Genomic DNA, 72,089 nt, shown 5'->3' with positions numbered 1-72,089 from the left:
AATGAAAAAGGACTGCTTAGTCTGAACTGTCACCCTCACCTTGTCCTGCCTTGAACTTGGAGGTGATGGCTGGATCACAGCCATCCTCTAATCAAGATGGAAAGAACAAAGGAGCACGTCTGGAATTCTTGGTATATCAGAAAATAGCTACCTATTTATTTAAGTCATACTTAGTTATCATTACTTGCTAAAATATTCCAATACCCATGTACACGAAGTGTCCATACATAATAGATGCTCAATAAAGAGTTTCTGTTCACAGTCACATTCACAGACAATTCCTCCCTCGAAAGAACTAATGATATTAATGATGGTTATCTCATATTTATGCAGCCCTTGGCAGTTTTCAAAAGATTTCAACATCCATTTTGTCATTTGATCCTCACAACTCTGTAAGGAAGGCAACTTTTATCCGGAGACTCTTCTTAATTGTAAAAGGATATATAAAAAATATTTTAGAATGCTTATATGTTACATATAGGCTTGTCTTCTCTCTTTCCTCCCTTCCTCCCTCCCTCTCCCTTCCTTCTTTCCTTCCTCCCTCTCTCCCTCCTTTCCTTCTTTCCCTTCCTTCTTTCCTTCCTTCCTTCCTTTCTTCCTTCTTTCCCTCCTTCCTTCCTTCCTTCCTTCCATGCCAGTTCTGGGCTTGTTTTTCTCAGACCTATTCCCTAGCCTTCTCTTGTTCTGCTTTGCTCTGTAACATAGGGAAGTTGATCCATTCAGCCTTCTAATCCAGACTCCAAGACATCTGACTTCCAGCTGAGTTTGGCTACAGGGAGGTACTAGCAGGAAATTAGAGGTAGGTGGATAGGGGAGAAAGAGGCCAGTTTTTTTCTCCTCCTCATCTGCCTCAGTAGCATCTCTGGCTACACGTTCCTCATGGCTCCTGCTCCCACTGACAAGCCTGATAGGGTTCCAGCTTTTGATCACCCGGTTCCTGATGACACCATCTCCCTTCTCTGCCCCTTTGCCTTATGGGTGGCAGTGGTTTCCTGCTCTTGCTAAGCTCTGGGATGCCTTTCTGGCCCCTGTCCCATCACATGTGTAACCAGTGCACCTCATTAAGGTCTCTCTACTATAAACACCTGAAGTGTCTTCTTTTCCCTCAGACCTGAACTGATCCCCATCGGTGGTTGCAGGGCACCCACTCAGGGCCAGGCTCCATGCAAGACGCACTGGGCAAGAGGTACCCCCAGGCTGAGGAGCGAAATGAAAAGCCTCAGAATATGCCAGTCTCTGCTGAGACATCCCTAAACCCCGCAAAACTTATAGGTAAATCCTGCCATGGCCTGAGCTTACTCCTTCTTCCAGATGAAAGCCAAAAACATTGTGCAGGACACTTGGTATGTCTCCTTCACTGGTCACTGCACAAGCAAGCTTGGGGATGCTTCTGGATGGTGCAGAAATGCCTGTTGGCTTTCATATCCTCCTAGACAAATGCCCCTACCAGCGGCTCTCAGGTTCAGGCTTCCATGGCTTGCTTTCTACTCCCTTCCCCTCTCTCCTAAACAGCTTTACCTAGTAGAAGGAGAACTCTTTTTCAGAGTATTTGCTTCAGCAAAAACCCAGGGATGAATTGTCCATAAAGACTAACAATGGAGAAAAGCCAGGGTATCGAGCTACCTTCAAGGTACCTAGACAGCTTGCATGGATTTTGTAGACAAAGACTGAACACAAAACCCATTTAAATCTTTATTTCAAAACTGGACCGGAGCGCCGTGCTCCTAACACTGAGGTCGCAGGTTCGATTCCCACATGGGCCAGTGAGCTATGCCCTCTACAGCTAAGATTGTGAACAACAGCTCTCCCTGGAGCTGGGCTGCTGTGAGCAGCCAGAAGTTGGCGTCCTGGTGGCCAGCGTGAGTGGCTGGCAGCCAGCCTGGACCAGGGAGCTGTTTCCTACACAAATGGACTAAGAAACATGGCCTGAACTGGAGTGGTGGGGGGAGGCGGAAGAAAGGGGGGAAAATCTTTATTGCTTTGGCAATTTAGACAACCGTTCTGAGCTTCAGTTTCTTATCTATAAAATGGAGACAATAAATGTCTTTCTCACAGAGTTATTGTTTCTAATCTGGCAACTTCCAGAAACATGACCAGCTATGCTAGTGTACATGGGTCTCCCATCCCACTTGCCGCTACAGACCCAAAAAGATGCTGGATGAACTGTAACAGAAACGTTATATTTTTATTGCCAAATTTGAAAACTATAAAGAGATATTGCCAGATGTCAGAAATGAAAAAGAAATGAAAAACAGGGTACAGGTGATATGCCTTAGCAGCACACAGGGATTTTGCACTTAGCTATCGAGCCTGAGAGATGTAAAACAGGGTTACACTGTACACTAAGGAACAGGAGATGAAGCTTCAGTCCCAGCCAGGTGAGGAAGCTTGAGCTGAGCGTCCTGCATAAAACCCTACTCCCTTCTATGAAAAGAAGACTGGAAAAACTGCACTCCAGAGTTAGAGAAGTTGCAAGGAAGCTTGATGTCTAAAGAGGCCGTGGGTGGGGAAAAATGTCTCTCATGAGACACAGAAACCCCAATGTCTGCTAAATGCATATGGGGCTTAAATGTTCTCTACCTGTATGTGTAGGCACCTACTGAGATAACTTTACATAAAAATTGGTCCAGATCATTAAAATTCTTAAGTTAGGGCTGAAATAAGACCTATTAAAATTTTTAAGTTAGGGCTGAAGTAAATTCAAAATAGCTCTGTAGGGATGCCTAACAATCCAGGGCTTGCAGAATCCACTAGAAAAAGCAATCCTCGATAAAGACGCTCACAAAAAGTAACAGACCACATGAGGAAAGAAATGACCAAAATGGAGAGTTAACAAACACAACCAACTAGAGAGAAGAAGGGTAAAAATAGAACTATCTAAAAGAGACTATGAATTAGGATGATTAAAATAGAGAGATAAGAGAAGGACCAGAAGCTATCATAAAAGAACAAAATAGTATTAGGAAAAAAGAGTTGGGAGATGTTTTTAAAAATCATATAGAACTTCCAGAAATGAAAAACGTACTTACTGAAATTAAAAACTCAAAGGATGAATTAAACTACATATTAGATCTAGCTGAAGAGTGAGTGAGTTAGAAGAGACATTGGAGGAAACCACACAACATGGAGTAAAGAGACAGAAAGAGATAGAAAAAGAGTTTAAGAGAAGGATAAAAAGAGAAAGTCAAACATATACTTAACAGGAGTTCCAGAAAGATTTAATAGGGGGAATGGAGGGAAATCGTTTTTTTAAATATTGGAGCTATATTAGTCAAGGTTCTCCAGAGAAACAGAACCAATACGTGTGTATGAAAAAAAATCCATATCTTATATCTATACCGTATATATGAATATATGCATATATTCATATACATATACTTATTTATTATAAGGAATTGGCTTACACAATTATGGAGGCTGACAAGTCGCAAGATTTGCCGTTGGCAAGCTGGAGCCCTAGGAGACCCAATGGTGTACTTCCAGTCTGAGTCCAAAGGCTGGAGAACCAGGACAGCCAATAGTGTAAGTTTGCAGTCTGAAAGCTAGCAGACACAAGACCCAAGAGGAGCTGATGTTTCCACCTGAGCCTGAAGGCAGGAAAAGACTGATGTCCCAGCTTAAACAGCCAGGCAGGAGGAGTTCCTTCTTATTCCCGGGAGGGTCAACCTTTTTGTTCTACTCAGGCCTGATGGAATGAGACAGCAACCTGCTATACTCTGTCTACTGATTCCAACGTTAATCTCACCCAAAAATAAACTCACAGACACATCTAGGATAATGTTTGACCAAATATCTGGGAACCCCACGGCCCAGTCAAGTTGACACCAAAAATCAACCGTCACAAAGGCTGATAATTTCCCAGAATTTAAGAAATACACCAAGGCAGTCAATAAACAATTTCATAACTAGTCATACCCCAATGAAACGGCAAAACCACAAGTCAAAGAGGAAACTATAAAAGCCCTCAGTGAAAAGGGACAGATTACCAAAGGGGGCGTTAATTACAAGGCCAGCAGCCTTTTCTCATCAGCAACAATGGAAGCGAAAAGAAAGGAGGATAGCGTCTTCACCGTGAGGAAAGAAAATAAATCTCAAACCAGAATTCTATACACAGTTAGACTTATAAGTGACAGCTAAATTTTCAGACAAGCAAAGACAATGGGTTTACCTCACAAAAACTCTTGCTGAAAGAACTGATAAATATACTTCAGTAAGAAGAAAATTCAATCCAGACAGAAACGATACGTAAGGAGCGGAATGTAAGTGAGGTGCTAGGGCCAGCGAGCCGACTGGTAAAATTATAGTTTTACGAACTTGTTAAACGTGGTCATTATTAAAAATGAAATGACATGAACTTACAAGTAAATGAGTTGTTTAAAAAATAAAGGTAAAAAACCTTCACCATGCATTACTTCTTAATTATTTGACTACAATTTTGCTATTACCTGTGCTCCTGAGGTTATTCATAGCTCCTGTATCTATGTGGTAGAACTACTATAGAATGATGGGCTACTGTGCATCTCTTCTGCATTTGGTATCACATTGGTAACTTGAGTATTTACCACCCAGAGATTAACAAATGCTACAAAGCAGTTCTCCCCTACCCCTTACCCCCTACCGCTGATTGTTAAATACTGATCAGCACACCAAGAAAATGGTTTCCACTGCTAGGTATATATCCAAGAGAACTGAAAACATATGTCCACCAAAAACTTGTAATGAATATTCATAGCAGCGTTATGCATATTAGCTGAAAGGTGGACACAACCCAAATGCCCATCAAATAATGAATAGATAAATAAATGTGCTATGTCCATACAGTGGAATATTATTCAGGCATAACAAGGAATGAAGTATATGTTACAACATGGATGAATCTTGAAAACATCATGCTAAGTGAAAAAAGACCATATGTTGTATGATTCCATTTATATGAAATTTCCAGAATAGGTAAATCCATAGAGACAGAAAGTAGATTAGTAGTTGCCAGCAGCCGGGGAGAAGGAAGAATGGAGAGTGACTGATAACAGGTTTTTTTGGGGATAATAAAAATGTTCTAAAATTAATCATGATGGCTGCATAATTTTGTGAATCTACTAAAAATGATTGAATTGTACACTTTAGACATGTGAATTTTATTGCATGTGAATTATATTTTAATAAAAAGAAAGGATTAAAGAAAGGTAGGCAAAGAAATTGGTATACAGGTTTGTAAATCTAAATAAATACTGGCTGTTAAAATATCTAGTGGAGGGGTTAGTAGTTAAAAGTAAGTTGGAACTAAAATACTAAAACCCAAATTACTTGGAAGATAGAAGGTGGTGGAGAGCAGAATTTAAGAATTCTAACGCTTCTGCAATGAGTTAGAGATAGTGATTAACTTAACAATATTAAGTCAAGTATGCACATTAATAATGTAAGAACACCCACTAAAAGAACAGAATTAGAATGTATAATTTCCGAGCCATTAGTGAGAATATAAAGAAAACAATCAAATCAAAAGACAGCAAGATAAGAGAATAAAGAAAACACATGGCAAATAGACAAAACAAAACAGAGGGAAAACTAGCCTCAATGTATCATAATAAGAAGAAATATAAACACGCCTACAAAAAGATAAAGATTCTCAGATTGGATTCTTAAAAATCCAGCTGTATATTGATTACAAGAGTAAATTCATAAGATAATGACACAGAAATGATAAAAAGAACGAGGAAAATATACTAGGCAAACTCTAAGTAAAATAATGCAATAATAACAGATTTGAAGGCAAAAAAGCATTATTTTCATCACGTACTGTAATGATAAAAGGAACAGTTCATCAGGAAGATATAATGACCCAGAAAATCTCTGTACCAACTGGAAACATTGCCTCCAAATATGTAAGACAGAATTACAAGAACAAATGGACAAATTTACATAATGGGAGATATTAACACATCTCCCTCAGCAGCTGATAGAGTAAGCTGACAAAATATTTGTAAGGCTAAAGAAGATTGGAATGACACAACAATGAAGATTTTTCTTTTCATCTTTCTATACTTATGTCCTTAGGCCTCAAAAGGTTCTCCTGCCGGTGGCTGTACACTGCGTCGGTTGCAGAGTCATGGATTGGTTCCGTGCCCAAACTCTTTCATCCTGTAGCTAGTTCTTTGGCTCAGGCTTTAGTTGCCTCTTGCTGGACCATTGTAAGTGTCTCCTAATTGACCTTCCTATATTTCTGGAGCATTGTTCAAAAGACATGTGGTTCCGTAGTTTCATTTTGATGCTATAAATTTTATTTTTGGAGTAAGCCAGACCAAAGGTACTGCAATACTTTAGTCACAGGGGAATCACTCTTACTGAACTGCGCTCCGGTATGAAGCTATTGGCTACTTGGAGGGATAGCAAAGACAAAATCCTGGGGAACTACCTCCGGCTGGCATATAATTACAGGCACATACAGTATCCTCTTATGAGAAATCTTGTGGGGAAAACACTCTGAAATCTCTACTTCTCCTACCCTTCCAGTTTGTGTATATTTTATGGACACTAAATCATGTAACTGATATTTCCACTTTGCTAGGGTCACTAGGAAACTCACAGCCAGCCACTTTTAACAAGTATATAGAATAATAATAGTTAATATTTATTGAATGCTCACACTGAACCAAGCACTGTTCCAAATGCTTTATATGTATCGATCTATTTAACACCCATCTCATTACAATGAGCTAGGACCATTATGATCCCCATTTTAACGTAAGGAAATTGAGGCCCAGAAAAGTTACAACTGGCCCAGAGTATGTAGCTAGTAAATGGAGAATCAGAATTTGAACCCAGGCAGTCTGGTTCCATAATTCATACTCTTAATCACTATATGATATTATCTCTTCAAATCTTATGATATGCATGCTTGTGTGCTAATCATAGCCTCTGGCTTTATTAATTTCCAAAATTTCCAATGCTTATACTATTTTTTTTAAATTGGGGAATATTGGATATTAGGGAACAGTGTGTTTCTCCAGGGCCCATCAGCTCCAAGTCGTTGTCCTTCAATCTAGTTGTGGAGGGCGCAGCTCAGCTCCATGTCCAGTTGCTGTTTTCAATCTTTAGTTGCAGGGGGCGCAGCCCACCATCCCAAGCAGGAATTGAATTGGCAATCTTGTTGTTGACAGCTCACGCTCTAACCTACTGAGCCATCCGGCCGCCCCACCGGAAGCTCAGCCGCAGCTCATTGTCTTCAATCTTGTTATGGAGGGCGCAGCTCACTGGCCCATGTGGGAATTGAACTGGAAACCCTGTTGTTTAGAGCTCGCGCTGCCCCAAATGCTTATACTATTGCTTCTGGCCAAGATATAGTAATAGGGACTGGATTTATCTTCCCACTTGAAGCAGCTAAAAATCTGGACAAAATATATGAAACACAGTTTGGATATCAGGCAACTAAAGACAGTTGTTGTGTCCAGCGCAAAACAGGTTGTGGGAGAGCAAGAAGGGGAGGCGCAGGGTTAAGAAAGAAACAGAAATCAAGAAAGCTATGAAACAGGGGCCAAGGGTCTCCCAGCCTCAAAGGACTGAGAGCCCCGAATTGGGCCGTCTTGTGGCTTTTATTGATTATCACACAAGGAAGTAGCATTGTTTTTTCCACGGTCTGTGAGTCTCACACTTTATACCAGAAAACCAATTCAGACCAATCACCCTTGCCTGCAAACAGCCGGAACAGAAAGTCCCGTGATGTCTTAACAATTATGGTATGTGCCTTCCCAGGGACAAATCCTATATACTGAAACTTATTGCTAAGAATGGAAGGAGAGCTGATGTTATCACGTCATTGACTCACTTCTCAAGCAGGTTGTAAGAAGGAAAATAGCCACATAGGCAGCAGTTCTCTTCAGGGGGGGGACGGTGGGGGCTGTGCCCACCTCTATTGACCCCGTGGATTCTCCTGGTGGTCCCCACACGGTTCCGCCTGGCTTAGGTTGTTTCTCCCATGAGAAATCTAACCTGTCATTGGCTGACCTACCATCTTTTGGGGGCCAAACAGAGAGACATGAAGTATAAGCACAAAGGTGAAGCAAAGTCCCTGAAAGGAACAGTCTCACAGACTCTTCTTTCTTTAGGGAAAGGCACGAGGGGACAGAGGACTAGGCTGCTGCATGACAACAGACAGTGATCCATGAGACAGAGAAAACAAGTGAGGTAAGCCCTATGATGTCCCTGCTTACCTCCTGGAGAGGGTTTCTAGGCTGTGGTGCCAAGAAAGGAAACCCAGACAGAACCCAATAGTTCCCCTGAGTTGAGGAGATGGAGCTAGGAATCTGGGGAGGTCAAGGTGGCAAGATTTTTCAGGGAAGAATACCAAAGAGAAGAAAGATGCACAAGAGAAAGCTCTGGCAATCTGCTGAGGGTCCCCCTCGAGTCTTCAGCATGCATGTAAGGGAATTACCTGAGGCCAGAGAAAGAACCATCTACAAGGACTAGAAAGAACATTCAGAGATTGCACAGCTCTAGTTTCTATTCCCAATATTGAGAGTGGCAAGGCTTATTTCACAAGGCATCAGGTGAGCTTTGCCATAATAGTGGGGCAAAATTAGCCCTAGACTAATACTGCTCTGGTCCCATCTAACAAAGGTTAAAAGTAATAGCCAAAAGCTATCTCCAAAAAGCCAAAGGACCCATACAGTAGAATCCTTCTGACAAGAAAAATCAGTCAACTGAAACTAACCAAGATAGGTAGAATGGAGAGATAAGGACATTAAAACAGTGATCAAGAAGCTAGAGAAAAGACTAAGCTTACTAAGCTTGTTCAGTGGGAACATGGAAATACAAAAAAGACCCAAACCCCAGAAGCAGCAAACATTCTCAGTGCCTATATCTTGGTTTCTAAATACCATTTTCCAATAAAAGGACCAGTGCTGTTTAGAGAAATGGTTGATTGCAGATCTGGAACAGGAAAAGTAGAAGATGATGCTGGAGCATATTGTAGTACCAGAAGTAAGAAAATACTCAAAACACAAAAAGACGAGAGCATGTCAAAGAGACACAGAAGCCAACTGAAAAAAGCATTCAGTGGCCAAATCTGGACCAATTTGAACAACAAAACAAATAACATAGTATTGGATTGTAATGCAAAGTATAAAATAAATATACATGTGTCCAAACTGATAGTAAATAAATAGACTAATAAATAAATAAATAAATAAATAAGAAAGAAAAAAAGAAAGAAAGAAAGACAGAAAGAAAGAAAGAATTCTTCCATATAGAAGAATTTCAAATAACATAGGTAAACACCCCTCTCCAGGAGCTGGAACTTAATCCCTCCCCTCCCCTTGAATATGGGCTAAATTTAATGACTTGCTTCCAAAGAACAGTACGGAAAGGGAAAAATAGTAGCTTCAGAGTAGGAAAATCTAGTAAAACTACCTTAACCAAGTGATTCAAATGTACCTCACCAATGATGTCACGTGGCTATCATGTGCCCTCTAATTTGATGTAATAAGGACACTTCACGTCTGTTATTCTTTTCCAAAAGCCATAACTCCAGCCTAATCATGAGAAGAACATCAAACAAACCCCAAATTAAGGGGTAGTCTATCAAATACATGACCAGGACTGCACAAAACTTTTAAGGTCATGAAAAACAAGAAAAAGACTGAGAAACTGTCATGGGTCAGAAGAGACTAAAGAGACATGACAACCAAACGAAATGTGATATCCTCAATAGGTTCCTGGAACAGAAGAAAGACATTAATGGAAAAATTGTTGAAATCTGAAAAAAGTGTGGGGTTTGGTTAACAGTGGTGTACCAATGTTGGTAGCTTAGTTTCTATACGTGTCCCATAGTAATGTAAGATAATAACATTGGGGGCAGCTGACACTGCGTGAGGCACGTGTGGGAATGCTTTGTACTATGTTTGCAAATTTTCTGGAAATCTCAAATTATTCCAAAATAAAAAATCTATTTAAAAAACCCAAATCAAACTTCTGGAGATGGGAACTATAATGTTGGAAACAAAAAGTATACAAAATGGGATAAAAATAGATTAGGCTTTTCAGAAGAAAAGATTAGTGAATTTAGAAACACAGCAATAGAAACTATACAAAAAGACACACAGAGAGAACAAAAAAAGACAGAAAAAAATTGGACAGAGCATAATGAGCTGTGGGACAACTTCAAGTGGCCTAATATACATGTAATTCGTAAAGGAGGAAGGCGTCAAAAAATAACTTGAAGACATAATGGCCATAAGTTTTCCAAATTTGACGAAAACTTTAGGCCCACAAATCTAAGATCAATGAACCCAAGCACAAGAAACATGAGGAAAACTACACCAGGGCATATCATAATCAAATTGCAAAAGTCAGTGATAAAGTCTTAAGAGTACCAAGAGAGGAAAGAGCACATATAGAGAAACAAAGGTAAGAATTATGGCACATTTTTCATCAGAAACAATGCAAGCCAGAAGATAGTGGAGCAAAATACTTAAGGTACAGAAAGAAAAAAAAAAGAATTAACTTATATTTGAAAATACATTTCAAATATAAATGTGACAATAGGGAAAGAATTGTCTTTTTAATAAATGGTGCAGGGACAACTGGATATCCACATGCAAAAAAATGAAGAAGGACACTTATTTCACACCATATACAAAAACAAACTCAAAATGGGTCAAAGACCTAAATATGATAGCTAAAACTATAAAACTCTTGAAAGAAAACATAGAGAAAAATCTTCACGACTTTGGATTTGGCAATGGTTTCTTAGCACAAGCAACCAAAGGAAAAATAGATAAATTGGACTTAATCAAAATGTAAAACTTTTATGCATCAAAGGACACTGTCAAGAAAGTGAGGGCCGGCCCGGTGGCTCAGGTGGTTGGAGCTCCGTGCTCCTAACTCCAAAGGCTGCTGGTTTGATTCCCACATGGGCCAGTGGGCTCTCAACCACAAGGTTGCCAGTTTGATCCCTCGACTCTCGCAAAGGATGGTGGTGGGCTGTGCCCCCAGCAACTAACAACTGGACCTGGAGCTGAGCTGCGCCCTCCACAACTAAGATTGAAAGGACAACAACTTTGACTTGGAAAAAGTACTGGAAATACACACTGTTCCCCAATAAAGTCCTGTTCCCCTTCCCCCATAAAATCTTAAAAAAAAAAAAAAAGAAGGTGAAAAGACAATCCACAGAATGGCAGAAAATATTTCCAAATAATGTATCTGGTAAGGGTCTAGTATCCAGAATATATAAAGATTTCTTACCACTCAACAACAAAAAGACAATCCAAATAAAAACTGGGCAAAGGACTTGAATGGACATTTCTCCAAAGAAGATATACACCTTCCCAAAAGACACATGAAAAGATGCTCATTTGTCATTAGGGAAATGCAAATCAAAATCACAAGACATACCACTTCACACTCACCAGGATGGATATAATTACAATTTTTTAAAAAGGAAAGCACAAGTGTTGATGAGAATCGGGAGAAGTTGGAACCCTCACTTCATGCATGGCTGGAGGGAATGTAAAATTGTGCAGTCACTATGGAAAACAGTCTGGTGGTTCCTCGATAAGTTACACAATTACTACAGGATTCAACAATTCCATTCGTAGGCAGATATCTGAGAGAATTAAAAATAGATATTCAATCAAAAACTTGTACTAATTTGTACACTATTCCTAATAGTCAAAATGGACATTTGTGGAAATAACCCAAATGTCTATCAATGAATGGAGGAATGGATAAACAAAATGTAGAAATCAATACGATGGAATATTGTCTAGCCCTAAAAAGGAATGAAGTACTGATACATGACATAATACGGATGACTCTTGAAAACAGTATGCTAAGTGAAATAAGCCAGACACAAAAGGCCACATATTGCAGGATTCCATTTATATGAAACTTCCATAACAGGCAAACCCATAGAGACAGAAAGTTTATTAGTAGTGTCCAGGGACTAGGGGTAGAGAAAAAATTGGGAACGACTGCTTAATAGATATAAGGTTTCCTTTTTGGAGTGAGGAAGATGTTTTGGAACTAGATGGTGGTGGTGATGGTTGCACACTATGGATGTACTAAATGCCATTGAAATGCACACTTTAAAATGATTAAAATGGTGGATTTTACAATAAAAAGATCAATTACCATGAAAGTCTATTATTTCATTCATGTACCAAACATTTGTTGAGCAGTTTCTGGCAAGCTTTATTCTGGATGCAGGGCATACAGAAATAATCAGATATGGTCTTGACTTTTGAGGAGTTCATGGGCTAGTAGGAGAGGAAAAACACTCTGAAAACAATTAGGTTCAGTTAAATGTTATTGTTTCCTTGACATAAGAACGTGCATTGTACATTGGGGTAGCTGCAATCGCAAGGCTGAGTCTTGAGTGACGGGTAGGAGATTGCCAGGTGGATGGCAGCAGGAAGAGATTCCAGGCAGAGGGTGTGACCTGAACCAGCTCAAAAAGCTGCTGTCCAAAAGTTTCCAGCTTTCAGCAAACTCTAAACCAAACAGCACATGGGCAGTAGTGTAGGGGATGGACTGCAGGACAGTGAGGTGACAAGTGGGTGACCACCCACCCGTCTGATTGTAGTAGGTGACACTAAGAAATGTTAGGAGGATGGCATGGACCTGACTGGATGTGAGGGTCAAAGACAGTGCGACTCCAAGATTGGGTCACTTTGGTGGATGGTAGACGCTGCCGGTCCCTACGGTGGGCCCACAGGACATTCTGCTCTCAGGGGACATCAAAGTAGAATGCACACCCTCCACTTCTTATGTATTCTGCTATTTTTAATATATCCACACTTTTTGCATTTGGAATCCACTTCCCTTTTTCGGGGGCTTCCTGTTTTCCTGTTTGAAGTGCATGTTACCATGGGAATGTCATGACATAGTAAAGTGGCATTTACAAGTGAGGTGTAAGGAATTTCCAGAACATCTGAAAACACAAGTCTAGGGTTTGAGAATATAATCCCTAATGATGTGATACCGTTCATGCCTTCAGACGCTGTTATAAATATAAACACACCAGGAAATTTTAGACAGCACAGAGGAGATAGTTGAGAACTTTATTAGGATTTATGTACCCCGATTTTTAAAAGGTATATGAGAAATATTAAAAACACAAAACACAACACACTACTTGGGAAGAACATCTGGAAAAAATGAACGACGGAATGCCAACATTTACTTATGAATACACATCTCTGGAAGAAGGACCAGGGGGCCTGGACACCCCAGGAAAATTTGGAAAAACCTTTGTAGCACCTTCTGTGCCATAAATATGTTCCCTACAAACTGCATGTAAATCAACTGTGGGTAAATCATATTTATCAAATGTAAGGGTGACCACTATTTTTAAAGATATCTTAAGAATGTACACTTTAGTAGAGGAAATTATGACCAATGGAGTAATGGAAAAAAACTCACTGGACTGAGTGAAATTCAAGGTCCTTCATTATTATCCTGGCTCTTCCACCAACTAGATGTGTGATTCAAGGCAAGTCACTCAACCTCCCTGGGCCAATTTCCTCATCTACTCTGGGTTGTAACTCTGAATTTTCACTTAGTTTCTTAAAGCAACGTACAGGGGTACTGACTGGCCCAAAGCCTAATGTCCAGTTCCTTCTGGGAGGTAAAACTGCACACCAAATGCTTGTGGATGGAGCTCAGGGTCCTTTTACATTAGAGGAGCTTGGGTTGGTACAGCCAGCAGGCCAGTTTCCATTGCTCTGTGTTTTACATCTTCATTACCCACTTTCTCATTCCCACAATCACCCTAAGTGTGATCATTCCAATTTATTGTTCCAAATTCTTTATAAAAGCTTGTTCTTTTGAGTTGTCCTCTGGGAACGATGGACAGGCTAAGGTAGGAGGACATTCTTGGGGGTCTCTCTACCTCTGGCCCTGTCCCTACCCCACCAGGCTGGGCATTGCCTAAGGGTAGGGGCTGTATCCTCTGTACCTAGTACAGCCCCAGGCCCAAAAAAAGGAATTCAGTAAATGGACTGTTCATTGGATGTTTCTGAAGGAGGAAGCTGAGGCAGAGAGATAGACAGGTCTGGTGAAATATCTGAACCCTAGGCGGGGGACTTTTAGCTGCTTCTCCAAACATTTCTGAACTTTCCAAATTTTCTACAATGGGCAGCAATACAAACATACCACAAGCATTAAACTCTCCTTTTCCTGGCTTTTTGTCAATGCCCTTGTCTCACATAAACTTTGCCCAGTTCTCCAAATGTTTGGAATCGGACATAGGGCACACATCTCTTCTTTAAGAGAAACAGCAGTTAGTCTCCTAGTTTGTTTTCCTTAAACAGCAATGACACAATGCATTTGTCTATGTGGACCTAACACCTGCCATCTAGCCCCAGGCAAGGACGCCTGCCAAATGGCTTCAGAAAAGGCCATTTACCAAGTGTTTAGGCGCCACCTCGATTAATCTGCCATACAGGAAGTACAAAACACAACCGTAAGAATTCTTTTGCCTTCTTAAGCAAAAACAGGTTTAGGCTTTATTAACTGGCAAGAGATAGAAGGCAACGTGGGTCAGGCTTTTTGCCGATTACTACCATCTTGTAGAGTAATTCAGGAGCTGTGAGGAGGGCTGAAGCAGCAAAGGAAATCACTACTGACTTCTACACAGCAGGTCTGGCGCTGGGCACCTCATATGTATTATTTACTGTAAGCCTCACATCTGATATCATTATCTACCACACTGTGTTTTTCCTCATTTATCTTGTTTCTTATCTCTTTCCCCCACTTAAATATATGCTCATGAGGAGGAATATTTTTTGTCTTGTTTATTGTTACATCCTGACTGTCCATAACAGTGTCAGATACATATAAGCGCTCAATAAATATTTGTGGAATGAACAGAATAAACTCCACGAGATAGGTGTTACTATTCTCCTTTTACAGATGAGTAAACTAGGGTTCCAAGAGGGCGAATGAACTGCCCAATCGCATGGCTTGCTGAGGAGAAGAACTAAAACCCAAGTCGCACTCTTTTGTTCTTTCTATGACCAACAGACATAAGACTTAAATCTTGAAGAACTCTTTCAGCTTGACAAATCTACCGTCCGTGTGCCTATAAAACCTGTATTTACCTTGTGTACTCATTTGAAAGTTTCAGATTTCACTGACGAGATGTATTTGGCCTTTTCGTGATAAACATTTCGCTAAAGCAACTATCAAGGACACATTTTCCCAGCATCACAACAATGTCATCTACCGTATAGAGAGGCATTACCTACATCATTTTCATTGTTAAGATCCCCTCACATGACGACTCTTCAGACATAAAAATAAAAAAACACAGTAACTCTGGACACCCACGAAATAACATTTGCAAACCTTAGAGTTTTGTAAGTTCCAACATTAAGATGGCTAATAATATGCGTGTGGTATTCTCAGCGGGGAATCCCAAATATTCCTGTGTACATCGTGTTGGCTGAATATCCTAGTATGGGAGGAGGTAGACTCGGCACATTGAAAGCCGTTCCTATCCTAAAGAAATTATATGGAAGACTCAAGGATTCTTCAGTGAGTCAGCTGTAACAAAATCCGTCGTGGGGATACTCATTTTGTATGAGAGAATGTAAGAACGAAATCCAAACGAGGTTAATTTTACCCAGGTGCGTATTTCATAGCCTTCTCCACTTGTCAGAATACACTTGATCCCTACGTGCTCCTTTACCCGCACTGAGTAACAGAAGCGTGCCACTTGTGGTGTCGTCTCATACCACTTGGGCTTTCTGGAGAGATTCCGGTCACACGCCCTTTTCTGGGGCAGGCCCTTTTCCCTTCTGTCCCTGCAAACCACACAATATCATACAGTCTGCCTATCCACAGAGCCGATCAATTGTTCATGGCCCAAACTAGTGATTTGGCCTCATTCGCTTCATTGCCAATTTTTGGCGCTATTGTTTTATTCTGATAATAAATGTAATGTTATTTTGGAAATATTTTTTAGAAGAAAAAGGAACAATTTTAAAAAATACTCATACTCCAACCACCCATAGCATATCCTTTCTAGTCATTTAGAAATCATTTTTGGATTTATACATACAATTTTGTATATTATTCTTTTCACTTAAGATTATAAACATTTTGCCATGCTGTGTTAACTCTTCATAAACATTCATTATAATGGCTGCATAATAGTCTATTGTAGAGTCACTCTGTAATTTATTTCACCAATTTTCTACTGTTGGACTTCTGGATTATTAAGCACAAATTCCACCCGTATTTTAGACTATTTCTTTAGGACAGATTCCCAGAAGTGGAATTAGAGGATCAGAAGATATAAACATTTTTAAAGCTCTTGATAGATACTGCCAAATTGCTTTTCAGAAACCTGTTGCCAATTTACACTTCCAACATTGCCAGCGTGTTTTTCTACCGACACAGATCTGTCTAAAGGATAATAAAATTTAAGTGGAACATTCAGAGGCCTGTGGCAAAGGTCATACCTATTTCCAGGTATGCAATTAACAATGAATTAGTGTGAGCACATGGAACACAAGTTTTGCAAAAGTGGAGCAATGTAACTAGATTTCAGACCGTCCCATCTAAGCCCGTGTCTGCTTTACACACGGTTGTACCCCAGCACACAGGGCAGCGCCTGGCACGTATAGCCACTCAATAAAAATGTGTTGAATTAACACAGAATCTTCTTTCAGATGCAGTTTTTCAGCAGCTGTAGGATTTAGTCACTCCTGGATTCAAGGGAAACATGACTGGGTGGATTAAACACCCTTATAAAGGTCTGTCCAATGCTGGGATTCTATTTCAACTTTGGAAAATCGGTTTAAATGAAGGTGATACAATACGACTCTCTTTAGGGGAAAAACAAGTAAACACACCTAAAAAGACATACCTCGGCAAAAAACCAAAAAACAAATATATATATATATACACACACACACACACACACACACATATATGTATATATGTATACAGTCACTGAATTATATTTTTTGCATGTGTGTAAATATATACACACATGTAAAAATATAATTCATATACACATATATATTTACACACATGCAAAAAATATAATTCAGTGAGTTTTGTCACCTCAATAGTAGTCACTTTTGTAGGTAATAAACTTACTCAAATGCTGCCCACGGAAAAGGTTATTTTGGAACTAATTTCAGTTCATTCTGTTATCACTGGTGGCAACTTCGTATCATTTGCAATACTGCCAAAATTGTTTTTGAGATATTACAAGGAAATATATAGGTAGTAGTTTGTATAACATCATTCTTAGTTAAAAACGACACAAAACTCATTTTGTGAACTGGAATAGGGTTAAGGTAAAATAGTCGATCATTCAGCTCTAGTTCACTCTCCTGGTACCATAAATATTCCCTTCAATATTCCACAATTTCTACAGAGTAAATTGTCAGACGCTGCCTGGTCAATTTGGCATTAACAATGTTATTGATGGAAAACGATCAATTGTGTCATTTTATACACACACGTGATATACACTAGGCCAGGGCTTGGCAAACTATGGTCTGGGGCCCAAATCTGTTTTTCTACAATGTACATGCTAAGAGGAGTAAGAATAGCTTTCACATTTTTAAATGGTTGAAAAAAATCACAATAATATTTTAACCCGTGAAAATTACATGAAATTCAAATTCCAGTATCCATCAATAAAGGTTTTTTTTAGGACATAGCCGTGCTCATCTGTTTCTGTATTGGCTATGCCTGCTTTTGCAATAAAATGTTGAGTAGTTATAACAGAGACTGTATGGCCCACAAATTCTAAGACATTTCCTTTCTGACCCCTTCACTGGACCCAAGTGGGTCCTTGGAAGTATTGAAGTTTCCAATTACAGATTTTTTTTGTTTCTGAATATCAATACTGGGAGAAGGGTGATGCAGCTGGGACAGTGTTTGCAAGGATCTAATAAGGCAGAGATTATAGAAGATAAATACATGAGGGTTGCCTCGGATAGGATGTAAAGGCCCGGTAAAATCTGAGCGGTCTGATCCAACTAAGCAATAAAACACAGGGTTTACATATACCACTGCAGCAGCAAAGGAAGCTCTTACTAATTGAGCCACATGAGACCCTGGTGAGATGCAATCCCAAGGAGCCTAGTGAGATTTGTTGCCAATGATGTCTGCAAATAGCAGGCTGGCCGAACAGTGTCACTGTGATACAGTGACGGTTCCCTAATACTACCCTACCCTGCTTCTTTACTAGATATCCTCACATCACTTAGCATCCAGATGTATCTGTGCATCTGTAATGGCACGTATGAATTCTAACTAAGAAATGGATCTGAAAGGAAGGCTCTGGAAAGCAGGCCCCAGGTACACATTCTTCCCAAATAATAACCTCTCAGTAAGGATTCAGAGCTGGGGGCAGAACGCAGAAGACTGCTGAACTACGTACAGGTGTTTCAAAATCAAAGACTGGTGAACATTTTATTCATTCTGTGTTTGATCATTACCAGTGGGACAGGTGGATAAAATAGGGTAGGGTAATGGGTGGAGGGAAAAATTAGATAAGATCAGTGATGGGATGATCTGCCTGGAAGGAGTCTATTCCTCTGGACTTTCGGCTGGGGCATTCGACACTCCATGTGGATTTTGAACCAGAATGGAGAGGGGCAGGGAGATCGGCCTGAAAACCAAAGAGATTCAGTGACTGATTGTTTTGAGCTCAAGGATTATAGTCAAGGTTTGCAAATAGTCAGTTCTCCTCCTGACATCTTAGAGAGCCAGGCTTCATCTCCTATGATGAGGTGGAGCTTCTCTTGTCGGGGAAAATACACTTGCTGGGAGAATGGGAGTTGGATGTTACATCTCTGAAAAATTTTCATGACTCCTGAGTACCAGAGAGGTAACCAAATTGCCTCCTTAAGAAAATGGTGAACACTGGTTGCTGCTGGGGAGTGGAACCGCTGGTGGCTCAGGGTGGGAGAGAGAGCGTTTATTTCCTTCTCTGTTTGCCTCTTATCAAAAACAAGAACACACTCCCCCATGTTGCTCACCTCACTGCCTGAGAATAGCAAGGCCTAGAACAATTAGGGCTAGAACAATTTCCTTCCTCAAGACTATAGGGCTGACGTCGGAGCTAGAGGAGGGATCCAAAATTCAGAGCAGAGTGGAGTTGCGAATTGAGTGAAAAACCTTGACCAAAAGGGCGATTCAAGATCAGGACATGAAAGAGACCAAAAGCAGCTACTGGAGGGAGGTGTGGTCCAGAACCAGAACACAAAGCACCAGGGAAACAGAGGAGCAAGAGCAAACTGGTGGAGAATAAAGTGAGACGTGTGTGAGAAAAGCCAAGGACAAGAGGCTGAGGCAAGAGGATGGAGGATCCATGAGAACATAGGATCAGCTCAAGAGCCCTGGGCAGCAAGTTGCAGGCCAAGGTAAAATTCATGTCAGCAACGAAACAGATTTGGTGGGTGGGCACATAAGGGATACTGTTCTACGAGAACTCTCCCATCTGGGGGTACTCCTAGATCATGCTCTAGTCTGGGGTTTAGTGATTCTGAGTGTGAATGGTTTGCTCTGGGTGAGTTATAGCAGTAATTCTACTTCCCCCAAAGCTGAAGCACGTTCGAGTTATCATCTCATTGAATATTTTCTGAGAAACGTTGCAAATGAGCAATGGGTTTGACGTGACTTTTACTCAGCAAATAATCTAAGGTAGTAACTTAAGTCCTTTTCATTATAGCTATTTGAATAATTTGAACTCAGACTCCTGATGACCTGTGTCTCTGGATGCTGTGTCTAAACCTTGTCTGGGCCAGCACTGCTCCTGGTACCCCACACTCCAGCATGGTCTTGGGCCAGTACCTTTGGAAGGGTCACTCTAGCTCTGTGCACAGGACTGGAATAAGTCCAGAAACAAGTTTTCTCGGGATCTCTGCATTATAATATATTGGAGACAATGCCTGCAGGTACTGTTGTGGGTTCCTGGCCCTGGCCCAGGAACACACAACTCTGTAACAATTACCACTTGGCTTGAGCAAAGATTAGTATGAGGTTCAGCTACAAAGTTGCAATAGCTAACCATGGCGCCTTTGTTCCAGGGTGCAGTGGGAAGTGCTTCTGGGGAACCCAGGGCATCATCTGATGTAGGAAGATGTAATGGTCCCTAAATGGAGTGTCTAGAAATGGCTAAGTTGGTAGACGTCTGTAAGCTGTTGCTTGGTTTGAGTTTTCTTGCACAATTATCTTTTATTTGGGGGATAAGGTCTAGGTTTTGGGGTGCCTCAAAATTGACAGGTATTAGTGGGGAAATTGTAATTTTTTGAAGGGGATGCAGTGAAAGAAGAGAACTAAAAATAACTGTTGAATAATTAAGTGTTGGGCCTCTACCATCAACCAATATTGTTTACCAACTTATTAAATAATAGATGTTAAGTGTAAAAATCCTTGGGTGAATCTGAGACATTGGCGAATCCCATGAAATGCTATTGCTAACCATTCCCCTTCCTGCACCTCCACCAGGCATTCTGAGATGTTCCCCGTCTATGTGGTAGCATTTGGAACTCACTTGGGAAAAGTTTCATTCCATAAATCCTGGCAGAGAGGCAGGAAGAGATAAAGGAGTTTGAACTCATAGAGATTGCTTTGGGGAGGGGTGTTGATGGGAAATTTTGCAAATAAGTGGGTTATTATAACTTGTCCACAGACTCAGGGGAAAGCAATTTATAAACTGGCACAGAGTTGGAGGCAGAAGAAAGGAAGCAAATTATCCCAAATTGTTATCTTCTGCAACATCATTATCTGCATCTTTATACATTGTTATTTCAGCCAAAAGTGCCATCACTTCCCTACTAATTCAGGTTTGAAGCCTCATGCTGTTCCACCCGACCGGGAAGCTTTCCCTCATTTCCTAGCCCCTTGTCCCATCTTTCCTTATAGATCCAATTCAAGAGCCACCTCATCCATGAAATCCACCCAACCCGTGGTGATCTTGTTTCATAACTTCTCACTGTCAATTCTCATCAGTGTTCTAAAAACTGCAGGTGCTCCGAAAGCACTTGAAAATGTTGGCCTTAGTTATTAAAAACAGGCTGCTGTGTGAGAATCAGCCCTTAGGCAGCAGACTCCCTTAATGGAGGGTCTAGAGTATCACCTGGTCTTCCTACCACACATCACATCCTGGGCCCGAGTCCCCTGGTTATACTTTCTAGGACCAGATCCTCCTCTTCCAGAAGAAGGGATACCCAAATGAGTGGGAGGTCCAAAGCACAGGCCTAGAATGAAATAAATGTAGGTCTTTTGTGAGGGATAGGTCTGTGAGCTCAGTGGGAGTGGCCCATCCAAGTTCTGAGGGGCTCCCACTGAATCATGTGTACTGGATTGGCACTCCGCATCGCTCACTGTCAGCGTGCCCCTGCCTTCTGTCCCGTACCTCAGACCCTGACTGTGAAGCAGGCCGGAACTGGAGGCCTTCTCTTGGGGTCCTCCCAGAAGAGTATGCCTCCGTGGGCACAGAGATATAGACTCCAGGAGACCTTGTTCCCACCTCTCACTGGTATGGTCCCCTGAGGCAGAATGCTGAGAACAAAGGAACAGGACAGCCACAACACAATAAGATCTGGGCAGTGAAGAGATCCAAATTTGTGAAGCCAAAGAAATCAAGAACAAGCAAGAACCAGAAGTCAACAGCCAAAAGTTCTTCAACGTTGTGAACAGCCAGGGAGATGACCCAACAGTCCAGAAAAGAGTAACCAGAAGAGCCATGACATGTAGGGAGAGGTGGTAGAGAAGACTGAAAACGTGCAGCAAATGAAGGTGCCTTACAGTGAGGCAGCGTTGGAGCTCAGGTTCAGCTGCCTCCCAGTCCTTTCACCAGGGTGGGAACCAGTCCTGAGCTGCCCTGGTGGGAAGGCTTGTAGAAGGTGATGGCTGCAGAAGCTGGCTCGTAGGATAGTGGATTCTGGGATGGGGCACAGGCAGAGGCATTTCCCCCCCAGCTTCGCACTGGAGATGACTCCATGTTTCCGAACTTGTTACCTTTTTCTTCACATACAAGCTATGTTTCCTAGTTTCTTTTGAAAGATCAGAACGAAAGTCAAGTTTTCGAGGTTTGGGGTCATCCTGCAAAATACCAAATGTAACTTTGGCAGAAATTTTCCTCATGTTCAAGTTTTCTTTCAGAATGAGTCTAACAGTTTCTTTATCTAACTTTAACTCTTCAGCCATCATCCTCACTGTTAACTGCCTGTTTGAACAAACTAAGTCCTTGACCTTCTGGATATTTTCATCTGTACGGTGGGTAACTGGCCGGCCACTTCGGGCATCATCTCGAACATCCTCCCGCCCTTCTTTAAACCTTTTGTGCCAGTCAAAAACTCTGGCCCTCGACATGACTTCATCTCCATAAGCTTCTTTTAAAAGATGGTGGGTCTCACTTGCAGACTTGTTCAATTTCACACAAAATTTGATACTAATCCTTTGTTCTAGATAGCGGTCACTCATTCTGGCACTTAACACAGGAACGTGAACAGGCCACGATTGTGAGGGGAAAGACAGAGGGACCAATCTCTATAGTGCTGCAGGTAGAATCACGTCGCTATTCTTGCTCTTCTGGAAACCTCGCCAGAAAAGAGTAACTGCTTTTCTGCGTTTTCGCCCCTCCGCTTCCAGCTGAGCCTGGGGAGGCCCGTTCTGAGAAGCTAATGGGGCAAAAGAGTAGCAGCGAGCTGGGAAAACGCAATCTCCTATAACCCACGTCTGCGTCCAACTCGTGCACGCAGATCTGCCGGGAGTGTACAAATCAGTTACCAAGGTCGTCTCGATTCTGCGGCCCTTAAAAAGTCTATGGCGATTTCTCCAACAGAGGCTTACGTGGTGGCATCTTAAGCAAGCAAAGCGAGAAGCGCCAGTGATGTAACATGCAGGCTTGCCACAGACCTGCAGAAACCCTCGCATGCCAAACCCACCGGAGCGGCCCGCACTCGCCTGCTTTAGAGTCCCAGGAGACACGCCCGCATGCGCAATTTCCTCCCCTCGCCGACTGCCTGCGCCGGCGCACTGTGGCAGCCCGCGCCAGGCCCCGCCTCCAGCTCGCCACACCCGGGCAGGCGCGCTTCCGTGCGTGTGCCCGCCTGCGGAGAAGTCAGCGGAAAGGAAGGGGCGGGGGAGGAAGGCTGAGGGAAGAGAGGGCACCCCCGGGCGCCAGGGTGCATTGTGGGAAGGAGGCGGCAGCGTCCCGGGCGGGCGGGAGGTGCACCAGCGGCGGCGGCGGCGGTAAATCCTCCCGGCCACTCACAGCACTGTGGAGCCGAGTCCCCAGCTCGGCCTCGGACCGCGGCGCCCCTCCTGCCCCTCGCGGCTTCTCGCCCGCCCGCCCCTCCCCCCGGCGCGCCGGCCCTGCCGAGCCGGCAGGCCGGCCTGGCTCCCCTCCCCAGCCCCGACGGGCGGGCGGGTTGCCCTGAGGAGGCGGGGAGGGGAGCGCTGGGCCGGCCCGCGGGCGGGCTACAATGCCGAACTTTTGCGCTGCCCCCAACTGCACGCGGAAGAGCACGCAGTCGGACCTGGCCTTCTTCAGGTTCCCGCGGGATCCGGCCAGGTAAGGTGCAGGCGCGGAGCCGGCAGTCCCGGCCCACCTCCGCGGTGCGCGCTGCCAGCCGCCCTCCCCGGGCAGGCTCCGGGCTAAGAACGGTGTGTGTTGGCGGATGGGCTGTGGGGGGCACACTCGTGGACCCCGGCCTCAGACGGGGGTGGAGAACGGGCCGCGCGCACTGGGCGGGCGGGCGCCCGGGGACTTCGGAGCACGTGCGCCGATGAGGGTGCGGCGCCTAGGACACCACCCGAAATAAGAGGTAATTGGGGCGGCGGGCAGGCAGGGTAAGGTGGGTTCTCGCCCTGGTTAGCTTGCTGTGTGACTTCGGGCAAGTCGCTTTCTTCTCTGGGGTTTAGTTTCCTGAGCTGTCAAAAGAGGGACTTGGAGTTTTTGGTTGTGGTCACCGGGGCCCTTTCCTCTTCTACTCCCTTCTCCCCACTCCCCCCGCCCCCGAGACATTTTCTTTTTAGAGTCCGGCCACCTTCTTTGATCTCAAGTTAAGTCACAGTTACTCTCTCCTTCGGAGTTGTTCATGGATCAAATTCTGGCTGTGACCGTTACTCATTATCTCACTTGGTTATTGTGGGGATAACGGGGAGTGGTGGTGGTGGGGAGTACGTGTGAAGGCACAGGAATTGGTATTGAAACCTCTTCTTTGATGTAACTTACGTTCTCTGACTAATATTTAGAGTGAAAGCGTAGGGACTGTGTTTGAAAGGCTGAGGATTGTTCCTTGGCCTCTCGTTTTCATTCATTCATTTCAAATCAACATCCCCTGTATGTGTTAGGTGCTGCAAATCCAGAGGTGAACGAAGCAGTGTTGCTGCCTGCAGAAAGCTCACAGTCCATCAAAGAGACAGATACAAGCAGGCGGTTATAATAAAACATGATATTTATTAGTTCCGCAGATGTTTACTGAAGGCCTACTATGTGCTAGCCAGGCATTGTTTTGAGCACTGGGAGTATACAGACTAACAGTTCAAAGTCCCTGCTCTCATGGAGTTTACATTCCACTGGGAGGGAAATAGACAAGTAAATATACAGTGTGTCAGGTAGTGATAAATGTTATGGAAAAAAAGCACATGTTATGGGGGTAGGGGAATAGAAAATAGCAGGGGAGGCACAATTGTTATTTGAAACAGGGCGATCAGGAAGGGCCTCACTAAGGTGAATTTGAGCAAAGACCAGTGGTAGGTGAGGGGGCCAGCCATGGAGCTAGCTGGGGGAAGAGCATTCCCAGCTGTGGAAACAGTAAATATAAAGGCAGGGCATGCTTGTTAGGGGTACAAGCAGAAGTCCATGGACTGCTGTTTTAAGGAAGGAAGGAGGGAGGGAAGGGATGAGGAGGGAGGGAGGGAGAGAGAGAGAGAGAGAGAGAGAGAGAGTGTGTGTGTGTGTGTGTGTGTGTGTGTGTGTCAGGGGCAAATTGTGTAGGACATTGTAGGTCATGGAAAAAACTGGTCATTTATTCTGAGTGAGATAGGAAGTCATCAAAGGGTATAGAGTAGGGAGACACTTTAAACAGGACCACTGGCTGCTGGTTAAATAGATTGTAGGGAAGCAAAGGTGAGATCAGGAAGACTAGTTAAAGGCAACTGCAATAATTCAGGTAATAATAAAAGAGGAGGTGGTAAGTTGCATTTGAGATGTGTTTTGAAGGTGAAGCCAACAGGATTTTTGAATGGTTTAGATGAAGGTTGTAAGAGAAAAAGAGAAATCAAGAATGACTAAGATTTTGAATCTTAGCTTGCAGAGCTGTAGGAAGATGGGGAGGACCAGGTTTGGTGGAGAAATACTAAGAACTGGGTTTGGGACATGTGAAGTTTGAGAGGCCTGCTAGACATCCAAGAATAGATGCCTTCATACCGTGTCCAAAAATGAACTCAAAATGGCCCATATTTAGATCAATGGCCTAAATATTTAAGAGGTAAAACCATAAAAAGAGACACAAGTCTGGGATTTAGAGACTCCCAAACTGAAGGTTGTAAATACCAGTGTTCTCAGTTTATAGAGGGTATTTAAAGCCGTGGTACCAGGTACTTAATGCAGAGTAAATCTGTGGATTAAGCCCTAGGGAGTTCCTAGGGAGAAAAGCTAGGAACTAGCTCTGGAGAGAGGAATGGCTTTTGGGTTCCATGGGAGCAGAGAAGAGTCTTCGCCTGACTGGGCTTTATCCCCGTACACATTATCTTCAGCTTACTCAAATTTTAGCCCAAGGCCATTCTTGGCAGTATATTTCCTTGCCTAATGAGCGCACCACTAGTCAGTTCTGGAACACGGGGCATTTGTGTCCAAACGTAATGAATGCTGTTTTCATTGCACTCCTTAACGGGAAGTATGGCCTATAGGGGCTTACAGTCTCGGATTGGGAAGTTTTTAGATCTAGTACAATATCCCTTAAAATGCTGGAATTCCCTCAATAGTAGCGGCTTTTTAACCTTTTTCTGGGTCACTGTTCTCTTTGAGAATCTCATATAAGGATTCTTACTTGAGAAAAAACATAGACACACACTTTTGCATTCCACTGTTAGGGGCCCTGTGCATTCCTGACAGGTGGGTTTTTGCTAATAATCTCCAGTGATGGTTCTCTGCTCTGTGAGAGGACACATGAGGATTCTGGATAGCTTTGGCTGTTCTTTCTTCCTTGTTTTGAGTGGAAATATGCCTTTCTATAATTTATGCTTTGGAAGTCCTAGTTTTGTCCCCAGTGTCACCCTGAGCAAATCTGTGCCCTTTTCTATGCAAATTCTTTGAGTATTTCAAGACCAAATTATGAACTTGTCTTAACTTTTTAAAACGTCTTCATGGAGATATAATTCACATATCATACTGTTCACCCATTTAAAGAGTACAATAGTTTTTGGTGTATTACATTATTTTTTACAATTTTGGTAAAATATATATGACATAAAATTTGCCATTTTAACCATTTTTAAGTTTATGAATCAGTGGCATTAGATTCACAATGTTGTGGAACCATCACCATTATATATTTCCAAAGCTATTTCATTACCCCAAGCAAAAACCCTGTAACCATTAAGCAATAAATTGCCCCCACCTCTTCTAATCGACTTTCAGTCTTCATGAATTTGTTCTAGGTATTTCATATAAGTAGAATGATACAATAATTGTCCTTTTATGTCTGGCTTATTTTACTTAACGTAGTATCTTCAAAGTCTTAACTTTTTATCCAAACCAAATCTCCTCATACTCTAGGATTTCAAATTCTACTGTATTTGACAGTGTTTTCCACCATGCCCAGAGTTAATTATAATAAAGAAGTAGTTTGCAGAGGTGTTTATTGAGTTAATAACAATATTTTTAGGGTTATTAGTTATAACCAGTTTTTTTTCTGTAAATGGGTTGTAGGGAAGGTTGGTAAAGGGTGAGATTGCTAACCCATCTATTCTTCAAAAGTTAACATTTTTTTACTAACAATAAAGATAAATATATTTAATGCTATTAATAGTACATTTCCCATTCATCATATTTATAAATTCCATGCACACTTTTAGAAACACTATTTAGAAGTAATTTTTTTTTTTTTAAGATTTTATTGGGGAAGGGGAACAGGACTTTATTGGGGAACAGTGTGTACTTCCAGGACTTTTTTCCAAGTCAAGTTGTTGTCCTTTCAGTCTTAGTTGTGGAGGGCGCAGCTCAGCTCCAGGTCCAGTTGCCGTTGCTAGTTGCAGGGGGCACAGCCCACCATCCCTTGTGGGAGTCAAACCGGCAACCTTGTGTTTTAGAGGATGCGCTCCAACCAACTGAGCCATCCGGGAGCTCAGCGGCAGCTCAGTGCCGTGTTCAATCTTAGTTGCAGGGGGCGGAGCCCACCATCCCTTGCCGGACTCAGGGAATTGAACTGCCAACCTTGTGGTTGAGAGCCCACTGGCCCATGTGGGAATCGAACCGGCAGCCTTCGTAGTTAGGAGCATGGAGCTCTAACCGCCTGAGCCACCGGGCCGGCCTTTAGAAGTAATTTAAAATTCAAGAATGTAATTAATAAAGGGCACAACATGGAATTTCAGACCATAATAGCTCTTATTAGTTTAGAAAAAGTGGCATTAATATGTCCTTTCTTTCTTCCCTCCCCTCCCCATTTTCTCTCCCTCTTTTCTTTCCTTTTGTTATAAAATAATAGAATCAACTCACATTAGGGGAGTGACAGGGAGGTCATAGATTACCTAAAATTTAAGTAAAAAGAAAAAAAATAAACCTGCCTAAACTTTGATTGCTCCAGAATGGCTTGAGGAATGCCAAGGCTTGGCTGGAATCTGGGGGCAGTTCACAGTGGCTCATCCCCAGACCTGGTGAGAACTTACAAGTAGATCTAATGAATTGCTCCTGTTAGAGAGAGTTGGGCAATTGAAGCCCTCTTCTTCCTCCTCAGGCAGTTAGTACTAACTCACCCCTGAAGTGGTGAGGTCTTTCAAGATTCTTTTAGTAATTTAATCAAAGGTAATTGAAAGTTGATGTACTCTCCCCTGTAAAATGTAAAACATTGATTTTCTGGGCACTCATGAGGGTCCCCAAAACCCTTTCAAGGAATCCACAGGTAAAAAGTATTTTTAGAATAACACTGGCATTATTTGCCTTTTTCATGCTCATTCTCTTAGGAGCATACAGTGGAGTTTTTCAGATGCTACATAATGTTTAACATAATTTCTCTGATAAGTTGTATGTTGTGTTTTCTAAAATTTTCTAAGCATTATTATTCAGATGCAGGTGTTTGATAGACATTTTCTCAGAAATGAATGAAATAAGCCTGCTATTTCAAGGAAAACAACTGACATTCAAGCATTTAAACAAAAATTATAATTTTGGAAAATTTATATGCACAACCTTAAATTTGACAGCTCTCTAATACTTAAAGACTTTTCTGATGAGATCAGTGGTGATATTGATAAATGTGACTTTCAAATATATTGTATAGTGAAATGTGTTGCCATTCAGATGGTCTGCATAAGTCACTGAACTAGTATTTTCCAAATTGATCAATTCATGATTTTACAAAGACATGCATGGATAAAAGCTCTATTCAAAGTGCAAGATAGACCAGGGACTTTAATGTAACCACTAGAGTGTGAAAAAGCTCCTTGGTCTGGTTTCACACATTGCAACTAGTCTGTAAAAAAGTACCACTTCTGGAGTTTTCTGTAGTATCAAAGAAGAACATACCGAATTATGTAGGAAAAGGAGGAATATTTTAATAACCTTTTAAAACTGCATGTCAGTGTGAGGCCAGATTTTCTTAATATACTTCAACCAAAACAACATATGGCAACAGATTAAATATAAAAGCAGATCTGAGAATCAAACTGTCTTTTATTAAGCTAGACGTTAAAGAGATTTGCCATTTTTGTCACTAAACATTTTCACTAAAAGTTTTTTGGGAAATATAGTTATTTTTCATTAAAATGTTACCTATGTTAACCTGTAATGGAATTGCTACTTTTAGAATTAATTAAAAAAAAATTTTTTTTCAGTTTTAATTTCTATAATAAGTGCTGATAGCTAATATCCACATAAACAAAAGCCCTTTAGGTCCTCAGTAATTTCAGAATGTAAAGGGGTCCTGAGACTATGAAGTTTGGGAATTGCTTCTATAAAATAAGATCATACTTTCATGTCATCTCATTTAATCCTCCAAACAATGCTGTGAGCTGTAATAATAATATTTCTTATAGAATACTTAACATTCTACCGTGTATGCCAGGCACTATTCTATGTGTTTTTTTGTACATTATATCATATAACACTTGCAGTAAATTTTGAGATTGTCGTTGCTTTCAGATGACCAATGCAGGCATAGAAAGGTTAGCTGATTTGTTCAAGGTCTCACAGGAATATCTAAAACCCCAAGAGGAGGATTAAATGGGTAATATTATCTGAACTTATTTGACCATTAAACCTCCTTTTTTTAATAAATGGAACACTTTTTTGACTAATGTTCCTTAGAACATGTTTTTGGAAATGCTGCATAGTATTAGGAGACCATTGAAGGAAAAAGTTGAAAACAAAACTTAAAAAGGAGTGGTCGATGACGGTTGAATAGTATTTATTGAAAGGGTGATTAAGATGAGGATAGAAAGTGACCATTGGATTTGGCAGGATGGAAGTCATGAGTAATCTTGAGCAGTTTCAGGGGAAAAGGGATAAAGCAGTAGCCTGTTTGGAATTGATTGATGAGAGATAAGAAAGTGGATACAGTGAAAATGGACTCTAGCTAGTTTTACTACGGAGAGGATCAGGGTTAAGGAAGTTTTTAAGATGGCAGACCATGTTTATACTGATCGTAATAATATGGTAGGATAAATATAGGATGTTGAGAGACCGTCTAGAGAGGTAGAGGAGAGTCTTACCTACCTGGGTGTGTGTATACATTCACACACACACACACACACACACACACACACACACCCCCGAATCAGGAAAGGTTTTCCTCAAGAAATGGCATTTAGGCTAGGCTCTGATGGCTGATCTTTGCATATGCTTTCCTGTGCAAAAGAAGTACAAAAGCAACAAGAAGAGGGAACTAAGATGAATCAAGCATGGGGAACAGCCCTAGGATAGAAATGAGTGCAGTGCATTCATGAAACTGAAGTAAGGCATGTGAGGGGCCAGAGAATGGAAAGGTGGCGCGACAAGGTGGAAAGGCAGACAAGGTCCAGGTTTTGCAGGGTCTTCTCAGCCCTGAGGAATTGGGTCTTTATCCTAAGAGTAATGAGAAGCCACAAAGGATCATAAGCAGGAAAAGACATTCTGACATTGGCTTTTTAAAATATTTACTGTGCAGCAACGAGAAGGGGTTAGAGAAAGACAAAAGACCACTTTGGAAGAAGATGGATTTGGGGAATCATTCTACTTTGCTAAGAGAAAAGGCTGCAGAGTCTGGAGTACAGGGCACAGAACAGTGACAGGGAGAGCTAGGAAAGGGGGGACATTGGTTAAGAAAAAATTGAGAGATGATTGTGTGTGTGTGTGTGTGTGTGTGTGTGTACTTATATAAGCATGTTAGTGTATCTACATATAAGTATATAAATGTATATATATCTATGAGCATAAAAACATATATACTTGTTCATATGTATACATATATTTTACATACATATATTTACGAACATATGTGGGGGTGCCAAAAAATGTATACATATGACTTGTAGTCATCTTTTGTTATTGGTATATATTGAGTATTACAATTTTAAAACAGTTTTTTTCCTTTCTCAAAATTTGTATACATTTTTTTGGTACCCTGTGTACACGAGGTCTGACAATTAAGTTTGTGAACTTGTTGCAATGATATTGCTAACTTTTTTTTGATATCAGAGGGATTATTCATTATGAATTTGTATCAACTGGACAAACAGTTAACCAAGTTTACTATTTGGAAGTGCTGAAAAGGTTGCATGAAAAAATTAGACAAAAACGACCTGAACTTTTCACCAACAATTCATGGCTCTTGCATCACGACGGCACCAGATCACACAGCACTGTCTGTGAGGGAGTTTTTAGCCAGTAAACAAATCACTGTATTGGAACACACTCTCTACTCTACCTGATCTGGCCCCCAGAGACTTCTTTCTATACGTGAAGATAAAGGAAATATTGAAAGGAAGACATTTTGATGACATTCAGGACATCAAGGGTAATACAATGACAGCTCTGATGGCCATTCCAGAAAAAGAGTTCCAAAATTGCTTTGAAGGGTGGACTAGGCACTGGCGTTGGTGCATAGCTTCCCAAGGGGAGTACTTCGAAGGTGACCGTAGTGATATTCAGGAATGAGGTATGTGGCACTTTTTCTAGGATGAGCTTGCGAACTTAATTGTCTGACCTCATATACATGCTCATAAGTATATGTATGTATGTAAAAAAGACTTATTATGGTCATATATAATTTTCATAACTTTATTGATATAAAACATATACACACACATATATATGTGTACACACACACACACACACACACACACACAGAGGGTGCCAAAAAATGTATACACATTTTAAGAAAGGAAAAAACTGTGTTGAAGTTGTAATACTCAGTATATACCAATAACAAAAGATGAATACAGTAATGTGTGTACATTTTTTTTTGGCACCACCAGTATATATACAGAAGATTAAATTATAAGTGTATGGCTTGTTGGATTTTCAGAGTGACATGTCCATGAGAATTTTTCCGAGGTAAAAAGAGAGAGACGGGCGGCCAGTTGGCTCAGTTGGTTACAGCACAATGCTCATAACACTAGGGTTGCCGGTTCGATCCCTACATGGGCCAGTGTGGGCTGTGCCCTTCACAATTAGATTGAAACAACTGCTTGACTTGGAGCTGTTGGGTACTAGAAAAACACACTTAAAATAAATAAAAAGTTTAAAAAAAATTAAAAAAAAAAGGAGAGAGAATATTACTAATATCCCAAACTCCCTCTTCCCAGTGGTAGCCACTGTCTGACTTCACACAGATAGTTTTTTATTGAGAATGAGAAGAGTCATGGGGAAGCTGTTTTTTCGATAATGACATACATAGAGAAAAGTACAAAAATGGTACTTTAGAGCTTGATGAATTTTTACAAAATGAACATACTTGTAAGTGTAATTAATTTAGCTCTTGGTATTAGAAAGCTGTTTCAACTTTGTTCAGAGATAATACATGCTATAGTATCTATGTGGAAGGTCTCCAGAGATCTGAGAATTAAAAAACAAATTTAACTCTAACAGTATGGCAAATTATTTTATAGTGCGACAGTTTTTATACTAAATATTTGGATATTGAAACATGAAATGCTTATAATCATATTGCACAACTATGTAAATATATGATTAAAATCCAGACACCTTAGGCATTATTACTATGTGTAGTAATACTTTTTGGCCGAATGAAATGCTGTACACCTTAGGTGTGGTTTTAGTTTAGGTTAGATAGTCAACATTTCACTATGGTTTCACATACTGAGAATGGAGGGAATTAACTGTTGGGGTGTGTGTGGGGGAGGGGTGAAGTATAATGTTAAGACAGGGAAATATACTATGATAGGATTATAAAATGAAGGTTTTCAGATTTGTGACACAGTTTATTCACGGCAGAACCTTTATTCTTAGGAACTTGAGGAATGAAAGAAAGATCTAGTTGCACCTTTAGCAAATTAACATTTTTGTGCCTTCATTTCTTAATCTGCACAAAGGGGATAATAATCATACCCCCTTTGGAAAGGACTCAGAACAGTGTCTGACTCATAACTGCTTAGTAAGTATTATTACTATTATTATTATTTGTTTTTCTGCAGATGTGTAAGCACCAAGAGAGTATGGACCTTGTCTTGTTCACTGTCTTCAATACCTTCTGTATACTAGATTGTGTGGACACAACCCCTGCGTTCATGAAGCTTGCAATCTAGTTTGTACATATCACTGTAAATAATAAATCATATTCATACCGTGTTGCCCCGAAAATAAGACCTAGCCGGACAGTCAGCTCTAATCCATCATTTGGAGCAAAAAGTAATATAAGACCTGGTATTATATTACATTATATTATATTATACCTGGTTTAAAATAATACCCAGTATTATATTATATTATATTATATTATATCATATCATATCATATCATATCATATCATATCATATCTGGTATTTCATATTATATTGACCTGGTCTTATTTTACTATAATTAATTATATTAATTTTTGCTCCAAAAGTCGCATTGGAGCTGATTGTCCGACTAGGTCTTATTTTCAGGGAGACATGGTAGTTGTGCAACTTTTTATTTATACTGCTGATGATTGAGTCCTTTCTGATACTAGGAGTCCTGGATGTTGAAAGACTCAGGTTTAAGTTCTAGTTTCGTTGCTGATTTTGTACATGACTCTGAGCAAGTTACTTCTTAATCTTGTCTGTAATTGAATGTACTAAATGATATCTAAGGTTTCTTCCAGCTCTCACTTTGTTATTAATCAACTTCACTAAATTATGTTACGTTCTGTGGGTAGAGGAGAGAGGGGATCAATGGTCCATAATATGTATTTGCCTTGAAACTGCTGAAATTTAAATGTTGAGCTCATATTCCAAAATAGTATTTTGGTTTGTTTTATAGATGCCAGAAGTGGGTGGAAAATTGTAGGAGAGCAGACTTAGAAGATAAAACACCTGATCAACTAAATAAACATTATCGATTATGTGCCAAACACTTTGAGACATCTATGATCTGTAGAACTGTAAGTAATAGGAGGGTTTGGTTTCTCTCTCTCTCTCTCTCTCTCTCTCTCTCTCTCTCTCTCTCTCTCTCTCTCTCTCTCTCTCTCTCTCTCAGTAACTGATTGGAAATGTAAATCTATTGTTGGAGGGTATCCTTACATTCCACTTTTTTTTTTTTTAAAGACAAAAACAAATTTAATTTGGAGCTGAATCGTATGTATTTTGTTCTTAGAAACCTGTTGGTTCTTTTTACCCCCTCCCCCATTTCTGATGCCCCATTCCTACTCACCATAGGTAGCCACTTTTAAACTTCTTGTGTAGCCTTCAGAAAATTTTAGATTGTTAATAAAAGTGTATGTTTAAGGTAAAGTTGGCATTTTTATTTGGAGCAGATTCTCTAGAGCTTTTTTATGAGTGAAATCTTCATCAAGGAATGGAGCTCTTTGTCTTCATGTTTTTGTTTTTATAAGAACCAATCATTAATTTTTATGTGCTAAATATAACAGGAAGCAAATCATACAATTAATATAAAAAAAAGTAAAAAAGAAAAAATTTCCATCAATAATTGCAATTTCATATCAAGACCTGAATCTCTCTTACTAACAGTCTTAATACTGTTAACTGTGTGAATTTGGCCAAGTCAAATTCCCCTCTTGAGACCCAATTTCTAATGAGATTAGACTAGATAATTCCTGACGTCTAAGATTTTTAACCCTCTGTGATTCTGTTATTACTGTGATTCATAAAAGGTACAAATAGGGCAGATTTGATTGAAATGGAGCAGACTTGAAACACTAAAAACTATAGGAGGACAGTTTAGTTAAACAAATAATATATTCGTGTTTAGGTATAACTGATATCATCCCAGATATTGGGATAGACATAAACTTGATTTGAAGGTACACTATATATTGTTATGCAGCAATTTATTTTGATATTTTTTTCAGATACATTTTGCAGAGGCATCAGAAAACTAAAGAATGATTGGGTTATTTTATTTCTCAAAATTAATTGAAGCAGATACTTGTGAAGTCATTGGGAGGTGAGCCAATTCCGGTTCAACAGTTTAATCACGAATATTTGAGGGATAATTTTGCCTTGCTTTTGTTAAGAGGGTAATAATGACCAACCAAAATAAGAGATTTCATATGTTAAAAGGCAAACTACTTTTATGTTTTTGACATTAAGTAAAAATATCCCAAATTATTATTTTAAATACACAATCCATATACATTTTTATGTTTTTATTTTAGTGATAAATATAGTCTCAATTAGATAATTCCAACAAAATTAATGTAAGAAATTTAAAATATAGTTCATTTTCATATTTTTGTTTAGTCAGAGCATAGAACAGAAAGATGAGCTATTTTCATTTTTTAAATTTCCACATGATTCTTCAGTCTTGAATAAATTAATGCAAATGTGAGAAGATGGTTTTCTATACATGTAGAAGATAATTGCTATTAAAAGCTGGATTAAGCGTGGCTGGTTAGCTCAGTTGGTTAGAGCATTGTGCTGATAACACCAAGGTTGCCGGTTCATTCCCTGTGTGGGCCACTGTGAGCTGTGCCCTCCTTAAAAATAAAATTAAGTAAATAAATTAAATAAATAAAAGCTGGATTACCCGATATCTATATACAAATGTTTAAGAATTTTTATTTCATTAGTTTGGCATTTAAGATCTCATCAGTAAACATTTGTGGCTAGTTCTAAAGCCAAATACTATCTTTAATGCTAAAGGAAGATCATTGCTTTATGCTCAAAACTTAATCAAGCAGTTAAAATTTAAATCTGGTACTGAGTTTAAATTATGCACAGGAATTGAATATAGCCCGTTTTGGCATGTGTACTTATAAAAAGTTGCATGTTTGTCATTCATGTATTATGTTTTTTGGTCTGTAATATTTTTGCTTTATAGCAAATTAATTTGATTTGAATTTTAAAATTAATTAGAATGTTTTATCCCTCCTCTTCTTATTTAATAATTGGTAGGATATCGCGAGTTGACTGTGTATGTGTATATGTTTGCTTCTGAGGTGTTTGCTAAGCGGGAAAGATGAGACGCTTTGGGTATTCTGTAGGTTTTGCTTCCTTCAATGGTTGTGTCCCTAATCAATCCCTGATTCAAACTCCCAGGTAGACTCAGGATAATTGGCCCAGCATTAGAAGCTGGGTGTCATTAAGGTAGATTTACTTCTTTGTGTTTTCTGTGAGGTATGGGATTGAACTAGAAAATAATGCATCTGAATAGAAATTCTTCCCAAATGTGTTTAACAACTCTTTGGATAAAACCTAGGATGGTGTGTGTCCTTTAGTTATATAGAGTTGACCCTTGAACAACACGGAGGTTAGGGGTACTGACAGTCCCCCGCAGTTGAAAAATCTATGTGTAATTTTGATTCCCCAAAAACTTGACTACTAATAGACTGTTGTTGACTGGAATCCTTATCAATAACATAAATAGTTGATTAACACATATTTTGTATATGATATGTATTATGTGTTCTTACAATAACATAAGCTACAGAAAAGAAAATATTATTAAGAAAATCATAAGGAAGAGGACATACATTTATAGTATTTATTAAAAAAATTCATATAAGTGTACCGGTGCAGTTCAGTCTTGTGTTGTTCAAGGGTCAGCTGTATTCCTTCACATCTTCCTAACTTTCCTTCCCTGGGTGAAAAAATATAGAAGTTGTTATTTTTGTCTGGCATGTGATTTGAACATGCTTTAATAGTCAGCTTTGAAATAATCGCTGCTCCCGAGAACACTTTTTAAAATGAAGTGTGTTTTGTCTTTATCGGTGCAAATTCGGGAAGAAATTAAAGGCACTGTTTCTTTGAATGAGCTGGGGGGCAATGTAGTAGCAGCAGTTATTCATCTGTTACTCTACCTCCTACTAAACTTCTTGTCTCTACCTGACCTCCTTTTGGGCTGGCTGTGGAAGACTCATCAGCTTTTAGCCAGGTTGGAATGGGTTAACAGGAATTAGGATAGAGCATGACAATCATCCTTCAATGATCAGAACATTAGAATTAGAAGGGGCTTTAGAAATACCTAGTTCAATGTTTGCAAAAGTGTGATTATGTATATCACTTATGGTATGAGTGATTTCAGGTGGCACATGTATCAATTTTTATTGTAGAGTTTTTGTAATATGTCTTAAAAATATAACTAGCCCTTCAAACCATTATTGTATAGCTTTTATTGCTTAAGACAATGTCAATTTAAAAAACGAGTGGATTGTGTAAAACTACAGACGGTATAACTGAAATGGCAAGCATTATTAAGATCATTAGTATGTGGACAGTTTCATTTCGGGGAAATGTAGATCTAGTTCAATACCTGAATTTTATTCAGAAGAGGAAACTGAGGTCCAAAAAGGGAAAGTATTTGGCCAGGGTCTTGTAATAAGTCACTGGTAGAGTTTGGACTTGTTTCTAGGTCTCTGGGACCTAATCCAATATTGTTACTGTGCCTTGATGTTCCTCAGTAACAGCAGTAGAGTGGAGTGCACAGCAGATGACGGAGGAAAGAATTATTATAGAACATACCAGAGGATAGATTATTTGAGAGACATTTGTGCTTGTTGTAGATTTGGTGAGCTAATGGAAGGGCAGAATAAAGTAGCTGGAAGGGTGAATTAGAAATATATACGCACGATACTTTATTTCTTATGCCTATCATCAATTCATTTCCTCAGTTTATAATAGTAGGATTGCGAAAAGGGCAAATGCAAAAAGAGTTAGAAATAAGAAGCTGATCTAGACTGATATCAATTCTTCACGTCTCTCTTTACACTTTAGAGCTGGAGTTGAAGGAGTACTGGGGAAATCATTAACATAGAATTTTATTTATGTGTGATACATTTTTAAGGACTGTCTCTGAATTAACACTCTTTTCTTTTTTTTCAGAGTCCTTATAGGACAGTTCTTCGAGATAATGCAATACCAACAATATTTGATCTTACCAGTCATTTGAACAATCCACATAGTAGACACAGAAAACGAATAAAAGAATTGGTATGTAATGTGCTTTCAGCTTTCCCTCCCCCGATAACACTGTGAAATCAAGTGTAGATGCATCCATGTTAAAATGGAACCAGGTTACTCTCTATTGCACAGATAGCATGTGGGAAACGAGTGCTATGATTGTTGAAGTAGCCGAGATGTAAGATGATTCGTTTGTTTTAGTCTTTAAATTGGAAACATCTCCTTCAAATGTAGCGAGTCGGTGCTCATTGACTTGGGCCAAAGTGTGCTGTTCATTCCCTTCCTGGGAAGAATTTAAAAAAACCCGAAAAACTACCTTTTCTTTTGTAGTAAGGAAAGTAGACCTGAGGTATATTTCCAGAACTCAGCACAAATGGATACAGAAAGGGAAGGTATAAAAGTTAAGACATGAATGGTTTTACTTACAGATAAGGACTATCACTATTAAGTACTGACGGGCTTTAGAAGAAGCTTTTAAATCTCCATCTATGGCATCATTTATGCATGTTTTTATATTCCTTTGATACCCTTTAGTTATGATTGAAACCTACTCGCTTTTTGTTGAGCTTGGGTGAACAAAATTAAATTACTCAGACTCCTCAGTCCATGGCTTTCTAGTGTCTTTGCCTCCCTCAAGGCCCTTATTTTGTTTATTATTTTTCCTTCTTCCACTATTACCATTCCCATTCCTCCCCTCCCTGTTGGTATCCGTGGTAGTGTATTTAATGTACGTCATTTCAATCTATCTACTCTGTGGTTTTTTTAAGATAACATCTAATTTTCCTAGTTTTGTTCTATGTTTACTTTTCATATTTAGATCTTTAATCCATTTGGAGTTTGCATGTATAGTGTCTATTAGAGATCTAATTTTATTTTTCTTCTTATAGAGAACCAGTTTGCCCAACATGGTCTGTTAATCCATCTTTTCCTCCACTGGTATAACATGGCACCTCTGTCATATCTCAAGTTTACATATGTACAGGGCAGTTTCTGGGAACTCCTGTTCTGTTCTGTTGGAATATTTGTTTGTTCACAGCTATATCACACTATTTTTATTACCATGGCTTTTTAATATACCTTACTTTTAGATAAGGTGATTTCTTAACTCTTCTCTTTCATAATTGTGATCCCAGCCATAATAAATAAATAAATGGCTATCAAGTAACAGTAATCATTGACAAAACTAAATACTACTTCTTTGAAAAGAATTAAAATACTTTTAGGAATTCAGAAAGTCAAAAATTAGAAAAAATTTCAGGGATTTTGTTGCAGTTCTTTAAAAGAGAACCTGTACATTCTTCCTTGGATTCCACTTTCTTATTATGGTTTTTGTTGGTACAGATTATGTATTGTGGATGAGATTGTTTCCATCAATTTTGAAGACCCTTTTTTGTTAATCTTAATAGTCTACTGAGTTTTCTATGTAGTTGATTATATCATCTACAAATCAGGTCAATCTACAAATAAGGACAGATTTGCCTCTTCTTCCACTTCTTATAATTTTAATTTTTTCTGTTGCCTGTTTTGTTGTGTAGTCAGGGTCCCTACTACTTTGTTGAATAGTCCCAGTAATGTCACAGCTAGTCCACTTGCTTTGTTCCATTAAGTATGATGTTTGCTGCTGGTATTGTTAAGATAGTTTTTAATCAAGCTAAAGATTAAATTTCCTTCATTCCCTCCTAGTACTCATTCCGTGTTTTTGTCTTAACTTGTTGAGCTTATTAAATGCTTTCATTGCATCTATTAAGTAGAAAAAGTTCACAAGTTTTTTCCATTCTTTAATGTAATGAAAAATACTGATGGATTTTCTGATGTTGAACCATCTTTACATTCCCATGATGAACCCTAATTGATTGCACTGTATCTCTTTATTTTTATACACAATTGGATTCAGTTGGTCAATAATTTCTTTAGGATTTTGCATTTATAATTACAAGTGTTGGCCTGTCCATAATTTTCTTTTCATGCACTCTTTTTATCCAGTTATGATATCAAGGTTCTGTTAGCCTTATAAAAGGAGTTGGACGGCTTTCCTTTTTTTTCTTTCTCTCAATTTTGCTAGAAAAACTTAAATGAGGTAGATATTATCTGCTCTGGAAAGTTAGATTGAACTTGTTAAAACCGTCAGAGGGCTTGGGGTGGGTGAGAAAATATTTTGATTGCCATTTCAATTTACTTGTTGTTCAATTTATTTATTTTCTCTTGTGTTTTTTGTTTCCAAAAGTTTATGAACTTTATCTAGGATTTTAGAATGCTTGCCTTTCTCTACTCCTAAAATTATTTAATAATCTTTTCAAAGAAATAATGGTTAGTTTTATCAATGATTGCTGTACTTGTGAGATATTTTATTGGTTTCTTCTTGAGTTGAAGGATTTACCTTTTGACCCTTTTTCTAGCTTCTTGAATGTTTAGCTTATGTTTATGTGTAGGCAAGGCTATACATGTCTCTCTTAAGTATGTTTTAGCTATATCACAATTTTAGATGTGTAGTGCTTTCATTGTTCAGCTATTAGTATTTTGTAATTTCCCATTTGTTTAACACAGGATTATTTTTGTTTTTAGTTTCCAGACATGCGTTTATTTTTTAAAACCATTTTGTATTTTTTATTTCAAATGTTATTAAGTAATACATAGAGAATACATATAGTCTATGTGATGTTGATTCTTTCTAGTTTTTTTGCATCCATTATTGCTATTGAAATCTGATGCCAACCTGATTGTTGTTCATTTTTAGGTGACCTGTTTTTTTCTCCCTCCAAACCTTTAGTATTTTTTCTTTATATTTGACATTTCCGATTTGGCTAAACTGTATCTACATGTGAAGTTTTTTTCTTATCCAGACTTAACATTTTTAAGTTCTAAGGAATCCTCAGTTCTTATTTATTTCTTCATTCATTTTCTCTCCTCTATGTATTTGTTTCCCTGGGACTTCTCATAGATGAGTGCTGACACGAGACAACAGTTCTCTGCAGCAGCTTTCTTCTTAGTAATATGTACCAGGGTGGGTCAGCCATTTCCCACCCATTCTGGGGCTGTCATTTTCATATACTCTGCTCCCCAGGGAACCTCAATACCTATAGCAGGCATGCTTCCAGATCTGCTATCGGTGTAACTCGCAGCCCATGGGCTAAGGAGGGGCTGCTTCAGATTGGCTGGCCTGCTGACCTATTCTTGTTATCAGTGTCATGTCCCACACGGTCTAGCAGGTACCCTGCTGTCTCGATCTATCACGGGTACTGCTGCTTCCCTGCCCCAGAGTACTAATGGGGCAGACTGGGATCTAAGCATTGTAGTGGGTTAGAGGGAGAGAAGAGGACACAACTGGAAAATTCTCTAACCCTGTGTGTGCTGCTTGGCCCTCTATGCTGTATGCATTCATTTCTCTTCCTACTGGCACTGTGTCACTTTCTGCTTCCCAGGGATTTCTCAGAACCTTTGTGTTAGATTCTGGAATCCAGCAACTCCCTCTTACATGGCATCCCCCCTGGGTTAGATTGGGGTGGGAGGTCTGATTTGTGTCCCCTTGGATTTGATCCCAAGTGCCATGGTATATTCTTGCCTTGTATTACTAGTAAACACAACACAAAGTTATGATGATTTAGGTATAAACTAAGTTAAATGATAGTCTTTCCCCTCTAATATTTTATTACAAACTTGGAGTCAGCAAATTATTTTTCTGGTTTTCCTGTCATCTATATTCCTCATAAAGAATGTATGCTCTGGAGAGAATTAAATTTGACTCCAAATATGTTTTTCACTTGTGAAGCTACATAATATACTAGAATTCAGTGTTCCTAAAGATTTTTTTTTCTTGTCATTAGAGTGAAGATGAAATCAGGACTCTGAAACAGAAAAAAAGTAAGTGATAGTGTTAATGACTCAACTTCTGAATGCCTTTTAAAAAGGCCTTGACCTGGTAAGGACAAATAAGTATGTTTTATGTCCGAAACCTACTGTGAGAATGATGTAAGAGAGTGGTGGTCATTGTCCTGTGGTCTCGAATTGTCTGTGAGACTAAAATTCAGTTTGTCTTTGAGTGCCACTGTGCCATACGCTTCATTCTCTCTCCACTGGGTGCTCTCAATGTGGCAGGGGTGGCAGACACACAGTGTCCCAGTTTAGGGAAGGAAAGGCACCAAAAAGGGCAGAAGCAGAATCTCTGTCCCCCCAGTATGTGGTGTATAATCATTTCTTGGTAAACATTTAAGGAACAAATGCTGTGGAGACACTTAGCCTTGTAGGGGTAGGAGTCACAGTAGCCTTTGTGCAGGTTCTGATGCCCGAGCTGTGTCACCAGAGGGTAAGGACGGGAAGTTATTTGTGTTCGTATCAGTTACTACTGTTCCTCCTCCTCCGTCTCCTCCTGCTACTGTTATTATTAACGTGACTTTTTATCATGTGCCAAGACATGATTCTAAGTACCTTACTTATATTAGTTCGTTTAAATCTCAAACTAGCCCTGAAGTGAGTGCTATTATTTTCCACCTTTTGTAGATGAGGAGATGTAGACTCAGGCTAAGAAAGGAGGGAAGGGTATCAGAAGTGGAGTGGCTTGATACAGGGTGCCAAATTTAGGGACCTGCACTTACTTTCTTATTGGAGCTTCTAATAATCCATAATGGTTAGAAAATGAACCCAGAGGGGACCTCAGGGGCCAGGACTTACAGGGTTGTATGTATGACGGTGGTCAGGGCCTTAGTTTTCCCACCCAAATGTGAAGAGATTAGGCTGAGATTTCTAATATTCTATTGTTAGCCCTAAAACTTGCATGAATATGCTTTATATTGGTTTGTATAACTGTCTCATCTCCCATATAAAACTATAGATTAATGGTTTGATAGAAACAGCATCAGCATGGACCTTGCATCCAGACAAGATTGGGTTTGAATTTCACCTCCATCTTTCTAACTGCATCTGCGACCCTGGGCAGTCAGTTGTCAGATGGGGTTGATAACACCTGCCTGTAGAGTAGTACGTATAGAATGTCAACACAGTGCCTCATAAACAGTAGTTCTCTTCCTCTTCCTTTCTCTGAGGGCACGGACTCTCTCTTATTACTCTGTATTCGTGATGTGCCTTGTTTAGTTTTTAAGAAATTGTTTCACTGCTATAACAGCATTTACATGTAGGATTAAAACCTATCTGTTCACAGTGTGTGTTTCTCCCCCACTAGAGTGTGTCTTATTTTAATCTCTGTTGTAGTCTATTGTCCAGGAGGTGCCCGGTGAATGCTGAATGGATGAGTTTGTGAATTTTAAATATTTAACTAATCAAGAATATAAAATTTTTTGTTTGTATGGTTCCTCATGAACCTGTTTTATAAAATTAATTCTTTATTTTCCAGTTGACGAAACTTCTGAACAGGAACAAAAACATAAAGAAATAAATAACAGCAATGCCCAGAACCCCAGTGCAGAAGAAGGGGGTGAAGAACAGGACGAAGACATTTTACCTTTAACCCTTGAAGAGAAGGAAAACAAAGAATACTTAAAATCTTTATTTGAAATTTTGATTCTTATGGGAAAACAAAACATACCTCTGGATGGACATGAAGCTGATGAAATCCCAGAAGGTCTCTTTACTCCTGATAACTTTCAAGCACTGCTGGAGTGCCGGATAAATTCTGGTGAAGAGGTTCTGAGAAAGCGCTTTGAGACAACAGCAGTCAACACACTGTTCTGTTCAAAAACGCAGCAGAAACAGATGCTGGAGATCTGTGAGAGCTGCATTCGGGAAGAAACCCTCCGGGAAGTAAGAGACTCTCATTTCTTCTCCATTATCACTGACGATGTAGTGGATATAGCAGGGGAAGAGCACCTGCCCGTGTTGGTGAGGTTTGTTGATGAATCTCATAACCTGAGAGAGGAATTTGTGGGCTTCTTGCCTTACGAAGGTGATGCCGAAATTTTGGCTATGAAATTTCATACTATGATAACTGAGAAGTGGGGCTTAAACATGGAGTATTGTCGCGGCCAGGCTTACATTGTGTCCAGTGGATTTTCTTCCAAAATGAAAGTTGTTGCTTCTAGACTTTTAGAGAAATATCCCCAAGCTATCTACACACTCTGCTCTTCCTGTGCCTTAAATATGTGGTTGGCAAAATCTGTGCCTGTTACGGGAGTGTCTGTTGCATTAGGAACAATTGAGGAAGTTTGTTCTTTTTTCCATCGATCACCACAACTGCTTTTAGAGCTTGACAGTGTAATTTCTGTCCTGTTTCAGAACAATGAAGAAAGGGGTAAAGAACTAAAGGAAATTTGCCATTCTCAGTGGACAGGCAGGCATGATGCTTTTGAAATTTTAGTGGACCTCCTACAAGCACTTGTTTTATGTTTAGATGGTATAAATAGTGACACAAATATTAGATGGAATAACTGTATAGCTGGCCGAGCATTTGTGCTCTGTAGTGCAGTAACAGATTTTGATTTCATCGTTACCATTGTTGTTCTTAAAAATGTTCTATCTTTTACAAGAGCCTTTGGGAAAAATCTCCAGGGGCAAACGTCTGATGTCTTCTTTGCAGCCAGTAGCCTGACTGCAGTGCTGCATTCACTAAATGAAGTGATGGAAAATATTGAAGTGTATCACGAGTTTTGGTTTGAGGAAGCCACCAATTTAGCAGCCAAACTTGATATTCAAATGAAGCTCCCGGGGAAATTCCGCAGAGCTCAGCAAGGTGACCTGGAAGCTCAGCCGACGTCTGAGAGTTACTATAAAGAAGCTCTAAGTGTTCCAACAGTGGAACACATCATTCAGGAGCTGAAAGATATATTCTCAGAACAGCACCTCAAAGCTCTTAAATGCTTATCTCTGGTACCTTCTGTTATGGGGCAGCTCAAATTCAATACATCGGAGGAGCACCACGCTGACATGTACAGAAGTGACTTACCCAATCCTGACACGCTCTCGGCTGAGCTGCATTGTTGGAGAATCAAGTGGAAACACAGAGGGAAAGATATAGAGCTTCCCTCCACCATTTATGAAGCCCTCCACTTGCCAGACATCAAGTTTTTTCCTAATGTTTATGCATTGCTGAAGGTCCTATGTATTCTTCCTGTGATGAAGGTAGAGAACGAACGCTATGAAAATGGGCGGAAGCGTCTCAAAGCATACCTGAGGAACACTTTGACAGGCCAGAGGTCGAGTAACTTAGCCTTGCTTCACATAAATTTCGATATAAAACATGATCTAGATTTAATGGTGGATACATATATCAAACTCTATACAACTAAGTCACAGCTTCCTACTGATAATTCAGAAACCATCCAGAATACCTGAGAGACTTTAAAAATATTCTTTTTGTTATTTTTGATATTTAAAAATATCTAAGAAATTTGAAAATATCTTATAGAGAAGCTGTAAGGTGTGCGTAGGTCACTTAACCACTGAATATCTTGACCTATAGGCCTCCCATTGAGTACATTAGCCATTGATAATTTGCCTGTTTAAATGGCCCCTGTTTGAAATCTTATGCTTTGGAGAACTACTGTTCTTCCAGAAGATAGCACTGAAAGTGCCGTGTTACACTTCTGCGTGATCTCTGCTGATGGCACTTTGGAACTGTTGTAGTTAAGTCAGTGTAGACATAACATTTATTATCACTGTGGATCCAGTTGTCGGGTATTAAATTATCAGTTCTTTGAAGAAGTAAATTTTGAGGAGGTGTGGGAGGAAGGAATGCATTTTATAAAATGTTACAATGAAGCTCACAATTAACCTTTGAATAGCAGTTTTTAATATGCAGTTAAAACTCTGCAATGGACAGTTAAGCGAATTACCAGTGAAACGTGAACTTGCCAAACAGGGTTTTGGTTTATGGAAGAGCCTGCCATTGTTGTTCCACATCTGGTTGTTACTGTTTACATTCCTTCGTTGAGCCTTGATCTTCATAAGCTTTTTAGCTGGTATATGTTGAACACTTCTGTTTTCATGGTCAAGACAGGATCAGAGGCCATGGAGGCTGACAACTGACTTGTCTGTTTTAGTCTGTCTTTTTCCATGACTATAACAACTGCCTCGTCTTGGTTTATAAGAAAAACCTGGAAAACCTACAAAACTGTGTTTTGTGGTTTATCTAGGAATAATACAGAAAAATATTGCTGTTATTTTTGGTGAAGAAAATCAATTTTGTATAGTTTATTTCAACCTAAATAAAATGTGAATTTTGTTTAAAGTTCAGGTACATTATTTTTGGTGGGGACAAAACAGATTCTTTGGTAAAACCTCTTCAAAAATATCACCTTCATAACTGAAGGTAAGTTCTTATTTATTTATTTATATAATTTTTGGTATGTGGTTCACTACATGGGATATATAAAAAGACGTTTTAATTAAGAAATTATTAAATGTAAGCTTTATCCAACTTATTTTTTTATATTATATATTGTATGGCCCATGATATAAAATGTCAAGATTTGTGTAATTGTTGCTGGCTAAAATGTAAATGAATGAATATAATTGCTGAGATGTCACTGAATTATTTTATTGGGATAAGTTAGTGTTATTTGAGTTTCAGCAAACAGAATGGCGCATATTTGTGGAGTGCTGGGTCTTAATGATAGCTGGCAGTGCGTTTCCCTGTCGTAGACGAGCCCGGCAGATATGTCAAATCAGGACACATTACCCACGCAGGTTATAAAAAAGATACCAGAGTTTATCTTACAGCCACATCTCTGAAAGGTGTATCCGTCCATGGCAGAAAGAGCGGATCAGCTTCATGACGGCAGGATGACAATGAAGGAGACACACAGCTGGCCTTTGAATACGTGCCTCCAGTTCTTAAGACACTTGGCAGATTATTTCACCTGACAGTGTTTCCTAAACTATAAAACCACACATAATGGTTGTGCTATGAAGGTTAGATAGTTTATCATCAGTTAGCCATTACTGCTTAACAACATCTCAAAACTTAGTGGGATTAAAAAATCAGTTTATCGTTTCTCAGTTTCGTAGCTTGGTTGAGTGATTCTTTTCTTAAGTCTTCTCTTGATTCTCTGCATTCAGCCGGCACATTGACTGGGGATTGGGTGGAACAGCTGGGCTTCTCCATGTTGTCTTTTATCGTGAGCTTATGGCATGGTGGTCTCGGAGTACCGAGAAGGCACAGCCACTAGTGTCAAAGCCTGGGCTCAAGAACTGACAGAACATCACTTGCACCACATTCTTTTGGTCAAAGCAAGTCATGAAGCTGGCCCGGATTCAAGGCATGAGGAAACACTCCTCATATTGATGGAAGAAGCTGCAAAATATGGCCCCATTTTCAGTCTACCAAAATAATGTATCCAAAAAATCCATGCAAGAAGCACTGACTAACCTTTTGAGGTACCCATCCTTTGTTTTTATAATCCCAGTATGTTCTCTAAATTAATTTGGGAGTGTTATTGAAAGCTTAAAAACCCTAATTTGTTAAGAGGCATTTTCACCAATTCTGATCTTTGAAGGTAGATTGAATCAATGGTAGTCTTCCCCATATATAAAACAGAGATTGTCAAAATTAGATAGACAGTGGTAGGTGTAGTGACTTATTTATTCCACAAATATTAGTTGAATGCTTACTGTGTGCCATACTTCTTGGTTAAGTGCTAGCGGTAACAGATGCACTTTCTTACAGAGCTTACAGCCTAGGGTTGGCCCACAGGACTACAATTATAGTTATTTATAGCTACATACATACACGCTTTATAGAGTTAAGTGAACTAGATTATTGAAATTAAAGGAAAAGAAAATAGCATATAGGTACCATAAAAGCCTTGTACAGTTTTTAAAATTCTGTATCATCTAAACAGTTTGCAAAATGTACTAGGAAATACATTCAAGATTTAGCATATCTAATTGGCGGAATTTTTGCTTTTGACATACTCACTCTGATTTGGGGTGGAGGGGGTTACACAGTTGAAGCCTAACATAGGATTTGTTACTTGTAAAATACATGAGAACAAATGCGTCATTAATAATTTTATGTAATTCAATTTTTAACAATAATCCTGTAAGGTAAATAATAGTGGATTCAGCTGAAAGATACCCCCTCCTCTTGAGGCCAGTTCCTCAGCAGTAAGTTAAATCTGGTTTTTGTTTCATATTAAGGACAGCCACTTTTTAAAGTGAAAAACTCATAAAACAGGAAAATTGTCCGTGGTGTTTATTAATAGTCATACTTCAGAGCTTACAGAGCATTTTGAATGTATCATTCAAGTTCTCAGAGAAACTCAGGCAAGTATTATTCCCAATTTTCGGTTGAGAAATCAAGCTTACAGAGGTAAATGAATTGCCCCACATTATAGAGCTAATGAGTGCCAGAGCCAGGTACTTCAATCCTTCAGTCATAAAATTGATTGTGAAAGCCACTTCATTCTTAAGGTTTATCAAAATATTTGCTTTACGAATAGGCTCCTTTTATGTTCGTTCTTTTTCAGCACAGCATCTCTAAAATGCACTCATTATAGTCCACGTGGGTTCCTTGCAAAAAAAAAAAAAAAAATTGAAGCCTGAAACTTCTGAGACTTTACAAACGGGGTGTAGAAATGCTGCCACCTTTGTTTTGCTGCCAGCTCACCACCACAAAGGCCTGCACGTCCAGGTCCATTTATTTCGTGAACGTGGGTGCAGCTGTCTTCTTGCTGTAATCAAATGCTCTTCTGTAGCCAGCTTTTTGTGGCCAGAAAAAGCAAAGTAATTTTTAGTACAGATTAGCATAAAAATCTCTACTAGATCGGTTTCAGGAAACAATTACTAGCTTAGAAACAACAATAAGTGTGATCTACAGGTTGGCTAAAATGGCAGTTAATTTCTAGACCTTTTTAAGTGCCCCTTATTTCTCACCATGAATACAATGTAAATAGAATACACTACCTGCCACTGTATTTGGTTTCATAAATTATCTGGACAGGGTGAACAACAGACTTCAAAACTAAGTAGAGGTAGTAAATCTGCTCTTTTTAATGAGTTTGAATTTACAGTAGTAGTTTAAACATCTGGAAGTTTAAAGTCTTGATTCATTCCAAATGTTCAACAAGGATATACAGCAAAGAGGATATTGTAATTGGGGGATCAAGAAAACTACTGTTGACTCGATCTGAAGCCTTTCTAATTTTCTCTATATACATTAATCACATAAAACTACAAAGGCTGACAGTTCAAAAAGAGAAGAGATGGACCCCAAATATCCAAGTTGCCATGCTTAATGGAATAGTGACTTTTAAAAGGGCATGATTGTAAGAAGGATGCGCTTTAAATGCTGTTAACTGACACATCTAAGATGCTACCAGATGGTGCTCTTGTGTTTGTTCTGTGCTTTTCTACTTAAGGATAGGATACAAGGTAAGTTTTTAAAAAATTTTTATTATTAAAACTGGACTTACTTAGAGGAGTCAAACCTTTTGACTTCTAAATTGTAATTCTGATTAATGCATTTTGTAATCCAAGAATCTGGTCTGCAGCCAGCGTCTGGCATGAGACCAAGCATTCATTTAGTGCACACTTATTGAGTCCCTACTGGATACTTGTTAGGTGTTTAATTTTCTTACAGCGAAGCAGGGTTGCAGCAGCAGGAGTGGTCCTCACTGCGGAGCAGCTGCTGCTCACAGTGCTTAGTATGTGCCAGGTGCTCTCCCAGAGCACTTTACCTGGATTGTCTCATTTAAATTTCATCCTAAGAAAAGTACTGTTATCCCCGTTTTTTCAGGTAAAAAACTAAGAGAAGGTCACACACCTAGTGAAAGGTAGAACCATGATTCTAACATGATGTGAAGATTTGCAAGTGTAATGTGTCTCATATTTGCTTTTCATTCTAATTTCAAATGTGGTATTGAGCACCTCTGGTACTCAATCAAAATTTAGCCTCAGGCACGAAGCTGGGTGTCAGAGGTACAAAGGTGAATGAGATGAAGCCTGTGCTGTGGATACAAAGGTAAGTAAGACTGAGCCCAGGCCCTCAGTGGACTGAGTCGCATGGGGGAGCCAGACACGCAGGCGGGATCTGCCAGGAGCCAGCTGAAGATAGGGTGACCACGTTACTGATTTTCCCAGCCAGAGCACTTGGGCGAGTATAAGGGGGCACTAGGAATAGTTACGCCGGAATGACAGCTAAACCAGGACCAATGGTCACCCGACCTAGAGGAAAGCCACTGTGAAGGAAGCCCGGAGGAGAAGGCTGTAACTGACGAGAGGAGCTGATACCCTAGCTAAACCTAGGGTTCCAAAGTGGGGGACATGTTCTCATCTCCAGTCGTCACCCGGACCCCTTTTCTGTTCACCCTTCAGACCTCAGCTTAGATGGCACTTTCTTTAAGGGCTTCCCTATTCCTGAAATCTGAGTCCAGCGGCTCTTACATGTGCTCCCAGGTTTGCCTGGCTCTTTACTGGATGGAAGCCCTGTGAGAACCTGTGTGGTTCTGACATGTCTCCCTGTTTTTAGCTAAGACTGTCAGTGTTGAATATAGGAAGTCAAAGGGTAGACAACAGTGTTTGCAGAAACCTATAAACCAGCAGTATTCTTATTCACATATATTAACTCATTTAACTAACGAATGATAATGGTATATAAAATGACCAAATTCACTACCAACAATTCCCATAAGAGGTCCAGTGGGATAGTTTTGAAGCCACTGAGGAATTAACACTTGCTAAGAGTAGATCCACCTTAGAAAATGCTATGTACTGTGGCATTTTGTAACCCCAAATGTTTTAAAGTTAGTCTCTCCTCAATTAAAATGTGAGTTATCGTAGTATTAGAAATATAGCCCTATAATGTGAATCAATTCCCCTCCAAAAAATGATTACGATATTCAGTATATTGAGGTTTTCAAGATACCTGCTTAAGATGTAACTTTCTCAAAGCATTACTACATGTAATAAACCGCAAAATCCTGGTGGTAGAGTTTTAGAGCAGTAAAGTTATAGAGACAACCGTCATTTCTAGACAGGACAGCTTGTTCATGATCACGCCACTCAGCAGAGGCCAGAATGAACAGAAGTGTCCCAACAGTGCTGTGCTCTGTCACACCCTACATACGTAACTGAGGATGGAAAGCCTGAAAGAACCATTTCTTGGCAAGTGAGCAGTGTTCACCCTTAAAACTGTTATTAATGTAAACGGTAATCCCATAAGTATGTCAGCTTTATACGAGAGAGATTTATGAAACAGGCCAGGGTCTGGGGTTGGTTCTTGGCACATTTCTGTTTTGAGTTACCGTAACATTTTGGTTTTAAAAATATTTGGTATTGCTTACATCTTATTTGGCAAATTCCTAGTCTTGGTATGATTATTTTTCTTTGGAAGAGTACATGTGGTTAGATTGTGGATTTGCAAAACCTTTTTCCTAAAAAATGAGATGTTGAAAGCTTTCTTTATAATTGTGTCTCGTGGGATTTGGACTTCCTTCCATTAATAGCAGCTACTATGTATTGAGCACTTACTATGTACTGAGCTTCAGATTAGGACTTGGTATGAATCGTTTTATTTAGGCTTACAGTAGTATGATGCAGTAAGTGTTGCTGTTCCTCATTTTGTGGATCCGAAAGTGACTTGTCCAAAGCCATTCGGTGGTGGAGTGGGATTCAAACCCTAACCAACTGATTCCGGGAGACCAGGCTGCTCCTCAAAGTGGGAATACCCACCTTTTTAACAATACGTATGAAAAGACTGGGGAGAAAGTACACCAAAATACTAATGTTTGTCTCTAGGTGGTGGGAATATGAGGAGTTACAAATGTTGCTTCTTTGACATTCCTGTTTTCCAAGTTTTCTACAATGTATATTTTCACATCTTAGAAAGTATTAAATAGCCTTCTGAGATGGAAAAATCAAGATTAGTTACACAAAAACATTTTCCTTCCACAATATTTGTACTTTCCCAGTTCCATGTAACACACATCATGTGGGGCATTATGCCAGGTGTTTTGGCTACAAAGATAAACCACAAACCCAAGTGGCAAGTTGTTAGGCTGCTAATTCTTCAAGGCCCAGCTCGTGGCCATCATCAGTGTGCCCCCATCTCTTGTCCGCTGTTACTTCTTTCCACCTCTGCTATTACTACCCTAGTTCAAACCTCTGTCATCGCTCACTGTATGTTTCTCTCCTACTTTATTTTCCACGTAACAGGCAGAGTGATCACGGACCTCTTCTCAGACCCCTCCAGGGGTCTTAGACCACAATCAAGCTCTGCCCATGACTGGCAGGCCCTGTGCCATCTGGCCCGTGCCAACCTCCAGCCTCATCTCCTAGTCAGATTCTTGTTCACTGCCCAGCTATTACGGTCTTTTAATTTCTCTCCCACTCACCAAGCTCACTCAGAGAAAGTTGTTTAAGACCTTTATACTTGCTGGGTCTTGAAGCTGTTAACCCAGGTAGCCCCCAGCTCACTTTTTGTATCATTCAGATCTTTGCATAAATATTAGGTCCACAGAGAAGCTTCTCTGACTACCCTTTCAAAACTAGCCTTTTACTGCCTTCACTAGAAATGACATCTGCCTACACTAGTATATAAGTTCTACAAGGCCTGGGACCTCATCGTGTTCACTGTGGTTGTACCCCACTGCCTTTAACAGTGCCTGGAATGTAACAGGGCTCCATTCTGTTGAACAAAGGGACAAATGATGTCTTCTAGGGTTATGGGAAATTCAGAGTGACTAGAGGATTAAGGGCAGGGGAAAGCAACTGGAGATGCGGCTGGAAAGGCACCTAGGGGTCAAGCCATGAAAACCCTTGAAATTCCTGCTCAGGAGTTGGCCATCACCCTCTGGTCTGGTGGATGCTCCAAGAGGTGCTAAGCCTACACCTGTTGCCTTTGTGAACTGGCCTCACCATTTGTAGGTGAGATGTGTGTGGCCAAGTCCACCCGAAGTTCCTGGGCATGTTTAGAAACAGAGAGCATGGTTGAACTGAAAAGCAAACCCCACACTGGTCACTTAATCATAATTAACATCTGTGATTTGTATAGTCTTTCTTCCAAAGTGTTCCAAGTCTTGAGACAGGATCCCTTTGGTACGCCCAGGCCCTGCCACAGTGACGACCGTGACATGTGACTCATCACCCTCCCATGCCGTATAATGCCCTCTTTTTTATCACCCGTCTTACCTCTTCTTTTCCAAGTCAAGTCATTTCTGCCTTGCTTTTTTTTTTCTTCCTTCCCTTCTCAAACCACAACCCATATAATTTTCATTGCCCTCTTTAGAACCTGTTAGTGTCTCAGCTTCAGCCTTTTTATAGAGAAGGGGAGCAGACCTGAAACAGTGTGGAGAGAGGGATGTGCACTTTTAAATTACCTCCATTACATCGTGGCATTTTCCTCTGGACTGCAATTCCTTTTCCAGCTTTGCAGTCTCCCTGGAAGATAGATGACTGAATACAAAGGTGACTGCTGGTGTAAAATCATTCGCGATCTCAGTGCTCATTTGAGGTTCAAGTCCCCACCTGTAGCGTGAGATTTATCAGTGTGCTTAAATAATAGAATTAAGATACTGATTTCAGCTATGTTTCCTATAATGACTTATACTTGGGAAGGGATTTAATATTTTTATTGTGTGCCTCCTGTATGCCAGGCACTGTGTAAGATGCTTTCTGTGTATAATCTCATTTAAGACTCACATTTTGTTGAGGTTGATATGTTCCATGAGAGAACTGAGTTTCAGAGAAATTATTTCCCTCGGTCACACAGTCCCATGTTTTTGCACTTACTGCACAGCCAGCTTCAACCCCGCCACAGCACTTGAAAGTGCACCAAGGGTCTTCACAGACATTACCTCATTTCAGTCTTCATTACAGCCCGTGAGATGGGTGGTGTCGTCCCTAACTGACTTGCCAAAATACAGCACCACTAGGACTCAACTTCATGCCTCCTTTCCTCCAGCGCAATGGCGCTGATTCAGAGTCTGGTGCTTGGGGAAGGGTCCTGTGCACATCGTGTGCTACAGACGGGATTTGAGTCCAGCTCTGCAGCAATTAGAGCACTGACGGGTTGTGCTGGGAGGGCCAGACCACAATCCCTGCGACATCAAAGTGTAGGTACATGGGTGCTCATGCTCTTGGGGAGGCATGGAGGACGCTGCTCTCCTTTTTCCTGGTGAGAGCGGAAGCATCAGAGAGAAGGCGCAGGGTTGGACAGAGAGCAGGCAGGAGCAGGCAAAGAGCAGAGGATTGGTGTGAGGAGACCCCGTCTGAGCGCTGCCACTTGGGAGTTGTGGGGCCTTGGGTGAACCACTTCACCTCTCTGAGCTCAGCTGTCACCGTGCTCATTGTGCCACCATGAGCAAACCTCACCACATCTTGGAATGCCACGGTCTCCAATGTCATGGTTATAGGTAACTATCCCCAAACAAGTACAGAGTACTGAGGTGGAGAACCTAGAGGGACTTCTCTTCCCTGTCCTTGAGAAAGAAGCTGGGCAAGTTGCTGCCCGTCTCTGGGCCTCAGGCTTCTCATCTGTAAAGCAAGGATGCTAATATCTCCCATGATTAGGGTGAAAGTGTTAAGTCCGCTTAGATCCTCCGTCATGTCACTGAAATGCTCTGATAGAAGAAGACTTCTAGATGAAATTAGAAAAGGATGAGTTTCACGCCAAAGGACCTGGAAAGATGTCTTGGAGGAGTGTTGGTAGGAGCTGAGTGGTGAAGGCTGGCTAGGGCTCAGCAGGGAAGGGTGCAAAGTTTGGGTGGACTGCCGGGGCAGAGGAGGCATCCCCCCAGCACAGAAAGACTGCTGCTGTCTTCCCATCCTGCTCCACCATGTCCCACATTCACTGCTCCAGCCCTCGGCTCCCAATTCTAACAGGCTGTTACGAGACACACTTTTAATTAAATAGCTTTTAGGGGAATAAAAAATATTTCTACTATAAGCATACATTGGTTTTAAATTGCATCTCCATTTCAAAACCATTAAATTGGGGAGAAAGTGTATCTTAGAATTGAGAAAATACAGACTACGTCACTTCAGAATGAATACTACCAAAAAAAGTTCGTCATGTGGACCTTGAGACCAGTGTTCGCGCTCTGCCACACACTGGCTTTGTTATTCTGGGCAAGTCCCTGGATTTCCCTAACCATCAATTCGTTTTTTTAAATGGTCTATAAATTGCCTGGGCATAGGAGGTGAGCAGTTGAGGTGGTTTGAATCTGCATGTTGATTCATTTTGGAAAGAGGTCTACAGAACATATTTTGTCTAAAATTAGGGGTTTCCATAGTTTAAAAAACAAACAAACCTATGTATTGTCATTTTAGGATAGTATAACAGAGCAGTGATTCTCAACCAGGGGCGACCCCCAAGTGACATTGACAGTATTTGGAAGTATTTTGGGTTGTCACAGCTCTTTGGGGGAAGCTACTGGCATCCAGTGTACAGAAGGTAGAGATGCTGCTAAACCTGCAGTGCATGGGACCGTCCCCCCAGAACAAAGGATTTTCTGGCTCAAACGTCCGTAGCTCGAGGTTAGGAAACCCTGATCGAGATTAAGAGTGTTGATTATAGAGACCAACTATCTGGATTTGAACCCTAGTGGACCTCTGTCATCTGGGAGAAAAATAATAACTTCTGCCACATAGGACAGATGTGAAAGTTATTAGAACTCAATGTAGGTAGAGCATTTTGAATGGAGTCTGGCTTCCAGGAGGCACCCAGTAAGTGTCAGATTTTGAATAATTAAATAAGCACTAGACTTTGTGAAAATACCTGGTGACTGGTACTACCTACCGTATTTCCCCTAAAACAAGACCTAGCCGGACCATCAGCTCTAATGCATCTTTTGAAGCAAAAATTAATATAAGACCGGGTCTTATAATATAATATATAATGCAATACAATACAGGGTCTCATTTTACTATAATATAAGACTGGGTCTTATAATAATTTTTGCTCCAGAAGACACATTAGAGCTGATTGTCCGGCTAGATCTTATTTTCAGGGAAACACAGTAGGACCTCAGATAAATTAACTCCTCACGCCTCAGTTTCTCCATCTGTTAAAAACAATTCCTATGGAGATTAAATGAAATCAACTATATGATAGCACGAGAGAAAGCGTGGAAAAATCTTACAAATACACTCGTTATCGCCTCAAACTCGAGTAAGGCAAGGTTCTGGAGTGAAGCAGTAACGTCTCCTGGGCCAGGCTATCCCTGAGCTGAAGAGACAGCGAGAGAGAGGTGATGCTCAGAGCAGCACGTCCCAGCAGTGGCTTGTGCTTACGTGTAATACATCCTCAGCTGTGAGTCCCGGAAGTCGCCTCTAAGGCACTGTTATGTGCAAACTGCGCCCTAGCTTCACATACCACTTCCCCCAGAGGAGCGCTCGGCCAATCAGTGTCCAAGCCTGCTCTGCAGGCTCTAAACTCCGGGAAAAACAACGGCTGAGATGGAAAGAGAGTGCCCTGCTCTGTTATTATCTTTAACAATTATATTAGGGAACAGTTATCTATCTAGCAGGATTTTGTCAAGCGATTTACATAAATAAGCTCATGTAATTCTCAGAATAACCTTGTGAAACATTGAGTCTTGTGTCCGTATTGCTGATATCAGTGAGGCTCAGGGACATTAAGTAACTCGCCCAAGAATGCACAGACCCACCTCACTCTTGACCAACACACCGCAGTACCCCAAGCCAGAATGCACAGAGCCTGGCAAGCACTCGGCACTTACTACTCGTTCACTGGGTTTAATGAGTGCCCAAGGGCAAATCACAAAGTAGCCTGTCCCTCCTCCAGCTCTGTCCATCCCTGCCTCTCACCACCTCATCCCCCTCCTTGTCTGGACTCCCAGTGCCTGCTCACTCTTGCCAAGGGCTCAGCACCCTCTCGGCAGCAAGTAAAACTGTTCTTTAAGGGACCTTCAGTGACAGCTGCAGAGACCAGCCTTTCCCACCATTCCATCTGGTGAGCCTACTTTGTGCCATGCCCTGCGCGGGGCTTGGGGACACAGCTGGGTCATCCCTAGCACGTGACCTGAGGCTGATCTGAGGAAGGTCCACATCTGTGGGAGGCGAGTGGGGGTGAGAGGGAAAACTGACAAGAAAACCAGCTAGTTACAAACAGAATGATGAAAGCAACCCTTGAAGAAGACAGACTGGGGGAAGCCTTCTTCCAGACCTGGGGGTGAGGCTGCTTCTGAAATTTGCATACCTGTGTTTGGCATAGACTGGGCCACAGCTGCCTTCTCCCATTCATCCCAATTTATCCTTCATTCAATGTCCTGATACCACACAATGGAAAACTAAGAAACTGTCTCTCTAGCAGCTCAGAATCAGCATTGAGGGTAAAGGGAGAAAGAAATTGCTGCTACACTGTTTCTCCGAAAATAAGACCTCGCCGGACCATCAGCTCTAATGCGTGTTTTGGAGCAAAAATTAACAGGAAGACCGGGTCTCACCCTTCCTGTTAATTTTTGCTCCAAAACACGCATTAGAGCTGATGGTCCGGCGAGGTCTTATTTTCAGGGAAACGGGGTAAGCTCCTACTGTGTACTTTCATCTACGTGATATTCTTAAGTAGCTGATGAGAGAGAGATACTCATTGGAAAGTTAGGGAAAATAATGTTCAAAGAGGTTAGGCAATTTGCGGAAGGTTCCAAAGGAAATTGCCTATTAAGGATAAACAGTTTAATTGGCCACTTTTCATTTTGGGTCCCCGTGCAGGTCTACCCTCATACAGCCCCAAAGAGCGGCAGCACTGGGGTTTCCAGTTTGCTGCAGAGTCCGGGTGAGGAGCGAGGACAGCTCAGTTTCTGCAGACCCCCACAGGTTTTTGGTTAAAACAATTAAGGGGGGCAGTCACCTCCCCAGAAGTGCCCATGGGGCAGTTAAAAGGGCAACTCTGCGTAATGTGGCAAGACACCCTCAGATCCACATTCAGAAGTGGGCATTTTGTTAACGGGGCTTTGGACATAGATGAGCCTAAGGGAGAGACTTAGGAGAGCGGGACCTCTCCGCTGTCCCTGGGACTGCCCAAGAGGGGGCCAACAAGCTGCTTTGGTACCCTCAGACCTACAGAGCTGAAGTTCTGCCTGCACCACCCATGATAACTAGAACCCTGGGCACAGGCAAGCAAGCTACTGTATCACCCCCTCCCCAATCCAATCACACCATCCCTGTTGATCTGATCCTCCACCTATCCTCCCTCCATCCTTTCCTCTTCCCTCCCTCAGCCATTCTTCTTTGCACTCAGAATTTCTTTCTTTCACCAAGTGTCTGGGGACACTTGTCAGGCATCTCTAGAATCTTGCCAGGATCTAAGAAGCCTTCCTCACATTGCCGAAAGCAGGAGACCCAGGCTTTGATAGATGAGCTAGGACTTGGGCAGGCAGAAATGGGTTAAAACAAAGAGCAGTCCAGATGGAAGGAATGGTGTGAGCAAAGGCAGAGAAGCAGTAAAATCTGGGAGAAGTGTGAGTAATAATTTGTCATCCAATTTGGCAGAGCAGTGTCCCCCAAGAATATTTGACCACGGAGGATCTCAGGAGATCAGTGACCTGTGAATGCACCTCAGGAAATGTTGCGGTATAGTGTGTGTGTGTGTGTGTGTGTGTGTGTGTGTGTGTGTACGCAGACACTGTTTCTTAGTTTTCCATTGTGTGGTATCAGGACCCTGAATGAAGGATAAATTGGGTTGGATGGGAGAAGGCAGCTGTGGCCCAGTCTATGCCAAATACAAGTATGCAAGTTTCATGCATTTGCACTTGTTCCTGGAGGTGGCAGTTTCTAGCATCTATTCCACAGAATACGAGCCCCCCAGAGATGCCCTGTGGGAACATGATCCCGTAATATGCGTGGGAAGCGCCACAAACAGTGTCTTCCTCGGGATTCGTGAGGCACAGCAGCATATTCAAGGCCCCAAATCCTACAGCAAAGACTCTAACTTTGCTTAACCCTGCATGGATCAAACTTCACCATAAATCCCTTCGTTGCAGGGAACATCTTTCTTTGGGGGACTAGGGGATTGCTTTTTAAAGTAACATGTGCTTACGATACGAGTACATTTCAAACAGAGCAGTGGGGTATGCTTTGAAAAGTTTTCCTCCCTCCCTCAGCTCCCTTAGATGCCCAGTTTGCTTCTACCACGGGTGTCATTTATAGCTCTCCTCTATCCTCTCTGGGAATTCTAGGCTACACAGTATGTGTGTGTGTGCTTTGCTATCAAAATGCAGATGGAGGCAACTGCTAAGCACATCTCTTGTGCAGGTGTCCATCCTGGGGGCGTGTCCAGTGCGTTTTGCCCTTCCTCCGGTGATGGGCATTGAGACCACTTCTTGTCTTTTGTTCATCTAAACCAGAGGTTGGCCTGCTGGCTAAATCTGGCCCACTGCCCACCTGCTTTTATAATGGCTTTTATCAAAATAGCCATTTTAATAAATGGCTATTATCCTCAAGCCTAAAATGGCTACTATCTGGTCCTTTATAGCTCTAAACAATGATGCAATGAATAGCCTTACCCGTTACTGCAGACACATGCAGGTCTATCTCTCCTAAATATCATCCTATTTGCTCTAAGCCAATCTGAGGGGCATAGCTCAGAAAGTACATTTCACTGTTATTTTAGTTGAGTTTTGTTTTAGAGATTAGCCATCTTCTCACAGGTATAAAAATGTTTATTTTTCTCTTTTTTGTAAATTGTATTTTTTTCCAATTGGATAAAGAATATGAACAAAGGTATTTTTATTGTCTTATAAAAACATTAAGGGGATTAGCATGTGTCCGTCTTATGTATAAATGTTCCCTCCATTTGTCATCTGACTTTGTATATTGGTTTTTTTCCTGCAGAAACGTCCTCAGTGAAGTGAAGGTGGATTCAGGTGCTGATAGCAAAGGGGGGGGAGGGGGACCTGAGCCGGTTTTTGTTTTTGGAGCCCCTACCTTGTTCCAGGCCCCGAGCAGGCCCTGGGAATCCAGTGCCAGATGAGACAGGCAGAGACTGCCCTGGCGGCAGGGCTCAGTGAGAATGTCCCAAGGGCACTTCCCTCAGCCAGGCCTGAGGAATGAGGAGGGACAAAAATCCTGGGGTCGTGGCTGCAGAGGGGGCTGTTCTGAGCAGTGACTCATACAAAGCGAGACCTCAGAGAGATGGGCGTTTCAGAGTTCAGGTTCCTGGAGCCAGGCCATCCTGGATGTGGGGTGGGGGGCAAAGACAAAGTCCAGGGAGTCTCTTCAAGTCCTGAGTGGCCAGGAAGCCGCTCTACTAGGGCCTGCGCAAGGCAGGAATTTCATCTCTTGGAACTGAGAAAGAAAGTGACTGTCGGGGCTGAAGCCACCCCACCAGCCAGTGGAGACGCACACAGAGGTCTGAGTAGTTAGGACTGGCCAGGGTGGTGGGGACATGTTGATCTAGCAGCAGGGAGGATGGGGAGGCATGACCGACCTCTCCTGGAGTGAGGGCCTCTTCCTGCCCCTCCACAGCCTGGCCCTGTTCACACCCCTCCAGAGAATCAAAGGGAGAGAGAAACACGTGTAAAGACAGGGTGGCAGCTTGGGAGCAGAGGCGGAGCTGGAAGGAGTTGTGACAGGAGAGGGGGCCTGAGACCAGACCCTAGGGCCCTTAATGCCAGGCTAAGGCGGTTAGAGATTGCTGAGAGCTGCTCCCCGTGCTCCCTACACCCGCCCCCCCATGCCTGGAACCCCACCCCCAGGCCTCCTTGCAGGCGACGACAAGATGAGGGAGGAGCTGTGGAGAGAGCCAAGGGCTCACAAAGGTCTGCTGTGCTTGGCCAGGCCTTCACGAGGGCCGGCTTGCTTGCTCGGAGGGAAGGACCTGATTTAGAAAGGTGACTGCCGGCGGCTCAGGTCCAGGCCTACTGGCTGCCAGCCCAGCCCAGCACCCTCCCTCCAAGCTCCCCATCCTGGGGCCTCCTCACTCCTCTTTATCTTGGTGCTCCAGGTTAGACCCAAGTGATATTCCACAGCCTTGAACTGAGGACTTCCTAAACGCCAGGGCCCAGTGCTCACTGGGGGGAGCTGCAGGACTGGCCCAGTGGGCACTTCATGGAAGAGAAATGCATGGAGGCTGCTGTTCACTGAGCACCTACTATATGCCCGGCACTGGGCATTTATAGGGCTCACATTTAATCCAGCAAGGTAGGTATTATTATCTCTGTTTTCCAGATGAGAAAAGAGAGTCCCAGAAAGGTTCAGGGACTGGCCCAGGGTCACATAGTGAGTCAGTGGTAGGGCTAGAATTCTAACTCAGGTCAGCGCTACCTGTGAATCTGAGCTCTGCTTAACCCCTACACTGTTTTGTATGGAAAATGATCCTGTGTCTTATACTAGCTGGCACACAGTGGGGGGTCCCATCAATGTTGACTGTGTTGTGTAGTTTTTCTGCTAGAGCTTGTGACCCTCACAGCAACCCTTCAGGGACAGTCATGTGCTTCTCACTTAAACGATGCAAGCTCAGAGAAGCTAAACAACTTGTCCAAGATCACACAGCTTATAGCAGAGGGTAGGATAGTAGGGGGAAATTCAAAAGAAGCGGGTGGGGTGGAGCAAGCTAGCCCAAGGAATGGTAGGAATTTTCAAGAAGCCCAAGGTGTAGATCTGAAGACTGGGAGTGTCCCTGGAAGCTGCAGATTTGAGGGCTGAGTGTGGGGATTGGCTCCCCCAGTATCCAGCCCTGACCTTTCCTGGCCTCTCACCCATCAGAGGAGCAGCTCTCAAAGGCTGGGCTCAGGCCTGCCTGGCCAGGTGTGCTCCCCGCGTGACCTTCAGCAAGAAAGGGCCTTTGTTGGGCCTATTGCCTCTTCTGTCAGATGACGGCAGCTGGAGTACATCTTTGATTTTCTTTTTTATGCAGTGGCACCTTTCTTTAAAATCATCTTAAACTGAACCTTAATAGTCTTTCATCCATTCCACAAATATTTATTAAGACCTTCCAGGTGCCCGGAACATATGGTTGATTGGATTTTCTTCCATTCTGACGTGGTAGAGAAATTAAGGGTCCTTGTCCCTCTGCGCAGGGTAGGAATTGGCCACCTGGGCTGCCAAGGGTCCACGTCCTCAGCTGGAGCCCACCCACCACAGGTTGACCTGAAAGGCTCAGTGTTTGCGCTGAGCTACTTACATCCTCACAACCGGCCATTTCGCAGATTAGGTGACAAAGTCCCAAAGAGTAGACCAGGCTTCGGGTCCCCTGAAGCAGCTTCTTCATGGTCTCATTAATCAAAGAGGCCTTGTTGAATGGGTGGAGAGTGGGCGGGTCTATGAGAGAAGCAGGGAGGTGGGCAGCCTGAGCACAGCCCTGCAAGCAGGAAAGAAGCCTCTTACCGAGGCCAGCTCCCTCCCCTTCCCTCTCTTGCCTGGCTGGAGCCTTCTGAACAACCTCCCCTCCGCTACCCGCCCCCGCCATCCTCTGCCCAGAGCCAGGGTGTCAGCCTGGGTTTGGTGACAGCAGCCCTGAAGGAGGTGTTAGGTGGCTGAAGCCCTCCATTGTAGAAGCTCTGGCATCTTCCAGGAGCCCAGCCTTGCCAAGTTGTCCTCTTGCCAAGCTGGAGAGTGGCTGGCTCCTGAGGGGGACCCTCTCCAGGCAGGGAACGTGATCCTGTGCAGCCCAGCACCAGCCCAGCTCTGACTACCAGCCCCGAAGCCCCGAAGAATTTACGGCAACATGGGAGGACCTGTGAGCAGAAGCCCCGGAGCCAGAATATAGGGCTGACAGGCCAGAGACCCGGGTTCTAGCCCCAACAATTTATTAACTTGCTGTGTGACTTTGGGTAAATCACCTCCCCTCTCTAGGCCTGTTTTCACATAAGGGAGTCTGACATAGGGGTGGTTCCCAAAAGCTTGTAGATGGACGGACCAGCAAGGGTCTCTGACAAATGTCTCCTTGGTCTGCAGTGTCCCTTTCAGGTAAATGTCTGACTGTGTGCTGGGTGATCAGAGTGCCCGCTGGCTCTGAGTCCTACCACCTGGCCTCCTGCCCCTTTACGCAGTATGGGGAGCAGGGGCTGGTGGCTGCCATCTTGGTCCTCAGCCTCTCAGGCCTCTCAGGACATTTCAGTGAATCTACATTGAATGTGGCTTCCATTTTCCTCAAGATAAGCCAGTGAAACAGGTTTTTCCTCAACAACTGTGAAAAAGCTTAAGACTAGGCTGCATATAGAACACCATGTCTGAATCCCTCAATTGACAAAACCAATGTGTGAGTAATATTGTGAAATAAATCTTTGATTTTTTCCCCCTGGAATTTTATTTTTTTACTATCATACATGTACACTATGCAATTGTAAATTTACCACTGTCCTTTTTTAGAAGAACTGACTGTCCTTTATTGAGATTATGCCTTTCCCATTTTATAGCATCAAAATATCTTTTTCAAAGATGAAATGGTGGTGTACACAGTAGTTTTTTGAGTAAACTTTTTACAAAATCTAACAGACAGAATAGTCTTGCTCACAAGTGTCCAGCTTGATGTATTTCCACTTAGTTGACCACGCTGTGTAACCACCACTCAGATCAAGAAACAGAATATTGGACTAGTTCTTTTATCAATCTTCTTTTCTGAGCAAAATAAAAAGTCGGTCGTTTTACGTTGGTCTTCCCACGTCTTTATTTAACATACACCTGTTTGTAAAACCTAGTGTGGGGACCTTCTGGGCGGGCTGATCTAGTGTCCCATGTTAAGTTAAGTGCACTCTGCACTTTTGCCAGAGCCCTTGGAACTGGTGTCGGGTGATGCACCAACCCAACCGAAGCTGGCCGGGCCGGAGACTCTCCTGGCTCAATCCCAGCGCACAGGGAGAATCTGGCCAAATGTCCCTCTGGGTGTGGGACTCAGCTCTGCACCTCTGGCCACTGGAAGCCAGGGCCAAGGGACCATGAGGAGTGGCTTTGGGCGAGAGATGCTGGGAGATGAATCATTCCTCTCCTCCCGGCCTCTCTCCAGCCGCTTTTCATTAGCCATTACTATTCCCTCCTCCCCACCCGCCTTCCCAGGTACCTGAAAATCCTTGGGGGCTCTTGTGCCCCATCGTCGCCATCTCCTCTGCCCTCACTCCATTTCCAGGTCATGCTTCCCAGACCCAGGAGATCATTGTCCACCTCTTTCTTCTCATTGATATATGAGGAAATCTTGGCTCCTTTCTGAAAGGTTAAGAAGTTTGTTCAAAATCACACAGCAGGCTGGGAGTCCACAGGGCCACATGCACTCCACAAGTCAATGCACATTTATCAAGGGCTTGCTTTGTACTAAAAACGTAGGTGAGGATGATTCTAAGGAAGAAGGTCCTTTCTTTTCAGTGAGTATTAAGTATTACTCTGTTCAATAAGTATGTGCCCAGCCCTCACTCGGTACTGACCATTCATGCAGTCAGCAGGTCTTTATGGAGCAGCTTCTCTGGGCCACTTGGCTGAAGTCACTGTCCTTGGGGAGTTCACAGACTGGTGGGAGAGATGAGGTTAGATATCTACAGTTGAAACTAGACAGTGATCACAGTGATGACAGTGGGATATGGGGCGGGGGTTGGGGGAAGGAAGCATCCCATGGGCTTGCAGAGACCATGGAAGGCTTCTGGAAGGCATGGCATTTGAGTTTGCCTTCGACAGATGAATTGTATTCTGTGATACTCAGTTGAGCTCCCCAGAGTCTCCCGAATGTTTCTCTCCTGCTAGCATTTCAGAGTTGGTGAGTGGTAGGCTAAGCTTTCTGCTGAAAATGACTGCCTTCCTGTCCCGAGTGGCCTTGGTTTCAGGGCTTGTTGTCACTAAATTAAAAAACAAAAACAAAAAAAACCTCTAGTTGTATATGCACATGGTTTAGGACGTCTACAAGGTTTGTAATGGAATACAAGCAGGAGTCCCCCCAACACACACACACACACACACACACACACACACACACACACACCCCATTACCTACAGAGGCAACTGTTTTCAACTCTAAATTATTTGCTTGATTTTTTTTTCAGTTTTAGATCTCTCTCTCTCTCCACCTCCACGTGTTCATTTTGTGGCCCCCACCATCCTCCCAGGGTAATTACATCACACGTTTGGTTAGAAGAGTATTTACTATTTGCATTATTAGGCCATATAAATGCTGTTCACAAGTGAGCCATGTAATATTCTATGATTACTTTTCCTTTCCTGCGTAATAATTAGTTATGTTTAAATGCGTCGGATGGTCTTCCTGAAGGAATCTCTCCCAGGGTCTCCCCTCCTATTCCAGTCAGGATTAGTTGCTTTCTACTGCACAACCACTGGCCTGGGGATTCCTCCGCCCCATCCTTGGCGGCATCTTCTCTTCTTTAGATGCCGTGTCCTCCTCTTTCTTGGTTTACTCACTCATTTCTGCTGAAGCACCTCCTCCAGCAGCTTCCTGAGAAAGCATGCAAAGAGACCTTACGTGACTAAATATGTTTTATTCTGTCTTCACCCTTGATAATCATTTGGCTCCGTATAGAATTCTGGGATGGAAATAATACCCCTCGGAATTTCAAAGGCACTTTGCCATTGTCTCCTAATTCCCATCTTGCTCTTGAGAAATTCAATACCATTGTGATTCTTAATCCTTTGTATGAAGCCTGCTCCTTTTTTCTTCTATCTGGACGCTTTTGTGATCTCTTTGCTCTCAGGGTTCTGCAATGTTGAGGTCACGGTATCAGTCTATTTTCATCCACTGTACTGAGTGCTCAATGGGTCATTTCAATCTGAAACTCAAGTGGTTCAGTTCTAGGTCATTTCCTCCAATCCCTCTTTTTAGGATTCCTGTTATTGAGATTTGAGTCCCCTTGACTAGCCCTCTAATTATCTTATCTTTTTTGTTTCCAATCTCTTAGACTTTTTGCTCAATTTTTTCAAATTTATATTCCAACCATTCTTTTGAATTTTTCCTTTTCTGCTATCATATTTTTAATTCCCAAGAGTTCTTCTTGTTCAAGGGTGCAGCGCCTTATCTCTGAGGACATTCATGACAGTTTTGTCTTTTAAGTCTTCTGCTTTTTCCATAGTCGCTATCTTCTATAACAAGTTCCTTTTCTCCCCTGATGTTTTTTTAACCTGTCTTTCTTATTAGAAGCTTTCCTCAAATGTTTACTCATCCTTTGCTGTCTGTTCATATTTAAGAATGAACTAACACACACCCTTGATACCTTACGGTCATGATTGGGGCTGAGTAGATGGATCTGGTTAGGTCACCCCATGTCTTTTCTGTTGAACTGGCCAAGAAAAAACCCCTCCAGTCTCTTGCCTGGAGGGTACTATCCTGAAGCAGCCAGAGTTTGGAAAGCTGAGTGGAAAGAAAAGGCTGGTGGCCTCAATATTAAGTACACAGGCGTTCACTTGATTCTCCTTGTCCAAATACCCACAGAATAGCGATCCTCTCCTAACTCTCTCCTGAGAATAGACCTTTTGTATTCTACCAGGTGGGGAGGGTGTCTGGGAGTCTGATTGCTTCTTAAATAGTTTTTCAACCAATCTTCCCTGTTTTTAAGCCACCCCTACCCACCCAATTTCTAGAAGTGCCTGGTACAGCCAATTCCTGAACCATTTGGGGGTTTCACAGTGTAAACTGGGCTGCTCCTCAACTTTCTTCATTGCATATTTCAGTCAGTTACCATTTTTTGTTGGCAATGTCTAGTTTCCAATATTTTGATAAATCCCTTTACTGTTGTTTTCGTTGGTTTCAGGAAAGACCACAGTGTGTGTTCAACTTGTTATCTTTATCCTATTTCAATTTTTAAAAGAATGGCAACAACACATTTCAGAGCAGGAATTCTCTGCTGCCAATTTAGAGAAATAAACAGCATATAACCAGAGTATGGAAAAGAGCTTAGAGGGCCCTTCCCCACCAGTTCTTTATCTGTTAAAGTCTTTCCTGGCTCTAAAAGCCTAGGTCAAAAGCCATCCTTTGTGGTGCTTTCCTCAGTCTCCCAACTTTGTATCTTGTTTTACCCGAGTTGGGCCTACGGAGACCTTACAGAATCTCCCAGACATTATTCCACTTAAACCTTTCCACTTTACAGCTATAGAGGCTCAGAGAGGTGGATCCACAGAGCAAGATCCCACAGCTAATGACTGACAGGACTGAGATTTGAACTCAGGTCTGTCTCCACCACCCAACCCCTCTGATATTATTGCTAACTCTGAGCAGCCCCAAAGGAGGAGCTCATAGTCTAAGGGGGAAAATGGCACATGTACTGCCAAGTCAGCCCCAGGCACAGGAAGGGAGTGTCAAATACAGGTCAAGAAGTTGTGTGGTGTGCTGTCCAAAGGAGGGCTTCATCCCAAGTGACTGGTCAGGATGGGCTTCACATCGTTGGCACCTGAGCTCATCACCACCACTTCAGGCTGGCTTCTCTCCTTGCCCAGAGGACTGGCAGTGGCAGTGACTAATGATGGTGGCGGTTTAGTTTGCAAAGGACTTTTACACAAATCTCTTTGACATGACAGAACTTGTGGCCTGAATGTCACCTTCATTTTAGGCAAGTGAAAATCAGGCCAGAGGTTAATCACCAGCTAGCTCCTGGTTACCCAGCAGAAAATGTTGGTTTCAGGATTCAAATCCATCCCCTTCAAGTCCAGGCTCTCTCTGCTTCCCCCGCGCGGTCCACACGTGCTTTATCCTGGATGTCAGTTGAGGGGAGTCTTCCTACTCCAAAATAACTCTTCACCAATGTTTCCAATGTATGGTGTACAGCCTGCCTGTTTTTAAAAGCCAGTTATTGGGTCCCAACCTAGACCTACCGGATCTCTGGGAAATGAAGCCTTGGAATCGACATTTAACAACAGCCTCCGTGATGCTTTGTGTTCATCTAACCGTGAGCTGCCCTCGGCCTACAGTGATGCCAAACAGGGGAGTGGGCAGAACCGCGATCCTGGAGGCCCCAACACCGCCTTTCTTGGCTCTGTCTTGGGACCCCCTCAGTTTTCCGCCCGTGAAGTGGGCCGAGGCTCGCGAGGCTCTGAGGGCAGAGGCGTAAGGGCGGCTGTCTGGCGGCCCCCCGCGGGGGCTCCACACCTGCCTCCTCCCCAGGCTCCTTCCTGCCTCCATCCGCTACGCCCCAAGTGGAAGGAAACCGCTTGCGGCTCTCTCCTTCCAGGCTGCGGTCGCCTCCAAATTGGCTGCGGACGGGCCCTGAAGTTGGGGGCTCCGGCCGCCTTCCGCACGCGCCGATGCCCCTCGGGAGACAGCAGAGAACCCGAGTGGGCGGCGCGTCCCCCCCGCCGGGCAGCCGGGCCCCCGCCCCCGCCCTCCCTTCCCTCCGGCAGCCCATAAATATTCCCTGGGCCCGTAGGGGGGCGGAAACGGACTTTCCAGCGCGCCGCTGGCCCTGGCCCGCCTTCCCCCGCGAGGAACCGCGAAAGGCGTCTGGCAGCGAGTCAGCGCCTCCACCCCGCGCAGCTCGAAGGGCGTGTGCGCTGCCGGAGACCTAGAGCCTGGCGCTCCGGGTGCAGGGGGCGTAGGCAGCGGAGGTAAACAGACCCACGAGGGTCTCTGCAGGAGGGTTCACCACATGACCCAGGGGTCAGGGAAGGCTTCCTGGAGATATTTAAGCTAAGCTCTGAAAGATGGAAACACCACGGACAGACGGAACAGAATATGCAAAGGCCAAGAGCGTGTGCATTTGGGTAATTGCCAATATTGTGTGTCCCTGAGGTATTGAGTTCACGGTGAAGTGTCACAAGACCGGGCTGGAGAGAGTGGCGAGGGCCAATCCAAGCAAGGTCGTGTAAACCATGCGAAGCAGGCACTGTAGGGTTCTAAGCAGAAGGCCAGACTGGGCTAGATGATTTGCTTTTGAGAAAGATCACTCTAGTTTAGTGTGGGAGGTGGATAGGGGGCCTGCAGAGACATGGGTGAGGAGTCTGTACATAGAGGTAAAGGTGCCTGGGCTACCATAGTCACAGTAGGAATGGAGAAAAGGGGATGGACAGGAGATTTTCTGAGGGGAGTGGGTAGAACTCGATGCTAGACTGCGTGTGCCGGGGTCAGGAAGCAGAGGAGGGGTGGGTGGCCCAGCCTTTCCTGAGTAGGAAGCAAGGGGGGAGTGTGGGGACAGAGCCAGGAGTGCAGCTTCCAGGCTCTCGGCCTCACGTGGAAAGGTGCTGGCTCAGGTAGTAAATGGCCATCAACTGTGGCTAGTTGGCCGTCAGCTGTAACCAGTGACCAGTGGCCACTAATATAACTGCTGTGGCTATGCTAGCAGAAAAATGGGGGGCTAGCAAGAAGCTAGTGGCTGAGCTAGCAAGCAGAGGAGTGTGGATTGTGGATTGCAGAGAGGCGGATTGCAGCTAGCAAATGGAGAGTTGGTCGGTTGGCAGAAAAGCAGACAGCAGGTGGCACGTGATGTGAATCCAGCCTCCAGTGAGACTATAGTGGTATGACTCCCCTACCTAGGGTTCCGTGGGTGTTCCTTTTTGGCCTAGCCTGATCCTGCGTTCTTATGTGGGGAGCGAGAGCTGAGACCCTGCAGGCCGCCCCGCACGACAGGGAGGATGGTGCCTCCTCCCACAATGTGTCCCACTTGAAAACTCCTCCTCCTTCCCTATCAATCCAGCTTGCATCCAAGCTTCACACAGTGCCCCACCCCACCACCTCCAGGAAGACTTCCCTGCTACCTTATGGATCTCAAATGTCAAAGCTGTGTTTGGTTATTTGCTATCTTGTACTGTTCTAGAATTCATTTGTGTGCATCAGCTTTCTAGGGAGCCCAGCATGGTGGTTAAGATCACATTAGACTCCTAGCTCTACCACAACTTGCTCTGTGACCTGGGAAAGTCATTCATCACTCTGAGCCTCACTTTCCTCATCTGTACAATGGGGATAATAATCTCTCCATCGAAGAATTCTATATACCGGGCATACGGTGTGTGTTCAGTGAGTGAGCATTTTTTCCCCACTAGAGTTGGTCCGCCTGGAAACCAAACAAGGGGCTCTAGAGTGTCCCCTGAAATTTCTTCTCTGGATCTTTGAATAGAAGTAACAGAGTGGGATAACAACATTTTTAAAGCCAGAGATTGGAAGGCGTGGGTCTCCTATGGACTTTCTGTGTGACTTCAGGCAAGTCAGGGCCCCTTTTTCCACCTTGGATGACAGGGAGTGGGCAGGATGGCTCCTGAGGTCTCCACTGCTGCCCCTCAGTCATCCAGTTTCCAGTGGAGTTCCATAGCTCCCAGAAAGCCCTGAGCACTGTGGAATAGTGTCATGCAGGGTCTCAGCTCCCACTCCCCGCACAAGAACGTAGGATATGGTGACGCCAAAAAGGAACACCAACGGAGCCATAGATAGGGAAGTCATACCACTATATTCTCACTGGTGGCTGGGTTGGAGACATAGGAAGCAAACATCTGCCAGTACTCCAATGAGTACCCCAGTCTCATGGGCAGCCAGGCGAGACACAGGAAGTAGGATCCACACGATCCGCAATCCGCCATCCACGCTTGCTAACCCCACTTGATAGTCGCAATCCACCATCCACTTCTCTGCCAACCAACAACCAACCCCCTTGCCTAGCCACGGCAGTTATATTAGTGGCTAGTGGCTAACTGGTTACAGCTGATGGCCAACTAGTCACAGCTGATGGCCATCTACTACCCGAGACAGCACCTTTCCACATGAGGCCGAGAGCCTGGAAACTGATCTCCTGGCTCTGCCCCAAAAATAGCAATGCCCATACCCAGGCAGCCATTACCTCTTGCCTCCAGCCTGTGAATCTGGCTTCCCCTTTGGGCCACTCTGATGAGGAAGCAAGAGTATCGCCCTCCTACAGACCTCCAGGGACCAGACCTGCGTCTTGTCCACCAGTGGGGTTTGGAGTCCAGTGGAATTGGGCCTGGATTTCCTTGGGAGGCAGAGGCACCTGGAAGACAAGCCCAGAGCCGCAGATCCAAGACGACAGACTAGCAAGGGCCTGGCTTGGAGCAGCTGCAACAGATATCAAGGAAGGAGGGGCAGGCAACTTGGAAACAGTAGGATAAGATGTGTGAGCAGAGCCGTGGGATTTGGGTAGGTCCCAGCTGAAGGATCCATAACAGTGGTGTCATTGCACCCTTTGCCCATATAACAGGCAACTGGCAGCATTTTGGCTGATAGGAAGAGCCAGAGCAAAGTGGTCAAGGCTCCCATGTTCATCACAAGTGAAGTGAGTCAGTGTAATGAGGTAAGGCACCGGAAAGCATCTGGTCCAATGGGACATAGTAGATGTTTGATAAACGCTACTCAATTTAACACCAGACACTATGCTAGGAAACAATGGGTCAGACACAGTCTCTTCCTTCAAGGAGCTCAGAGCCTAGGAAGACCGAGAGATGGACTCAGAAACATTCCTGGCTTATGCAGGGATAAAAGGCAGCCCAGGGACTCTGGGGACCCAGAAGAAGATGGACTTGAACCCCTGTTGCAGGGCAGGCTCAGTGCTTGGTGGTAAACTTGCAGAGAAAGGTGTGTTATAGAAGGCTTCATAGAGAAGGTGACATTTGCACTGGTCTTTGATGGCTATACAGGAGTTTAAGCCAAGAAGGCAGAGAGAGAGAAGGGTATTTCAAGCAGAGGCAAGAGCATATACAAAGCCATGAGGGCAGGTAGGATATGGGGTGCTTACGGGGCTGGTGCGTATTTTGTTGTATAGGAAATGAGGCTGCAATAACCAGCAGGAGCTGGAATAGGAGGGGCCTTGATGCTAGGTTAGGGAGTGTACATGGAACCCAAGGGCAGTGGAAGCCTTTAAATGTTTCTGAGCAAGAGAATTATGTGGTCGGAATCCATTAGATAAGGAAACATTCTGTGTTCAGTAAGCCACCTGCAGAAGCTAGGGGGAGGGGGAAACTGGGGCAGCGGACCCAGTAGGAACCCCTTGCTATGCTTCAATCCACTGGGATTTAGGAGTATTTCGATCAGAGCCAGTCTCCTGGGTGGCCTCCTCCCAAGAGGACAGTAGATGGCGCTGCAGCTCTGTGCATCTTGCCTCGTGGGCGAGGCTACCTGTACCTCACCTAGGTGGGTAAAACCCCTTGCCTTGCTTGGCCCTGGTGCTTGGGCCCTATCTCCGCTGATAAGGCACCAAAAGGCGCTAGAGTGGGGCCGGGAGTGAGCTTTGATCCCTCTCCTCCCAAAGCCAGGAAGGCCACTTGCTTTGCTTGACAGAGCTGCAGGATGGGTAAGCAGTGAGCGCCTCCAGGGCTCTTCTGCCCGGTTCATGTGTGGAGAAACTAAGACTCAGAGAAGGAGGGGCTTGCCTGAGTCACCCAGTGGGTTAGTGCTCAAGAATGGTTGCCTTGTGCCAGCTGTAGGGCCTCCTGTTCCTTCCTCCTCCTAAGGTGCTCCTCAGTTCCCCTCCTTGTCGTCTATCCCCACCACCTCTTCCCCACTCAGTCCTCAACCATCTGCTTGGCCTGCGCCATTGTCCCAGGCTCTTCACGGGTCCTCACACTGTGGCTCTCTTCCATGCTGACCTGTGCCTCTC

The 72,089-nt window shown here is 42.4% G+C and overlaps 2 protein-coding genes across 2 annotated transcripts; one reads left to right on the top strand and one right to left on the bottom strand.

The window, feature by feature from the left end:
* Positions 1–17,133: 17,133 nt before the first annotated feature.
* On the bottom strand, positions 17,134–22,987 carry GVQW3 (GVQW motif containing 3). Its single transcript, XM_033121537.1, has one exon. The coding sequence runs from the start codon at positions 22,450–22,452 to the stop codon at positions 21,820–21,822; it is 633 nt and encodes a 210-aa protein (XP_032977428.1). The 5' UTR covers positions 22,453–22,987; the 3' UTR covers positions 17,134–21,819.
* A 252-nt stretch (positions 22,988–23,239) lies between these two features.
* On the top strand, positions 23,240–46,159 carry THAP12 (THAP domain containing 12). The gene is made up of 5 exons (XM_033121431.1): positions 23,240–23,545; positions 33,635–33,755; positions 37,654–37,761; positions 41,553–41,589; positions 43,076–46,159. Exons 1-5 carry the CDS (start codon positions 23,457–23,459, stop codon positions 45,007–45,009), a joined length of 2,289 nt encoding a protein of 762 aa, XP_032977322.1. The 5' UTR covers positions 23,240–23,456; the 3' UTR covers positions 45,010–46,159.
* The last annotated feature ends 25,930 nt before the right edge of the window (positions 46,160–72,089 follow it).

Source organism: Rhinolophus ferrumequinum, chromosome 11 (assembly GCF_004115265.2).
Source record: "Rhinolophus ferrumequinum isolate MPI-CBG mRhiFer1 chromosome 11, mRhiFer1_v1.p, whole genome shotgun sequence".
Taxonomy (NCBI): Eukaryota; Metazoa; Chordata; class Mammalia; order Chiroptera; family Rhinolophidae; genus Rhinolophus; species Rhinolophus ferrumequinum.
This window is presented reverse-complemented; position numbering and strand designations above follow the sequence as displayed.

Coding starts and splice junctions, on each gene's coding strand:
- GVQW3 (XM_033121537.1), bottom strand. CDS start 22,452: ATGAGTGACCGCTATCTAGAACAAAGGATTAGTATCAAATTTTGTGTG.
- THAP12 (XM_033121431.1), top strand. CDS start 23,457: ATGCCGAACTTTTGCGCTGCCCCCAACTGCACGCGGAAGAGCACGCAG. Junction 33,756..37,653: donor CATCTATGATCTGTAGAACT/GTAAGTAATAGG, acceptor CTTTTTTTTCAG/AGTCCTTATAGGACAGTTCT. Junction 41,590..43,075: donor GACTCTGAAACAGAAAAAAA/GTAAGTGATAGT, acceptor TTTATTTTCCAG/TTGACGAAACTTCTGAACAG.